Source organism: Schistocerca serialis, chromosome 12 (assembly GCF_023864345.2).
Source record: "Schistocerca serialis cubense isolate TAMUIC-IGC-003099 chromosome 12, iqSchSeri2.2, whole genome shotgun sequence".
Classification (NCBI taxonomy): Eukaryota; Metazoa; Arthropoda; class Insecta; order Orthoptera; family Acrididae; genus Schistocerca; species Schistocerca serialis.
In genome coordinates, this window is record NC_064649.1 from 6415889 (window position 1) to 6487977 (window position 72089).

The 72089-nt window shown below is 46.1% G+C and overlaps 1 protein-coding gene across 1 annotated transcript; it reads right to left on the reverse strand.

Annotated features, from left to right (window-relative positions):
• Positions 1 to 5479: 5479 nt before the first annotated feature.
• Positions 5480 to 16621, reverse strand: LOC126428192 (uncharacterized). Its single transcript, XM_050090109.1, has 4 exons — positions 16529 to 16621; positions 7971 to 8375; positions 7499 to 7888; positions 5480 to 5892 (listed from the first exon to the last, which is right to left on the reverse strand). The coding sequence occupies exons 1-4, from the start codon at positions 16538 to 16540 to the stop codon at positions 5842 to 5844; spliced, it is 858 nt and encodes a 285-aa protein (XP_049946066.1). The 5' UTR covers positions 16541 to 16621; the 3' UTR covers positions 5480 to 5841.
• Between the last annotated feature and the right edge of the window lie 55468 nt (positions 16622 to 72089).

Consider the following 72089-nt stretch of genomic DNA (forward strand, 5'->3'; position numbering starts at 1 on the left):
AGCGCTGTCGGCAAGCGGGGTGTACTCAGCCTTTCTGAGGCAAATTGAGGAGCTTCTTCATTGGGAAGTAGCGGCTCCGGTCACTTAAATTGCCAACGGCCGGAAGAGCAGTGTGCTGCCACATGCCACTCCATGGCCGCAACCAGTGATGCCTACGGTTGAGGACGACATGGCGGTCGGTCGGTACTGTTGGGCCTTCAAGGCCTGCCCGGACGGAGAGGCCAATGATTTCCTCTATACAGAGCGTGCACAGATGAAATCGTGTCAAAGTTACATCTCTGCTAATGTCTGAGGCTATGCTTGGATCGTGTTCCTTATGGTGAAGGGATGCGCTTGTGGTGCATGCTTTGTTTCATGTACCTCTTCGGGAATACGTAGGAAGAATCTATCGCAACAAGTATATCGGTCGTGGCCCGCCCAAAACCATGGCCTCCCAGGTCCCCCGAATGGAACCGGTTGGATTTTGTGTGTCTGTATGTCTGTGTGGCGTGGGGGGATTGTATTTGACGCCTATTGTGTATTGCAGTCTTGTTGGTAAGGTCGGTGAACTCCAGGATCGCCTTGAGGATGGTCGTTACTGTGTTCGGAACACACCTGGGAGCTTTGGACGTGCACACAAATTGAAGCAGCTGGCTACAACTACTATGGAACAGGAGCTTATGGTCTTCTAAGTAGGGCTAATCGCGATCCAGTGAAAGCTGGGGAATGTCAGGAGCAACAGGGACAGTCAATACACCCGCGCCTTAAGTTCAGCGAAGATGATGTACTATTCACTCAAAAATGTTGTGCATTACAGAATGTGTTCAACGTGGCGACCACCACACTCACTACAGGTATAAAATCTTTGTAGAAAATTCTGGCACAGTCTATCAAGTACACGAACCTGACCAGGCACTGTAAGAATCCTGGGGCAAGAAGTATTTCTTCTTCGGGAACTGGTGTCACGTAGACGCGAGAATTCTGAGATAACACAAAAAAATCAGCAGGCGTCAGATAGCGGAGCGAGGGGGCCATACAGTGCGATATATACGGCGTTGGATAAGAAGGAAACGTCCAATTCTTGGCCTCTTCGCTCATTTTGTCTGAAGCCTTCTGATGTTTTCCTCATTGGGGCGTATCAAAAGCGTCGTACGCTAGACACCAGTCACTTACGAAGAAACACTCCTTGCTCCAGGATACTTGCAGCGTGTACTGAGGTTCGTGTGCTGCTTGCACTAGCTACTTGGCAGAGCGCACCAGAATCTTCTACGATGATGTTACGCCTTTGACTCTGTTTCAAATTGTAATAGTCTCGATCGCAATAAAATGTAATAACAACTCAATGACAACCGGTTTCCGTTTACTAACAACCAATTTTTATACATTTTTTGTTGAAGACCATTTGTAGTATGTTTCCGATGCAATGTTCCTTTCGGTTGAATGACAACACGCATTATTTCAAAAATCTGACATTCTCAGATCTGTTCCGCAGATCTAAAGATGGGTCTTACTTAAACGAAACCGGCTAATCATCTAGTTATTGTTGGATTGGATTGCGATCAATGCTATTAAAATTTGTACTAAATAACACAGATCGCTGTGTTTCCTGTACCTGAGGATGTCAGATTTTCCGGACTTTTCACTCGTTTAAGGTACTTGCAGTCACTTTCCGCTACACGAATAGTGACCAGAGACTCATGAACCAATAACGTACCAGTTTTGACATCTTCATTAAACATAGAGACACTGCCATCGACTTTTTAAAAAAATGAAACTATAGTATTTTTTGCGCCGGAATGGCAGATCTGTGAAACAGTGGAACAACTTTTTCGCAGGAGTGACTAGAAATTAGTTAGTGAAAATACACTGAATATGGGAAGACTGGCGTAAAAATCACGTATCGCTTGCCTCGGAACCGGTGGTTTCCCTGGAGAGTGGAGTAAAGTTTCGAGCGTCGCGCTATTCAAACGGACACAGCAATAGCGTACATTGTACGTATTGTTACTCCGTAATTCATTGTCCGACCCACAAAAACAGTTAAGTCACTGAATTTTTCTCGTACGAATCTTTTACTCCGGCGCAAGAACATAAAAATAGTTTCATTAAAAAAAAGATGCTCCTATGTGGCATATTATTGATTAAAGAAGTTACGAAAAGATGTTTGTCTTTGTTTCATGAGCCCTAAGTCTCCATTCATCTTTGTCAGGCGGAAAGAGCGTTACAAATATTTTTAACGAGACTAAAGTTACTTTTGGTGTTATATGTATATAATTTGCGTATGGGCGCTGTTGGCTCCCGCAGTAATTTTAGACTCGATTTTATAACCTTCCATACGGGCCTTATTCTCTTTTTCATTGGCTTTTATTCTTTCTTCAGTCCACTTGGCAGCTGTTTTTTAACTTCATTCTCTGTTTTCACCTAACCAACAGCTTACGATTTGACTGAAGAAATTCTTCTTTGATAAATGGTATATTCTTTCATTTTCGAATGTATGTCATAAACTTATGAGTGTAAGCATCGCTTTTGGGAGCCTTTGAACATCTCCGCAAAATTTTAATCTACGTTTTACAGGGTCTGGTAGCACGCTTGATAATCTCAGTCTATAGCTGTCCTCTATAATTTTTTTTATTTGTTTTACCGATATAGCTGTCACCATCGCCAAAATTAACAACTGGTTGATTACAAACTGTTTTCATGCGCATGACGGTGACAAAGTAGGCAATTTCTTAGATCGTATAACTTCGGTTTCCGAAAATCATTTCTGCTATCGAATGTGCTCGTTAAATACGGTATCTGTACTCGTGGCGTTATCCTCTTGCCTTAAATATTGCAATTTGGCCGTTTATCAGCGTGTTGTATTCTATTGCTGGGATTGAAAATTTTACCTTTAAATGCGAACATTTTTAGTTAGGCTTTACCGTGACTGTTATTGACATTAAATGAAACAAGTTTACTGCTATCAGTCACCGTTTGATTTATTTCCACTACGCGTTTCAAAGGTTTAAACCTCCATCATCGGGTGGATTTACATTGGTTAGTATGACATTTGTGTGTGTGTGTTGTTACGATTTTTTGGATTGTGGCACTGTCTAGTGGAGAAACAAGACACTATTTCAGAACATGGTTTTGGGTTTTTTCTGACAAAAATTTTATATAAATCTTCTGTCCCTTGAGTTTTTATTATCACTGATGTCTATCAATTATGGTCATCTTCAGCGCCGTGTGTGGTAATGAAATTGTCCGAAAATCTAAACTTTTGTGCCAGATATGCGAATTTTTACAAAATCTTAATAACGCAGTCCTCTCTGGAGACGATCTTAATCGATCGATACTAGTAATGCTGAAAGTCCATGAGACCAAAGACTGACACAGATTTTACTGTTTCCTATACTGAATCGCTGTAACCTTCACTGTGACCACTTCGCAATGTCACGCGGTATATGAGATCGGTAAATCTATTTCCTTTCCAGTAATACTGAACCGAATTTGTTGCTATGCAGTACTAATGGTAGTGCAAAATTCCGGTTGCGAACATATTATCCTGCAAAAAAATAGACAAGCAAATAGGACTGAGAGTTACGTTCTTTTAGTTCTTTCGGTAGTTAGTGATCCTATACTGTGTGTGTATCCATATAAACTAGGCTTGTTAAGCTCTGTTTGGGAGCTTTCACGTCTAAAATTGTAATGAGGTCAACTGTTGTGTAGTGAAAAGTGTTAAGTGACAAATTTCGACTTTAAAGTTTCAGTATGCTAACGGAGATGATAATACATTGTGCCAGAGCGAGCCGTCGAAGGCAAAAAGTATATGGGAACCCTGGGATTGTAGTATATCGAACAAATAATTGAGGACCGTGGGGCGCAAGTGCTACACTCTGATGAGAGGGGTGGGTCCGCAGCTCGTGGTCTAGCGGCTAGCGTTCCTGCCTCTGCATCACGGGGTCTCGTGTTCGGTTCCCGGCCGGGTTGGGGATGCTCTCTGCCCCAGGACTGCGTGTTTGTGTTGTCCTCATCATTTCGTAGTCATCATCATTTGTGACAGTAGCTAGATTGGATTGAGCTAAACATTGGCCTGTGTAAACATTGGGACTTTGTACAGGCGCTGATGACCGCGCAGCTGAGCGCCCCACAAACCAGACATCATCATCATCATCATCATCATCATCATCATCATCATCATCATTGAAGGTTGGCGCAGAAGAGCAAGTCGTGGTTGGTCACATAAGGCCAGTCAGGAGACTGAATGGCGGAAAAAAGAAAAGAAAAAAAGCATCGTAAATTGGATCCTTTTGTTGCCTATGCACCGAGTGAAAATAGAAAAATCAAGCGCACTGTGGTGCTAGTGAAGTTGCATGGTCGTGGTTTCCACGTCATCGATAGCTTTTAAACTCCAAGTCAGGAACAATTAATGGCACTATTGGAACTTGTTGACAGATTAGAACTGTGTGGCGGGACTGAAATTTAGAACCTTGCCAATGCTTTCCAGCTGGTCCAGTCGCGACACACGATTCGCCCTAACATATTCAATTCGCCAATACCTCCCTCTTACTTTGCAGGAAGCTATCTTTTTCCACTGTCATTTTGTGAAGGAAGGAATTTCGTTTGATGAACTAGGAAAAGTTTGGATTGGTCACGGATGAGGCAATATATCAGGCATGACCTAATCTAAAGAACAATCGTGTATTTCGAAATAATGGGCGTACTTAGTATTTGGCAGAACTGGAGGAACGATAACTGTGATGCAGTCATATAGATACATCCTTTATAACTGCCGAATAGGTTTAGCTTGTGGCTATGCGGCACGTTGGGTAGCTAACACGCTGCAACTGGAATGGTATGATGATTGATCCCCTGTCGGTCGTACGATTCTTTCAGCTGTTACAGTGATTCGACAACGTGAAAAATGTCAGGTTGCAACCTGATTCGGAGCACTCGTTAATTTGTATGTAGCCCTGTAAGTAGTTAGGTTAACGAATTCCCTGTGCGAAGGCATACCACCTCCACACGGGCCGTTCCTGGTAAGGCACCGCTGTGTTCGAGCCAACCTTCAAGTTGAGGATCGTTTTATCTTAAATAGTATTATTCTGTTTCACAATTTTGGAAACAATGAAAGCAGCAGAACAGGATAACAAGTACTCAGCAATATTTTGCTCCATTTGAAGTTAGACTGTGGGAATCAATCGTGTTTATAGGTAGGACATATCCTGGAGCATCTAGGAGTAATTAATTTGGTAATGAAGGGAAGTGTGTGAGGGGGTAAAACGTGACACCAAGGCTTCAATGCAGTTTGCAGGTTCAAGTGGATGTTGATTTGTTGATTCCAGTCGTTACGCAGCGATTTAGTTTGCACAGTATAGAGTAATCTGGAGAACTGCATCGAACCAGTCTTTGGACTGAAGACCACAACAACAACACAATATACGGAATATGGGGAAGGAGGATTGTGGTTAAAGTAAGTAGGCGTTTACTTTTTTGCAAAACAATCTATTTTATTCTAAAAAAATATTGTTGCAAAATACATTACAAAACTCTTGATACGTCATCAACATTATAAATATTTATGTACGATAATAACAATAATGTAGTATTATTGCGTATAGATATAAAGTAATGACGCAGAAGAGTGCACGTCAGTGAAGTAAAAGGAGAGAGAGAGAGAGGCGAAGAGTGAAGGAGTGAGAGGAGAGAGAGAATGCGGCGGCGGAGAGCAGGGCGGATGTGTGTGGTGTGTGTGTGTGTGATCGGGTGGTGGTCGTGCCGCAGCCAGGGCGACTGCCGGGGCGTGTCGTGTCAGCCGGCTGCCGCGGCTGGGCGGTCACCCAGCGCGGTCAGCTGACTGCCGGGTCGGTCAGGCTGCGCCGCGGCTCAGCCGTGGTACGGCAGGTGGGCGGGCGCTGGGTGCACCGGCACGGGGACCTGCAACAGGTGCGAGTCCGTCACATGCCGACTCCTGACGACGGGAGCCAGTGTCGAAACAACAGGCCTTCAACACTGTAGCTGGCTGACTGCTGACCGAAGAAACTGGGAAAGGACAAATGTTGGTGCATATGTGTGTGGTACACCTGACATATACAAACAAATACACAGAGACTCATTGAAACAGATATTCAAAGTGGATAAATGTTACCCAGTCGTATTCCCATGTCAGGCTTGTTTGTATACTCGAGCTTACAGTGACATCCTTTGTCGTCATCGTGAGGAGTTACCTGTCGCACTAACAACCTGCGTGGTTCGTACGTATTTGATCGAAATGTCATGGAACTACGTAAGCTACCACCGAGTGTGTCAATGTCAGTGATAGTGGAACGTTAGTATCAGTGCTAATTGTGTTATATAACAGATATCTCGGCTTCTTTCTCTGTGGACTTTGCAGCATCGAGTGCTTATTCCCGTGCACTGTCCCAGTTAAAGCTGATACTCAAAATCCTGATCTCAGTGCCTACTTTCATGACAAAATCACTGTAGATAGAGACTTTTCATGGAAGATAATCGTATGTTTTCTTGTGAGGCCGTGTTCAGCATCGGTAGTTTTTCTGAGAATCGCGATAGTTAATGTGGCGTCAGTGCTCTGGTCGTTCAGAATGCTTCAGAATTTAGCGTTAGTGATTGGGAACTGTTATAAATCCAATGCTGAAATAAGGCAAGTGGCAGGTGATCTTGGCTGCTTGGTGACTCAGGTATACGAATATCAGTTACAGTCTAATAATTTAGGGAATAGTCGTGCTATCTCACACTACAATCGTCCTACAAGTGACTGGAAAAAGTGGACTGCTGTTACTCTTGGAACTGTACAAAAGCATTTGCTTCTAGAGGAAATAAACACAAAGTTTCTGACTTTTTTGTGAATGACACGATGTCAAGTGACAAAGCGAGTAGCAACGAGTGTCTCTCTGAAGCGCTGAGCTGTAAAAATGGAGCCGCGCGTGATTAGTACAGCGGTCTAAGGCGCTGCAGTCATGGACTGTGCGGCTGGTTCCGGTGGAGGTTCGAGTCCTCCCTCGGCCATGGGTGTCTGTGTGTGTGTTTGTCCGTAGGATAATTTAGGTTAAGTGGTGTGTAAGGTTAGGGACTGATGACCTTAGCAGTTAAGTCCCATAAGATTTCACACACATTTGAACATTTTTTTGGCAGGCTGGAGTGGCCGAGCGGTTGTAGGCGCTGCAGTCTGGAACCGCGCGACCGCTGTGGTCGCAGGTTCGAATCCTGCCTCGGGCATGGATGTGTGTGATATCTTTAGGTTAGTTAGGTTTAAGTAGTTCTAAGTTGTAGGGGACTGATGACCTTAGAAGGTAAGTCCCATAGTGCTCAGAAGCATTTGAACCATTTAAAAAAAAATCTAGAGGAAAGAAACACGGTGTTTCTCACTACTTTGTGAATGACGCGATGTCAAGTGACAAAGCAACTAGCAACGAGTGTCTGTCTGAAGGGCTGGGCTGTAAGTGGAGCATCTCCAGGTGAGCAGAGGAACACAGTACTGCAGAACTTACGGTAGAAAAGATAGTAGAGCAGACAGAGGGCTTACCTTGACAGGGACGGGGACAGGTCGGTCGACGGGCACGGGAACGGGCCTGTCGACGTGGACGGGGTAGGGCCTGGGCACGGCGACGGGCACGGGGCGGTCGACGGGCACGGGCACCGGGTGGGGGACGGGCCGGTCGACGGGGTAGGGCACGGGCTTCTGGACGGGGTAGGGCACGGGCCGGTCCACGGCCACGGGGTAGGGCTTGGGCACGGGGTAGGGCACGGGCCGGTCGACGGGCACCTTCACGTGCACCGGGTAGGGGCGGTCGACGGGCACGGGCACGGGCACGGGCCGGTCCACGGGGTAGGGCTGCGGCACGTGCACGGGCACCGGCCGGTCCACGGGCACCTTCACCTCAACCGGGTAGGGGCGGTCCACGGGCACCTCCACCTGCGGAAGAAGAAGAAGGCGCGGTGTGAGTCGGGGCTGGCGCTAGCTAGGGCTGCCGGTGCTGCTGCTGTGCGGTACTCACCCTGACGGGCACCGGGTAGGGCACGGGCCTGTCGACGGGCACCTTCACCTCGACGGGGTAGGGCTGCGGCACGTGCACGGGCACCTTGTAGGGCACGGGCACGGGGCGGTCGACGGGCACCTGCACGGGGTAGGGGCGGTCGACGGGCACCTGCACGGGGTAGGGCCGGTCCACGGGGACGGGCACCGGGTGGGGCACGGGCCGGTCCACCGGGTAGGGCACGGGGTGCGGCTGCGGCACGTGCACCACGTGCGGGGCGTGCGCCGGCGCGTAGTGGCCGTAGCCCAGGTCGAAGAGGCCGCGCTTCGCCTGCTTCTTGTCCGCCTCCGGCGCGGGGGCAGCCGCCTTGCTCTCCTCCTCCGCGAGGGCCGACACCAGGAAGAGGGCCAACAGCCCGAAGACCACCTGCGGGCACAAGAGAGCGCGCGCGTCAGCCACGCCGACTCCTTCTCGCAGGCTCCAGCTGACAGCCATAGTTATACTGTTTGTGTACACAGGGTGCTCTAACAGTGATAGTGGCACCACAACCGATTGTATTGAGACAGTGACGCAGTGGTCGAAAATGCACATCTATTGCGTTATGGACACACACGGCGTACACCGCATAACAACAACGAAGCCCATATTGATTGATCAATGTGACAACCGCCAGTCTCAGATGCATGTATTGAAAAGGCAGTTCTTGGAGATTGTACTACTTGTTGTCCGTTCAAGGGCGTGGTTTCAACACGATGGTGCACCAGTCCACTTCGATGAATATGTCCGTCAACACCTGAGCAACACGTATCCTCACTGAAACTTCCTGGCAGATTAAAACTGTGTGCCGGACCGAGACTCGAACTCGGGACCTTTGCCTTTCGCGGGCAAGTGCTCTACCAACTGAGCTACCCAAGCACGACTCACGGCCCGTCCTCAGAGCTTCACTTCTGCCAGCACCTTGCCTCCTACCTTCCAAACTCGCCTTCTGCCAGGAAGTTTCATATCAGCGCACACTCCGCTGCAGAGTGAAAAATCTCATTCTGCGTATCCTCACTGTTGGACAGGAAGGGGAGGCCCTGTCCCGTGGGCAGGGCGATCGCTGTATCTCACATTTCTTGATTTTTTTTTTTTTCCTCTCGGATTACGTCAAGATGTTGGTTTAGGAAACCCGCGTAGAAACATATAAACACCTAGTTGCTAGGGTCTGATCTGCCCGTCTCCTACTACAAGACACACCAGGTATGTTTGAGAGAGTGCGGCCAAACCTGATACGCCGTTGCAGTACGTGCACTGGGACTGGCGATCGTCGCCTTTGAACAGTTACTATGAGCTACGTTGTTGTTATGCGCTGTACGCTGTATATCTGCACAACATAATAAATATGTGTTTCCGACCGTTGGTTTCCTATCTCAGTATAATCGGTTGTGGACAGACTATCACATGTTTCAATTTAATCAAAAGGTTTTGAAACACCCTGAATATAATATAGTTTCAGCAATAGAGTTTGTAAGAATAACATTCAATCTACACAACTTGGCTCGGAGACATTAAATTTTCATGTAACCATTTGTAGGTCACATAGACTCTCACCAAGAAAGGATTTTGCGAAATTAAAGTGGTAATGGGATAAAATTGGTATTTTTCGCCGTAGAACGCCGTACATCACTGGTTTCGCAGCTCTAAAGTCCAGCGGAGACCGTGGGTCTTAGAAATATGAAGTAACATGTTTAGAATGACTCGTTACTTGGTACATAACGGCTCGGAACTGAGTTACTCTGTGCAGAGCGCAACTGTCCACCGTTCCAAATGCGCCACAACAAAGCATTCTTAGTAAAGTCAAGCATTCCTATTACAGGACCGTGTTCGCGTCACTTTTGACAGTAGTATCCCGCAGCTGGCAAAATAGCGTTCTGCCCACAGTGGCTGCATTAAAACCTGTTGTCTGTTGTGTGTGGAACGCAGCTGAATTCAGCTAGCAAGTAATTTCAATGTACCTCTTATAAAAGGAGAGACTGATTGATACAACAAGGCACAACTTGCCCCACTTTGGAACTGAACACGGCTGCAGCTTGTCACGTGAGCAAGCCCAGTTGCTCCGAATGCCGGAACCACGCTGTTAAACGGCAACAGTGAGCCGATGCACGGCGCGTGCCTGGAGTATCTTGGCTACTGCAAGGTCGGAGCGGGCAGATGGTAAAGAAAAACAAACGGCTGAAGAACAATGGACTGTACTGCGGGCTCGTGGCTCTGCCGCTAACCGCTACCCGCTGAATCACACAGTAGGGAGCTGAGCTGTCCAGATGTCAAGGGCGCGCGGCTGGCTGCCGGTCGCTTGTCTTGTTCCCGCCTCCCATTCTTCTGCGCCGCCTGCCGGCCAGATCAGCTACGGCTTGTCAATGAAACGCGCCACTCTGCACTTTCCCGCAGCCTTAAGCGAGCCGCCCGCTGCGCCACGATAAAGACGGACCCGCTGCGACAAGTAGTTGACAGAGCAGCGGGGGAGTGTGGCGAACCGTGTGGCCTTCGTAGGGAATGTGGGGCTGGTGACAAGTGGCGGGCTACCACAAAGGCTGTACAGTTGTTTCTGTCCTGTCTAGCAACTGAAAGGCAGAGCGGTGTATTCTAGCGGCAGCAGACAGAAAAAAAAAAATTCTATCTGACTGAACTGCCGTAAAGGGCGGAAGCTCTGTTCTGTACTTGCTGTTGTTGTTCCTGGTACACAATAAAGAACGGATGCTAAACGTAGCAGGTAGCTTAAAAAAATTATTCTCTTTGCGGATGGCACGTGCGTCACTCGGACAGACATGATCGCAATGCAGCTGTCAAGTTTGTGGCTAAGAATCACGTCCTGGACTGCAGAATGTCTTGGCTGCAACAAAATGTACGCCGTAATGTTTCTGGTGCAGAACTTATCTGAAAGTAACACTTCATTGCCAGAAGATGATGAAATAACCCGTCGAGTCGAACACTTTACAGCTCTCTTGAACTACGACGTCAAGGACCTTGTAGGTAGCAAGTAAATCTGTCATCAGCAAGAAGACTGATTTCAACGGCACGCTGTTTCACCAGGCGCGTTGCCTTCGACTGACATCTCCACCGATTTACCCACACAATTATAGGAGGAGGACCTACAGTTTAGCGTGAATCCTGAACCGTGGAGCAATTCGACATTTTTCACGTAACGACGTAATTGCCGGACGTGAAAGAAGTGGTAAGGGAAACAGAAAAATCCGTCGAGACTATAAGGGTTGCTGCCTCTCTAATAAAGCAATAGTCTCGTCTCTCTGTGACACTGAAACTTTATACCGTGTCTACTTCGTTGTGTTTTACTTTTTCGTTCGAGTGCGTCGTACACTGCCGCATTTTGAGGCCACCCTCTTGTTGAGAAGAGAACATTTGTGCTCGGAAGAGAGCGGCCACCTGCCCATTCGCAGACCTCTTGCTAGCTCTAAATCTGCCATCAGCGTCACTGCACTGGCGCGTGCAGTCTGTGGTTGGTACTATAGAAGACACAGCGGACAACTGCAGAGTGCCCTCCCTTCTTTGTTCGCACTCAGTATCCCTTCTCAGGCCGATCTGGAACTGATCCCACACACTTGAGCAGTATTCTAGTGTTGCTCGCCCAAGTGTTTCCAAAGAAACCTCTGTCGCAGACAAACTCCATTTTTACAGCACCTTAAGAAAGTTGTAGAATCCTCCATTTACTTTACCCACAACTGTGATTACGTGATCTTTCTTCTGAACTTCTCTACGCATTGTTATTTCCAGACATTACTGACTGCAGTTGTAACACGTTATTCGTGTCCTCAAAGATTAGTACAGGTTTTGCGTACCTTAATCTGCAAGATTGATTATCCGTAATACCAAGAACTAATTATGCTTTCCATCGGGCCAATATTATGTCAACCTGTAACTTCATATTACTTCCACTTTTCTACATATGACATGCGTGAGAAGATCGAGATTACTACGAATACTATCTGTTCAGTCATCAATGTACAACGTGAACTGTGCAATGGTCCTATCACACTTCCCCAGGACACGCCAGATATTAATTTTCCGTGTGTAAATAACTCTCCATTCAGCATCACTTGCCAAGACCTGTCCATAAAAAAAAATAATAAAAAAATTAAAAAGTGTTCGAGGCTGTTGCAGTTTCGAGCAGTAGCCAGACTTGACGGTTAGTACCTTAGGTGGCGACTATGTGTTACTGAATCCAACATCCTACGGGTGTAGCCGGCCGCTGTGCCCGAGCGGTTCTAGGCGCTTCAGTCCGGAACCGCACTGCTGCTACGGTCGCAGGTTCGAATCCTGCCTCGGGAGCCGGCCGCGGTGGTCTCGCGGTTAAGGCGCTCAGTCCGGAACCGCGCGACTGCTGCGGTCACAGGTTCGAATCCTGCCTCGGGCATGGATGTGTGTGATGTCCTTAGGTTAGTTAGGTTTAAGTAGTTCTAAGTTCTAGGGGACTGATGACCACAGAAGTTAAGTCCCATAGTGCTCAGAACCATTTGAACCATCGGGTGTTTACAAGCGCCAAGTTAACGCTAACCCGGGTACTTGACAATACTGTGCGTGTTTGTATAGCGCGGTTTGGGTTTCGCACGGGCTACTTTTTCCGGTATGTTCTCTGCTTTCTACGACGCAAGGGGGACATTTCGCTCAGTTCGACCCCGGTAAGTTAATCCCACCTAGGGCTGTTAATTGGCGAGGGAAGGGCGCAGCAATTATCCACGTTCTGTCAACTGCAGACGGGGGGGGGGGGGGGGGGGGGGAGGGGGCGCTGGAACCTTCGGCGGGCCGCTCACCGCCCCGGGAACTGGAGTCGTTTCCCGCGGCCCATTCGCGGACATTCCACGACCGAAGGTCCCCCAGTCTCCCCGCAGCGCGGCAGATCGGCGGCTCAGATAGACGGCTGCTTAACTGGATCGCGCCTTTCCGATCACCGCCGACACGAGCCGCTGCCCACGTCTGTCACGGCTGCGACTCTGTACTCACGTTCCCGGGCTCCGTTATGCGCACACCACACCACGCCACGCCGCACCACACACGTCGCCTTTCACGTTGTTAATTTGGCGACCCATTTCTCAGTACGGGAAAGCAGGATTGAGGTTTTTCCCATTGTAGCTAGAAGCGAGGTTGTCGTCGTTACGTAATCAGTGGGCTATTAGACTTCTGGCTCGACCACGTACAATTAACTCTTCAACAGATATTCAGCAGCCAACCACATTCGTGGCACTGGTAGGCCTGTGACCATTTTGGGTAAAAACTCTGAAGTGGTACAGACACATACAGAAAAGAGGAAGCCGACTGAAGAGCTAGACGTCCTTTCGCGCAGTTAAAAAAGTCGATAACATTCTAAATGACAAAGGTACAAGGAGCTCCAGTACTTTTTGTTTTGAAATCTTTCCAAAAGTGGCACGATAAATTTTAACACTACCTGTAAGGTATCGATACTCTGTATTTTAACGGTCTTAATGTAGGTGAGTATCGTGACGCGATTTGCAACAACGGCCAGCAAAGTAATTGCAGTGATTGCTTCTTGCTCGTTTTTTGTGTTTTCGTTTGCATTTACAAGTAGGTACATACTCCCCAAGACATCATACGGTGCACGGCAGAGGGTACTTGTACTACTGCTAGTCGTTTCCTTCCCTGTCCCACTCACAAATGATGCGGCAGAAGAAAGACTGCCTGTATGCTTCCCTCGTTTATCTTGTCTTCTCGGTCCTCACACGACGCGTGTGATGGCGGTAGTCGGATCGTTCTGCATGCTGTGGCAGACGTCTGTACTACAAACTGCCTCAGCAGTATTTCGCGAAAGGGACGCCGTCTTCCCGACAGGGATTCCCATTTTTGTTCACGGAGGACTTCCGTAATAACCGCGTGTTGATCAAACCTACCGCTAACAAATCTAGCAGAGCACCTCTGAATTCCTTCGGTTTCTTCCTTTAATCCGATCTGATGGCGATCCCAAACACTCGAGCAGTGTTCAAGAATAATTGTCCTTGATAAATCAGCACTTCCATCCTGTACTGGTCGTTCAACTACTGTTTTCAATTAATTTCAACCAACATTTGTTGTTTTGGCTGGCCGAAAGGCCTTTGGTAATCTAGCCTTTTTGTCCATTTTACATTACACTTGTCAAATAGTGTGTTCCACAAAAAGATATTTCGTCAATGCCTGTGCGTTTTGGCTGGCTAAATTGCGGACGATTGCCGGAGGCCAAATGAAACATGAATTGCAACAAAGTTGCCCCAGTTCGCTGCTGACTTTCGTCGAAGCCTTGAAGTCATCCGAAGACAACCGCGTGCTAAAACGACATAAGGTGTGTTTTTCAACTTCTTGCATTTATGTTGGAGCTGCTGCTACATTTGATAACTCAGCACGCAGACATACGATCGTACTGTTTGCCTTTCACGTCGTTTCGGAAGCTGACAGTAATTCAGAGGCGGGTTTCGTTGTGAACTCACATTAATCTGAGACGAAATTTTGCAGAGAAAGTGTCTGGATGAGGTGCGCGGTATTTTAAACCGGAGATGGGGGCAGGGGGAGGGGAGGGGGCGACGGCGAGATATGGAATCCGATCGCCCGTGCGTATATGACTGTATTACCTGCGCCTGGAGAAGGAACCGGTGCACCCCGGCGTAATGCATACCGACTGCGGTGGGCAGGCGATTCCTCAGATCGCTGGAGGGGGTCTGTCTCAGGCACACCCAGAGAGGTGGCAGCAGTGGGCCTGTTTCCGTAGTCGCAGCCTGTTCGCAAACATCGCCCTACTAATACACACACTACCTTTCGGTCGACGGAGTTCAGTATACTTCTGTGGAAATTTATCACGTTAAACATATGCCGTAATTCTGGCGAACGTGTTCCGTACATCTTGAACGGTTCGCAAGAAGCACCACGCAATGAGTGAAACTCTCTCAACTTGTCTCTTTGTACTGCCAACTTCTGCTATATACATCTCAAAGAAACGTAATCTACGTCGATGCTTTTGCTTCTAGAATACAGCGAAGCTGTCCAGAAGCCGTAGATATCGACGAGAAATATCGTAAAAATAACTTTTTTTTTGTATTATTTCCCTTGGAAAAAAGTGGCACACTGCGTGTGTGCTAGATGACTGTTCTGGTCGATGGATAAAGACGCACTGAAGGTCATTCTACTGCTTTCGATCTGTGTCAGGAACTGAAATCAGTTACCAAACTCCGATTGCCGTATTCCTCTGGAAATATCCTAAGTTATAACTGAACCGCGTGCAGACATTTGAGGTGGAGTGTCCACCACGTACGGCCTAGCAGAACTCGCCTTCAGGTGCAGCGAGATATCTTCCAAAACTAAAAGCACTGAGCCAGCAGGCCACCTGAAATTTGGTGTATCGCCAAGCTCAAGTGTCTCAGTTTTACGCATGCGTTAAATTGCTAAAGGAAGTAGTTCTCCAAGAAAAATAAAACACAGGAGAAAAAGTTCAGAATGAGTGAGAGAAAAAAATTCAGGCAATCATTAACTAGAAAACGCGATGATGAAAGAAATAGAAGCTGTGCTCGCACAAGAATGATGAGACAACTTTGTAGATGCCGAGTACGGTACTACAGTCTCGTTGAATTAAATCGTGTGATTAGATTAGGAAATGAAATATTAAATGCAGAAGGCAAGTTTTGCTACTTCAGTAGTAAAGGACGGCAGAAGTAATAAGGATATAAAATGTAGACTGGCAATAGTGGAACAAGCGTTTCTGAAAACAGAGAAATGTATTAATGTGAAATATAAAGTTTACGGTGTCTCTTCAGTAAATATTTGTCCAGATTGTCCGGAAGTGATACCTGAGCAATAAACAGTAAGAACAAGGTCAGAACACGAGTTTTTGAAATGAAACTAATGAAAAGGTGCTGAATAGAACTGGGAAGAGAAAAGCACTGTGGCACAAGAGTGAAACATAGAATGGGTCAATGGGTCAAGTACTGAGGTGCCGGGTAGTAGCTGAATAGACAGTGGGGCTAAGTGCAGAGGGGTAAAAATGATAAAGGGAGACCAAAGCTCGAATACAGTAATAAAATGTGTAGTAGTTATCCAGAGATGAAGAGAGTTGCACAGAATAGATTGTGGAGAGCAGTGCAAAATTCGTCAGACTACAACAGCAAGAAAAACAAGGGGGTTCCTGAAGTGGGATGTCAATATGTCATTTAAAGTACATCGACGCATGCACCACTGGAGGTGGAGCAAATGATGAAGCATTCTGAAGTGCTGGAAATAATTCAGTGCAATCACAGAAAGCATAGCTACAGTAAGGTTTGGTAAGTGGAGGCTGTAGTATAATGGTGTAGTCATAGTTGATGAAGAGAAGATAGAGATTCAAAAGTGTGGTAAAATTAGAGTAGATGAGAAGATTAATGGAAGTCAGAAGACGGTTAAGTAGGAAACTGGTGTTAGGGTTGATGAGGAAGAAAATAAGAGGAAGTTAGAAGTTAAAGGCTATAGTGGTACGGTGTAGTTGAAGTAGTTGATGAAGTGAGTGAAGAAGGTGTAGGTAAGGCGATGGAAGCCAGAAGCTAGGAGTGTAGTGTGTGGTAGTGCGGTATACTCACAGATGTCCTCATGTCTGGAGAGTGAGTGTAGACGGCTGTTTCCCAGACTGTGGGGACTGCTGTGACCAGACAGGGAGCGGCCGCCCGCTTTATACCCCGGGCCGCCACTGGGCGGCCGCGCTTTCGCCGGGGTGTGGCCTGGTGGGGTGGGGCGGGACGGGGCGGGGTGGCAAGGTCAGCCTTGGTGGCGGCGCCGCGCTCCAGCTGGAACTGGAGCTATAGCGGGCTGGAGCGGGTGACGGGTGACGGGACGCGGATCCTGGACACACACGCGCGCGCCCGCCGCCTTATCTCGCCATCCGCCAGCCTCGCCTCGCCGTACCAGCGGAGTCCGCGCTCCGCCCGATTGCCTCGCTGCCGAGTCGGCGACGGAGGGGCTGCGCGGGGCAGTCTAAGCACAAGGGGATCACCTGCTCGTTCACAGCCACATCTATACTCTGCAAATCATTGTTCAGTGCGTGGCAGAGGACACCTCCCATTAGACCAGTGTATGTCCTACTTACCGTGTTCCGCTCATGTGTGGATTGTTGGATGAACGATTGTTTAAAAGCCTCAGTGCGTGCTGCAATGAATATTGTCTTCGCTTTCCGTATCGGAGCATCACGTAGGGGTCTGTAATACACTGAAAAGCCAAAGAAAGTGGTACGCCTGCCTAATATCGTGTAGGTCACCCGGGAGCACGCAGAAGTGCCGTAACACGACGTGGCATGGACTCGACTAATGTCTGTCGTAGTGCTGGAGGGATTTGACACCATAAATCCTGCAGGGCTGTCCATAAATCCGTTAGAGTACGAGGGGGTGGAGATCTCTTCTGAACAGCACGTTGCAAGGGATCTCAGATATGTTCAATAATGTTCATGTCTGGAGAGTCTGGTGGCCAGCGGAAGTGGTTAAACTCAAAAGAATGTTCCTGGAGCCACTCTGTAACAGTTGTGGACGTGTGTGATGTCGCATTGTCCCGCTGGAATTTCCCAAATCCGTCGGAATGTACAATGGACACGAATGGATGGAGGTGATCAGATCGGATGCTTACGTACGTGTCAGAGTCGTGTTTAGACGTATCAGGGGTATCACATCACTCCAACTGCACACGCCCCACACCATTACAAATCCTCCAGCAGCTTGAACAGTCCCCTGCTGACATGTAGTGTACTTAGATTCATGAGGTTGTCTCCATACCCTCAAACGTCCATCCACTCGATACAAGTCGAAAGGAGATTCGTCCGACCAGGCAACATGTTTCCAGTCATCAACAGTCCAATGTCGGTATTGACGGGCGCAAGCGAGGCGTAAAGCTTTGTGTCTTGCAGTCATCGAGAGTATAGGAGTGGGCCTTCGGCTCCGAAAGCCAATATCGATGATGTTTCGTTGAACGCTTCGCACGCTTACACCTGTTGATGGCCCAACATTCAAATCTGCAGCAATTTGCGGGAGGGTTGCACTTATGTCACGTTGACCGATTCTCTTCAGTCGTCGTTGGTCCCGTTCTCGCAGGATCTTTTCCCGGCCGCAACGATGTCGGAGATTTGATGTTTTGGATGATTCCTGATATTCACGGTACATTCGTCAAATGGTCGTACGGGAAAATCCCCACTTCATCGCTACCTCGGAGATTCTGTGTCCCATCGCTCGTGCGCATACTATAACACCACGTTCAAACTCACTTAAATCTTGTTAACCTACCATTGTAGTAGCAGTAAGCGATTTAACAACTGCGCCAGGCCCTTGTTGTTTTACGTAGGCGTTGCCGACCTTAGCGCTGTATTCTGCTTGTATTTGAATACACATGCCTGTACCAATTTCTTTCGTCCTACAGTGTATATTTAATTACATTTTTATCAGTTAAAATTGGGCCTAGACACTAAATGTGTTTTGGCTGTATACGAGTAGTTTGCGTCTACGTTCAAAAGTCTCCCAGATCAGTTGTTCTAGCACATTGCTGACAGTCTCTCATGGATTGAGCGAACCTGTGGCCACCGCAGGCTGCTACCTGCTTTCCCTACGACTGTGACTCTGTGAGCGTTCCGTCATTTGTTGTCAGTGTGTCTCTCTCTCTGTCCGCCTGTTAAGACCCCTTTTTCTCAGAAGCTCGTAGACGTATCAAGCTGAAATTTGTGCCACATATTGAGGTCTATGGGTCCTTGGCGGTGTAATAATAGTAGCTTCTAAGTCAGTGCTACCAAAACATACGGCCGTGTACGTCACATATTTTGATACTCCCAAACATCAAAACTTACAGGGTACTGTCCCTTGACGTAGAATCATGAAATTTGGCCAGAGGAAATGTTTCACAATAAGAATAAGGGGAAAAAAATCAGCAAATTGTTAATTTGTAATTACATCGCGCCAAAAAGTATTTCTTTCGTCATTTGTCATTCTGTTTGAAACTTGACATCAAAACGTTATCGAAAATAGTGGACTCCATGGGTCGATATCTTGCCAGTAACAGTCTCGATAATGGGCAAAAATTGTAGATATTCGCGATTCTCGGAAAGCGTGGGCTGTCTATAGACAGTTTCTACGGAACCTTCAGTGCAGGAGTCCTACGCGCACCTGGCCAATTTTTCGTTTTTTTAAGTCAGCAATTTTACATTTATGAACATTTAACAAAGTAGCCAATCTTTGCATCTCTTTAAAATTTCATCAAGAATTTACTCAATATTTGCACAGGTTTTTTCCCGACAGTTCTTGATTGTAGATAAACTGTTTGACACTTGCTGAGGAACAACTCAGACTTGCTAAGGAACAACTCAGACTTGCTAAGGAACAACTCAGACTTGCTAAGGAACAACTCAGACTTGCTAAGGAACAACTCAGACTTGCTAAGGAACAACTGCCAATTGTTGCAGAGCAACCGACAGCTGCTGCGGAACATCCGACAGTGGTCGTCAAAGGAAATGTAAAGGGCGGGACATGTGAACTGCAACGAAGCCTGTGCGTGAACGCTCCGAGTGCATTCTACAGTTTTCATGCAGTACGGTGTCTGACGAAGGTTGTTGTACGACCGATTAGAGCGGCATTCCGTGTGGTGCGGCGACGTGTCTGCAAGACACGACCCGGAGTACTTACATTCGTGGACGAGTTGATGGACGGTTCGAACTGACATTACTACGGCCACAGTAATGGGTGAGTCCAAAACTGTCATCTCGCGATTCAAAATGGCCGCTGAAGATTAAAATGCCGGTGGTCGTAGACGGAGCACCACAGCGCAAGATGATCGACACATCGCCCTAGTGTCGGAAAAGGAACAGGCTTCTTTACTCCTAGGCAGATCGCTGCAGACGTTGCAACTCCTACCAGCACGCGTGCCTCTGCCACAACTGTTTCGCGGCGACTATATAAGGCTGTTTTGTATCCTCGGAAGCCCGTTATGTGCATCCCACTTCAACCACGCCATCGTCGGGAAAGAGTCTGTTGGTGTAGGGAGTATGTTGCTTGGGGCCAGCAACAGTGGTCCAGAGCGATGTTGTCCGGCGAATCGTGCTTCACTATGACTAGTGATTCTGTCCACCAGTTAGTGTGGGGAGAGACGGAAACACATTACACACGCAGAATGTTTATGAACCTCGTCGGTGTGGCCTACATGTTTTGGTGTGGGCAGGCGATAAGCGCAATGGACGAACACCGCTCCGTATCTTTAGCGATGCACCGCTACAGCATACAGAAGTACTGCACGGACATTATTCTGGATCACGCCAGTCTGTTTAGAGGTGCGGTGGAGAGCGAATTTCTTTTTTTGGATGACAATGGTCGCCCACACAGGACCGCTGAGTTGTCGGACACACTGGAAACTGAAGGTATTGGACGTACGGCGTGACCTGCGTACTCCCCGGGTCTAAATTCCATAGCACATACCTCGGATGCTTTTGGCAGACGTGTTTTTCGACGAACACCCCGTCCCAACCGTCTTGAGAGAGAAATGGGGCAATATGCCCCACTTACTCTTCAGTAGTTCGGTAGCAAGCATGAATAACAGGTGCGCCGGCCGGAGTGGCCTAGCGGTTCTAGGCGCTACGGTCTGGAACCGCGCGACCGCTACTGTCGCAGGTTCGAGTCCTGCCTCGGGCATGGATGTGTGTGATGTCCTTAGGTTAGTTAGGTTTAAGTAGTTCTAAGTTCTGGGGGACTAATGACCTCTGCTGTTAAGTCCCATAGTGCTCAGAGCCATTTGAACCAATAACAGGTGCAAAACGTGCATTGGTAACTAATTTGCCCTGTTCGGTCACTGAGATTCCGATATCGACCTTTATGTTGGGAGTCTGATCTGTGTTAAACATTGAAGGTTTTTTATATGTTAGCCTGCTTTCCCATGTGCTGAAATCAGAAGCATTTTTCGTTTTAATTATACACCTTCTAACAATATCACCACTTGCAAAGTAGGTTAGAAATCAGATTAATAATGTTGCTCACGCAGCATATGTTCGCTTTATCGGGCTACAACAAAGTTATTGACTGTGGATGGCATCGTCAGAATGGAAATAATGAAGTAACTGTAAAAAAGACATTAATTTTGGCACTTACGTTGAATGGATTCCCTCGTAGATTTCGTCGAAGTTGTTATGGCTCATCTTGTTGATTCTAGGGTGATTCCACTTTGACTGCTAGAAGGTCCAGATCTGTATTTTAGCAATATTTGAAGACCTAACAAATGCGTTTTTCAGGAAATTCTTAATGATCAAACAACCCCAGGTCAGAACAATGGTATGGTAGAAATAATTTTTGACTTGGTGTTCACGATCCACATTTCTATTAAACTTCTTGTAAATTCACATTTACTTCTTAATTGTCACATCATCAAGAAATCAGTTTTGTATCAATCTTTATATATTTAATTTCCACTTTAACCAAACACAAGACCTGACTTCTTTTACAAAGCGAAAAAACAAAAATGCCAAGTGAAACAAAGACTGCTCTCTGTGCGCATTCGCGCCAAAACGGTTACAAGTAAGTCAAAGATTATGATTCTCATGGAAATGAATACACACAAAAACCATATCACTGTAATATAGCGATACTTTGGAGTACCTACACATTAATAAAACCAAATGTGAATATTGTCACAAAAATATGTCTGTTACTTGGCAGAAAAGTAGTACGATATTACTGGTACCGAGAACTGGGGTTGGAGTGCCGTAATGGTCACGTAAATAAAGAACCATTACAACCTCTAGTACTGTCTTTAATGTCGTCCATCATTGACTGTGATTATTTCTGTCCAACAATGTCTCTGTTTCTTGGCAATTCTCAAGCAGTATAATTAAAACCCCGTTACTGAAATTGTAAACATTTATTTGTCTCTACGTGTACATGACATTTACCGATTTCCGTCCTGTTCGGATAATCCCTTCGCGGTGCGTCTTTTTTCGTCTTAGAATGTATCTTACATAAAGACGGGGTATATGGGAAATGTAAAAGATTTTCTGAATTACTTTTTCACACTTGACGTTAGAGAAAGCTGTAAATGTCATGTAACTTGACACACCAGAAGGGTCGTGGTGGAGATGGAAATACGAGACCGGTTTTTAAGTTTTACAGGAACAATGAAAGTTGTGTTTTAGGTGCAGATCGTCTAATTGTTCCTCAGATTATTCGCCTTTAAATGTTAGACACTTTTTACATACATTGGAACCAGTAAATACGCTTTTGAAAGTGTTCGAGAGCCTCCACAAGGACATGGACATAGCTCTTGGAGCAATTTTTTTCGTTTGACGCACAGGAACAAGGAGAAGTCGTTAGGCGGTAAATCACGTGAATACTGAGGCGTTAACTCCAAGTTTTCCTCCGTACATAATCATGTGCTGTGTTGCAAGTGGGATTGTCCTGGTGAGAAATGATAGAATGACTTCGGCTGTTTTTCTCGATTTCGTAGCTGACTGCCGGTCTACGGTACAGCCTGTTTCGTATCCTTCAGCGCTAACTGTTGACTCCGCCACAGCAATAGTAGCATGTCCGATGCAACCAAAGAAAGGAGCCACAATTTTCTTGGAAGTGCTTCGCGAAAGAATCAGTTTTGTTGGTTTGAATTCTTCTTGGAAAATTTAAACAGCAGACTGCTGCTTACTTTCCGCCTGGTACGAAGTTTAGTGTCCTGGAGCGATTTTGTACGTGGATTTTCCATTTTATCTTCCCAATTTTGTGTGAATTTTCTTACAACAATTGACGCGTCCTCTTTTTTTTCTCAGCTTCGGTCGAACTGTACGCAATCAGTCGCAAACAGAACTTTTTCACAGCTGTATGACCACGCAAGATCAAAGAGCTGATGGTTCTGTTTATTGGTACTATACATTAGAGCGGAAACCTAATCTTGAACGCTGCCGTTACAGATAATTTCATTTGAAAATGCAAATGTGTTTGCCGTTGTGGTGTAAGTACCAGTGAATTGGGTTGGGAGACTGATAGTCACAAAAAGAAAAAGATTCAAGGTTCTCACAATTCCTTCCCAGAGCAAAAAAGCTAGCCAAAGTGCCGGAGAAGCAATTCTTCTTGGCGTTGTATCCTGCCCACCAGCAAGGCGTCTCTCCCCGAAAAGAATTTAATTATTGTTTCTGTTGAGAAGATTCATTTGAGGACTGTTACCACGGTTTATTACGACGCTTTGTTTCCATGTTAGAACTCATGTTCTACTGCTCTTCATAATCGCATTAATCGTGAGAGCAACACAGAATGTATCTGCACTGCATGAAACGTTTTCTGACGTGAAACATTTTAAATACTCTCTTCGTCACGTTTGTTTAGAATGTACAGTAAGTTGTAATTCTTAGCTTCGCCGCCAGGTGAACGAAGGTAATGTTGATGTGTGTCTAGGATTGCCATATCTAGCTGGATTCTCGTCGTGTCACTCTGAAATGGTGGTGCAGAAATGAAGTAAAAATTTTATTTAATATTGTTACTTTTTATTTAGAACACAGTTACATGGAACTTTTTGCAGCAGAAGTAGATTTCACCTTTCTTAGCAAATTTTTTTTTACGTATTTTTAAAAACTCCATGCAAGTCATATTTTCGGCTACCTTAATTAAGTAAATCCACCTTTCTTCCACGGAATGTTTACACTTCCATTCTTCCGAGTTAAACTTAGCTTCTAAAAAGCACTTCAGATACATATATTGCTGAAAACAATTGTCGTCTGAAATCTTCACACCATTTTTAGTTGGGTGTACAGTAGTGTGTTCAATCGTCCCTCAATCTTGGGTACCTGCGTCATCCAATCAAATGCTTGATATTTATTAAAAGAAATAGCCCATTTCTCTAAATAATCAAATACTGTGGCATAGAAAGCCATTGTCTTTTGTTCAAATTTCGAAATAAAATTACTTCTTGGTTAGGATCTTCATTCTTTAATTTGTTAAAATTCATCCTGGTTTACATACCAATAAAACTGGCAGTCTTCCTTTCATTGAGACATCTTTGAGTGTCGATTAATGTATTTCTTATTGCAGTTACCGACCCTTTGTTCTCCTCCACGCTTTTCATATTTTTTCTTTCAAACAGACCCAAGTTTGACTGCAGACATATGAAGTAAATACTTAAGAAATCTGAATTCATTTTAGGTGGCCTCTCTTCGGCGTCAAGAAATTGTTTAATCGAATCCAGAGCTTAAGAATACTCTCAGCTTAGGGCGTTAACGACAGATATTTTGTTTTTGAGTGAGATAGAAGAGGCTGATGATTGATATCAACGTATAAGCAGAACACTTTCAGCTTCTCTGTCCTTAGCAAGTATATGGACGCTGGCCGCGTCGACGAAGCCCTCCGAAGTCTGTGTTGGTGCTGTCTCTACAAAAAGCGATTAATTTATCTAATAGAATTTTGCCGTAGTCTTCGATGTTTCGTTACTAAGCGAATCAAATTTCAACAGTTTCTGTTTGATTCAGTCAGTTTCAGTTAAGTATTGAATAACTAAAGGAAACATCTTTACAGCCTTGTGGTTCGATGCGTCGGTGCCTGTACCGTAAAATGAAACTTCTTCGAATTGTTTTAAGCATTCGGACACCGAGTATGATGCGAGGGGGGGTTTTTGGACTCAGGAAACATTGCGGCATTCAGTTTTGACTGTACAGTCAAGAGAAGTGAAGGATAGATGATGTTTGACAACTTTATAAGTCGTCGTTAATTTTGCAGTAGCATTGAGCAATTCTTCTTGGGTATCTTCTTTAATCATGAATGTAGAAATGCGCTTTGATGATGCTATAGCGAATCTGTTTGTATGATCCTTCGTGGAGGTTTGGCCTCACATCTGCTTTACCTCCGTGAGCTACTGCAATGAAACAGCTACAAATCTCACACAATTCTTCCTGATCCGTACGTCCTTTCTCGACAAAGAACACTCTTTAGTGTAATCGTTTGAAAAGTGACACTTCCTCTTTCCATCCTTAGCCATTTTCAAAAGCTATTAAAAGTTTATTAGACGATAAATAGTCGACAGTAACACTTTATTCATCGAAGTACGCGTCACTATGCACTTCACACCTTATGTAGCCGCAGCAAACACTTCCAACATTACTACCTTGGACTCGTTGTTCGTATTACGTTTAGAAAGAATCGTCTTATCAGACCGCTGCTCAAATGGGAACCGCACGATTCTTCCCCGTGACGCTGCTGAAACATTTCCAGTCCCGTATTGCTGGAGAAGTCTGGTGTTTTCTCGAATGATGGCGCTGGACCTGGAAGGTGCTTGCATCATCGGCACAGAACACGCAACATGCAACGCCATTTGCGAGACGACGATCTTATCAACATAGACTTTTTGCCGTAAACAAAACAACCAAGGTTGCATTTACGTGTTGCGCTAACAAGTGGTGTTACTTCAGTATTTGAACCAAGCTCGTAACAATATTTTGCAAAATCAGGAAAAAATGGGGTCTTGTCGGGATGTCGGGGACAAGAAGTTCCACAACGGTGACGGTACCGATATATCAGGATGGATGGCAAGTCTATATGTGACGCTCTTCATTGCTTGTGTTGACGTTGTTACATTTCTACTTATTTCGGATGACGCGTAAATATTCCAATTACTTTGAGACGTGACGTATTCTTCTTTAAATGGAAATGTAACTATGTGAACTTATTGCAGTCAGTAGTTCGATGAAACAGTATGTGTGGGCAGTGTAATAGTATACTTGAGATTTGCTCGTTGTCCTGGAGAACTTGCCTAGAAATGGATTCACATTTTAGGTATAATCAGCGTGTAATGTGAAGTAAGACACACGTACGTTTTAATAATTCTCAGTGCAGATTTTTTTTGCATATAGTGGCATAGATGTTGTGTCGCAGAACCTCCAGTCAACAGTCAGCAACAAGTGAGCTGGGACGTATTGTTTTATGTAATTCCTAACAATGTTGTCATAATTGAGACTATAGATTTTCGATATTACAGTTGAAAATCATTACATCCAACAGATTTAGAGTACATACAAAATACTTTCAAATGCACTTACCGGTTTTAGACATGAAATTCCGCCAGATAAGAATGTTATTACAGGAAATGATACCAAATAAGTAATGTGAACCTTCAACTCATTACTTTTCTTCACTGCTTGAAGAAAAGTGCATCAAAAATTCCCAACGTGTATAATTTACTTGTGGTAATATCAGTTCATTAGCTTGCTCAGAAGTTCTGTTCTTTCATATAAAGGTTCTGTTCGGCAAATTTTTAATGCCTTATTTTGTGAATTATTGTAATTAAAATCATAAGTAAAGACTCACATTATATCCATTTGTCTCACACATTTTCGGTAGCAAATTACATGTTATTTCAGGTGTTTAGATCAACGAACGAAACTACATCATACGATTTCGTTATTCAAAAATTGGAACAGACTATGATAAGCTGAAACGTTCCCACCAATTAGAGAGAGAGAGAGAGAGAGAGAGAGAGAGAGAGAGAGAGAGAGAGAGGGGGGGGGATCCAACGAAGAGCGGCGCGTTTCGTCACGGGATCGTTTAGTCGGCACGAGAGCGTTACAGATACACTCAACAAATTACAGTGGCAGATGCTGAAAGAGAGGCGTTGCGCATCGTGATTAACTTTTGAAATTTCTGGAGTGTGTTTTCGGGGAAGAGTCGCACAACGTATGACTTCCTCTCACATACATCTCGCGAAATGATCACGATAAAAAATTTCTAGAAATTAGAGCAAATACGGAGACCTACGGACAATCACTCTTCCGACGCGCCATTCACAGGTGGGCTGGGAAGGGGTTAAGTTAGTGGTACCATAACTACCCTCCGCCACACACCACACAGTCAGGTGGACTGCGAAGTATTGTTGTGGAGGCAGATGTAGACTGGCTCATCAGCCCGGGCTTGAGAAACTTGAAGATTGCGTGCTGAAAGATAATTTTTTTTGTGAAAATTCTTAAAGCTTTTTAAATTAAACAAAGTTTATTAACGTTCTGTATCTTACTCTTCGTGTTTAAGTATTTATTTCTCAACGTAGTCACCCTGGCGACGAACACGTTTCTGTTAATGAGAGACCAATTTGTTGATACCTCACCTGTAATAAATCTGACTTCGTTGACAGAGCCCAAGCTCACCTCTGCTTGCACCACTTCATCAGTATCAGAATGAAGTCTTCGAAGGTCTTTTGTACCTTTTGGTAGCAGGAGAAAATCGGTCGGGGCCAAGTCGGGACTGTATGGAGGATGGTCGATGACAGTCAACCCGAGGCGTCGGGTTGCAGCGCTCGTGTGCGATCTGGTGTTGTCGTGCTGAAGCAGGGGCTGGTCCATGTGTGGAAGAACTCTTCAAGTCTGTGTTATCAGTTCTCTGAGGGCCTTGCACCACACCGACACAGCTACGGTACACACTGCCTTGTTAGACGCTAGCCCGCTAGTGGCAGAGGGTCGATACTTGATTCAGCGACGCGGGGAAAGTCGACAGAGTTAACATGCATGATACGTAATACCTCAACCGATTCTGAGCACAAAATAAAAATGTTGGAGGAATGGCCCCCACACTTACTCCGTCCTGGGCAATAGCCACTGAAAGAGTACGCAGACACGCCGAAGAAATGACAAGTGAAAACTTTCGCCATGCGCAGAAGTGTGTCACCTTCTTTACCAGCCATTTCTGCGAACTGATTGATTCCATTTGTGACTCATTGATATCGCAGTATAGTATGGCCGAACATTTTTATAGCTTTTTGAGATATTATTTTGTTATCCAGATGTAACATTGTAAATGTTGCGTCAGTATGATTGTATGATCCAGCTGCAGACTCGACAACAATACTGTCACTTAATACGGCGTGAAAGTTTGGGAAGTCGTGCTGTTAATAATTTCTGCAATTCATTATACACTTCGAATCTTACGTAACATCTAATGTCCCCTTTTCTTCCCCGCGTTATCCAGAATCGTTGTTTACGATGTAGTCTGAATGCACGTTAGTGTCTATGGATTTACATCTTCAACTTTTGTAGTCCTGTCTTCCTCAGTTGCGTGTAATATTACGGTATATTGATAATTTTTACTTATGGACCGTCTGACAACAACTGAATAAAACAATTTTAGTGCCATTGCATTGAAACAAGCCTTCAGTTCATAGTGCTGTGGAATGTGGAAAAAATAGCAACTTGGCATTCATAAGAAGAAGAACAACACCAAAAAAGCAACAGGAGCGTCATATGTAAGAAACTGTCTACGCAACCTGCCACTGATGATGCCTTGCAGAAAATAAAGGCAAAACGCGTATGGCACCAATATTGTGTTTTATTCAGTTGCTGTCAGACGGTCCCTAAGTAAAAATTATCAATATATCGTAATCTATGGATTTGTTTAACAACATCTATCCAGCCAAGCATTCCCCCCCCCCCCCCCCTCCTCCAACCTCTCCTCTTTTCCCTCGTACACTCCCATTCGTGTAAGTTTTCGTTACTAATTGTGATGCACGCTGCACAGGGTGATTAAAAAAAAGTTTACAAACTGACACGGCGCATGGACCATATAACAAGGATCAGTAATCACGTAGGAACCGGTGTCGCAAAAGGCACGACAGCGCACTACGGTCCCGACACCGGAGCTCCATAGCGAATGTCCTCTTCACCGATGAGGATACGTTCTCACTCTAGAGTGTGATCAACATTGACAACCTCCCTACGTGGGCGGATGTGAATCCACATGCTATAGGTACGCATGCCTCACAACGCAAATTTGCCCTTAACGTGTGGGCTGGCTTCGTCGGAGATTAACTGGACTCTGCATTCTCCCCGACCTATAGTCGCAAGCATCTCGTATACATGCGAGACATTCTGCCGGACATGCTGTACGAGTTGTCATGCCTCTTCGTCGCCGCATTCGATTTCAGCACGACGGAGCCCCCTCGCATTTCAGCGGGCAACTGAGGCAACCCTTCCCGGCCGTCGGATTGGTCGCAGTGGGAAAGTCGTACGGCCTCCACGATTACGCGATCTGTCACCAATCGATTTTTTTTCTTTTCTTGTGGGGTTGCCTGAAGCGCTTTGTGTATGAAACACCTGTTACATCGCCGGAGAACATAATGGGCAGCATTGTCCCGGCAGCAGGATGTCTTCCAGATAACACCAGGTACGTCTGAGAGGGTGCGCCGTTGAGTGCAGCGTCCATGTCACGTGTATCTCGATACGTCTGGACAGAACTTTGAGAATCTGCTGCAGCGGGCGTCCATTTGTAGCGCGTGACTAAATAACTGCAACGCCATTTAGCAGTCGCGGAAGGCCTCTGCGACCCCCAGTTCCTATGCGAGTAGTATCGTTGTTGTTGCCCAAATGCGCCATGCCAGTTTGAAAATGTTTTTTGAGTCACCCCGTACACAAATTTTGCTCTTGAACACCCTTGGTGAAATCTCCGCGTGGTGCCTGAAGCGGCCGTTAACTAACTGTTATTCTTGCAATACAGAAACAGTACAGTCGCTGTGCCTGCGGACATGGGTTCCTATTCAAAATATTATATACTCACTCCCGTCTATAACGCCTAGAAGCTTATGACAGGAACTAACGAACACCCTGTATAGTCAGAAAGAAGACGACGTGAAGTTACATAACACTGACAGTTAGATATGTTAATTAGCATATGTTGTTGTTGTTGTTGTTGTTGTGGTCTCCAGTCCTGAGACTGGTTTGATGCAGCTCTCCATGCTACTCTATCCTGTGCAAGCTTCTTCATCTCCCAGTACCTACTGCAACCTACATCCTTCTGAATCCTCTTAGTGTATTCATCTCTTGGTCTCCCTCTACGATTTTTACCCTCCACGCTGCCCTCCAATGCTAAATTTGTGATCCCTTGATGCCTCAAAACATGTCCTACCAACCGATCCCTTCTTCTAGTCAAGTTGTGCCACAAACTTCTCGTCTCCCCAATCCGATTCAATACCTCCTCATTAGTTACGTGATCTACCCACCTTATCTTCAGCATTCTTCTGTAGCACCACATTTCGAAAGCTTCTATTCTCTTCTTGTCCAAACTGGTTATCGTCCATGTTTCACTTCCATACATGGCTACACTCCATACAAATACTTTCAGAAACAATTTCCTGACACTTAAATCTATACTCGATGTTAACAAATTTCTCTTCTTCAGAAACGATTTCCTAGCCATTGCCAGTCTACATTTTATATCCTCTCTACTTCGACCATCATCAGTTATTTTACTCCCTAAATAGCAAAACTCCTTCACTACTTTAAGTGCCTCATTTCCTAATCTAATCCCCTCAGCATCAGCCGATTTAAATTGACTACATTCCATTATCCTCGTTTTGCTTTTGTTGATGTTCATCTTATATCCTCCTTTCAAGACACTGCCCATTTCGTTCAACTGCTCTTCCAAGTCCTTTGCTGTCTCTGACAGAATTACAATGTCATCGGCGAACCTCAAAGTTTTTACTTCTTCTCCATGAATTTTAATACCTACTCCGAATTTTTCTTTTGTTTCCTTTACTGCTTGCTCAATATACAGATTGAATAACATCGGGGAGAGGCTACAACCCTGTCTCACTCCTTTCCCAACCACTGCTTCCCTTTCATGCCCCTCGACTCTTATAACTGCCATCTGGTTTCTGTACAAATTGTAAATAGCCTTTCGCTCCCTGTATTTTACCCCTGCTACCTTCAGAATTTGAAAGACAGATTTCCAGTTAACGTTGTCAAAAGCTTTCTTTAAGTCTACAAATGCTAGAAACGTAGGTTTGCCTTTTCTTAATCTTTCTTCTAAGATAAGTCGTAAGGTTAATATTGCCTCACGTGTTCCAACATTTCTACGGAATCCAAACTGATCTTCCCCGAGGTCCGCTTCTACCACTTTTTCCATTCGTCTGTAAAGAATTCGCGTTAGTATTTTGCAGCTGTGACTTATTAAACTGATAGTTCGGTAATTTTCACATCTGTCAACACCTGCTTTCTTTGGGATTGGAATTATTATATTCTTCTTGAAGTCTGTCGGTATTTCGCCTGTCTCATACATCTTGCTCACCAGATGGTATAGTTTTGTCATGACTGGTTCTCCCAAGGCCATGAGTAGTTCTAATGGAATGTTGTCTACTCCCGGGGCCTTGTTTCGACTCAGGTCTTAGCATATATTTCATGAATTTTGTATCAAAATGACATAGGTATTCGAAATGAACAAAAAAGAACAAGTGAAGACCGAAACGAGACACTGTAAATTTCTTCTTTTATACAACAGCCGTCAGTTTCTTATTTTTTTACTTTTTCTTATCTTTCAAGAACTGATGCGTTCGCCACGACCAATTCGAGAAGTACACTCATGCTCATAAATTAAGGATAATTCTGATACATGGTGACACAACGCTCTGGTGGGCGCTTTGCCGGTTTAAATCACCTCGGGGTATGACCATGCGGTGCATTTGACCTGCGGTCGTCGCACGGTGGCGCGGGCAGCTGTCCACATACGCAGACGTGTGTTGGTGCATGTCAGAGTACGGTGCAGCGAGTAAGTGTGCAGACGTTTTCGGACGTGCTAATGGTGACAGCATGTTGAAAATGGCTCAAAGAACACATGTTGATGACGTTATGAGGGGTAAAATACCAGGGCGTCTGGAGGCTGGTCAAACACAGCAGGTCGTACCACGGGCCCTCCGTGTGCCACAAAGTGTGATCTCAAGATTACGGCAACGATTCCAGCAGACACGAAACACCGAGCGAGGTGGCGCAGTGGTTAGCACACTGGACTCGCATTCGGGAGGACGACGGTTCAATCCCGTCTCCGGCCATCCTGATTTAGGTTTTCCGTGATTTCCCTAAATCTTTTCAGGCAAATGCCGGGATGGTTCCTTTGAAAGGGCACGGCCGATTTCCTTCCCAATCCTTCCCTAACCCGAGCTTGCGCTCCGTCTCTAATGACCTCGTTGTCGACGGGACGTTAAACACTAACCACCACCACCAGACACGAAACGTGTCCAGGCGCTGCATTACGATACGAGAGTGTACAACACCACAAGAAGATCGATATTTCACCACCAGTGTCCACAGACGGCCACGGAGTACTGCAGGTAGCCTTGCTTGGGACCTTACCGCTGCCACTGGAACAGTTGTCTCCAGACATAGTCTACAGTCGTCTGAACAGGCATGGTTTATTCGCGCGGAAACCTGCAAGGTGCATTCCACTGAGCCCTGGTCACAGGAGAGCCCGTAAAGCCTGGTGTCAAGAACACAGTACATGGTCATTGGAACAGTGGTCCCAGGTTATGTTCACGGGCAAGTCCAGGTATAGTCTGAACAGTGGTTCTCCCTGGGTTTTCATCTGACGTGAACCAGATACCAACTCCTTAATGTCCTTGAAAGGGACCTGTACGGAGGTCGTGTTTTTAAGGTGTGGGGTGGGATTATGATTGGTGCACGTACACCCCAACATGTCTTTGACAGAGGAACTGTAACAGGTCATGTGTATCGGGAAGTTATTTTGCACCAGTATGTCCCGCCTTTTCAGCGGTGCTGTGGGTCCCGCCTTCCTCCTGATGAATGATAACGCACGGCCCCACCGAGCTGCCATCGTGGGGGAGTACCTTGAAACAGATGATGTCACGCGAATGGATTGGCTTGCCTGTTCTCCAGACCTAAACCCCATCGAGCACGTCTGTGATGCTCTCGGTCGACGTATCGCTGCACGTCTTCAATCCCCTACGACGCTTCAGGAGCTCCGACAGGCACTGGTGCAAGAATAGGAGGATATACCCCAGCAGCTGCTCGACTACCTGATCCATAGTGTGCCACCCCGTTGTGCAGCCTGTGTACGTGTGTATGGTGATCATATCCCATATTAATGTCGGGATAAATGAGCAGGAAACAGTGGAATTTTGTAGCACATATATTTCGGGAGGGTTTTCTCAACTTGTCACCAATACCATGGACTTCATATCTGTGTCGTGTGTGTTCCCTAAGCGCCTATGCTATTAGCGCCATTTTTGTGTAGTGCCACGTTGTGTGGCACCACATTCTGCAATTATCCTTAATTTATCAGCATGATAGTCTCGAACTTCGAAAAGTACGGCGGTGCCCTTTTTTTTCCATTTCACCGAACCTTAACGAACAGCCTAGCAGCGAGGTGTAAGCACACGTCTGCTTGTTGACAAAGTGAGAGCATGTGACGGTGACGTCACTCAGCAGCGATCGCCCAGAAAACGTGCGTGCAAAAGGGTTCAATTGGCTCTGAGCACTATGGGACTTAACTTTTAAGGTCATCAGTCCCCTAGAACTTAGAACTAATTAAACCTAACTAACCTAAGGACATCACACACATCCATGCCCGAGGCAGTATTCGAACCTGCGACCGTAGGGGTCGCGCGGTTCCAGACTGTAGCGCCTGGAACCACTCGGCCAACTAACGTGCAAATTCGTATCTCCTTTAACTCTTTCTATCTCCAGGGCGCCTTCCACAGCAAATGCACGGAGTTAACCGCAGGCAAGTGCACGGTTGGATGACGACGGTTTACCGACCGGAAAATAACGTCGGTGCACCGCAGAGACATTTTAAACGCGGCTTACTTTTTTTTTTTAACCGTGATCACGTGACCTTGGTTATCTTGCTTTTTGAGCTAGGTCGCTGCACTATGGCATTAAGTATACCTTCTCGGCCAGCATCGATCAGCCGTACGCCCTGTTCTCTTTGTTTTGTTCTGAGGGTCCCTGACTCGCAAATTACGTAACATCGCGCGGCCAGGAAGTGCAGGCGTCGGCTCCGCCTCCGCCTCCACCTCACGTCTCTGGTTACCTCCGGCCCGCTGCGTGTGAACTGTGCGCTAAAACCGCAGCCGGTTCGCTCCGCAGTCCTTACGTCGATGTGACGTCACAGTCGCGCCGCACTTCGCTGGTTCACTAAACTCCCCCTTTGGCCTTACAATGACTTAAAGAATGTGGGAGCTTCCTGCATCTTGACTTCCAGGCTGAACCAACACTGTGTGGAGAAGTTTCTTTTTCCTAAATTTCACGGTCCAGGCACATTTTACAACCCAACGCCTTTCGAAGTGTAAAATTGAGTGCGGTTTCTAATATTGACTGGAAATACAGAAGACATCCCCTAGTCAGCAAATAATCCTTTAGCAAGAGTAGTTGTGAGCTGCTGTCATACCTTTCTCCAGCAGAAAAAACTGAACAGAACTTCCTAAAGTCTATCCACCACAAGCGAGTTATGTATTAACATAATTGGAAATATGACAGCTGATTTGCATTGCACTAATTTCAGCGAGCAGGAATTAGATTTGTTGCAGCTTGCCAGTGATGAACTAGTAACCAGTGACGACTGTAAATCCGAAGTTGCGAGTTAGATAGCATTTAAATGCAAGCACATTGACAGTTCTATGGGAAGAGTCTCAGAGAAACTCCTTCCGGATTCAAGTTACATCATCGGTAATGACTGGATCTCCGTAGTCTGCAGAGGTTGGCCTTTTATCCCTCAGCTGACTGCTTCAGTAAAATAAAGGAGTTCGAAGTGACATAATGCAGTTTCCATGGGCGCTACGTAGCTAAGTGTGATGGACTAATGCAAAAGTTAATTTCTGCAATAACCTCAACTTTCTCGAAATGCAAAACAAAGTGGTTTGTCTTTACGTAACTACAAGAGCCCTCATTAGAATAAGACATCTGTACACAAAAGTTAAAACATTAAAAATAAAAAAAGCTTCCCGAGAAGAAAAATCTTCAGAGGGCTGCGTCGTCATCTTCCTGAGCTGCAGCAAGATGTGCTAGCTCTTAATATTAAATCTCTGAAGGTGATAATTGTTGTACGACAGTCGCCCAGAAAGTAATGCACCTCATTTTTTTCTTCAACAATTATTTATTGAACACAATGAGAAGTGTACACAAGAAAGACATATTTCTTCTACACTCGCTGTTTTTCCACGCAATCTCCTTCCTCTTTTATGGCCGTCCTCCAGTGAGAGACAGAGGTGATTATGCCCTGTCGGTACCATTGCTTGTCCTGGTGACGAAACCATTTCTTCGCTGTGCGAATCACCTCTTCTTCACCCTCAAAATGCCTTCCGCAAATGGCATCCTTTAATTACCCAAAGTCAAGGATGAAGAATAATGCAGTAACACTGCCAACCATGTTTAGTTGTGTGTTCCGAAATCCTCAAACTTGTGTGTGGCCTAATGTTATCATGTTCAATCTGATGTGTTGGCAGAAGAGCCAACACCGTGTAGCTAGAGGAGGCCGAAATGCACGCTTTTAATCTCACGCAGACTGGCGTGAGGTCTGGAACAGTTAAAGGAGTTATACTATGAAGAAAAGAACGTAGCGGCTGGAATACTTAACTTTAATCCATAATTGGAGAACATCGCTCTTGTTGATACATGAATTATAATCTCAATATAAACTGGTAATGGCGCCTTGCTAGGTCGTAGCAAATGACGTAGCTGAAGGCTATGCTAACTATCGTCTCGGCAAATGAGAGCGTATTTGTCAGTGTAGCATCGCTAGCAAAGTCTGCTGTACAACTGGGGCGAGTGCTGGGACGTCTCTCTAGACCTGCCGTGTGGTGGCGCTCGGTCTGCAATCACTGACAGTGGCGACACGCGGGTCCGACGTATACTAATGGACCGCGGCCGATTTAAAGGCTACTACCTAGCAAGTGTGGTGTCTGGCGGTGACACCACACAATCAATCACCTGGAGTATTGCTTGCATCCACACTTCCTTTCCTGTTTGAGAGCATAAGCTCCAATTGCCGAGTTATGCGTCGGTCTTCGCGAATGAGCGCATTGGCAAGATGCATGTTGTCAGATGTGACAGCCATGGACTGCCTTCCCGAACACTGCAGGTCCTGGAGCTCTGCCGAACCGCCACCTCGTGATGCCCTCACCCTCTTTACCCAGTGACCAACGGCACGTCTGTCGACTGCAGAAGCTTAATAAACAGCACACAAACGTTCGTGAATGTTCCTAGCAGTTTGTTTCTTTGCACTAAGAAATTCAGTGACGACACGCTGCTTGTTACATACATTACTTACAGGCGTCATTTTGAAACTTTGGAGGAAAGGAAAAATTTGCATGCGCACTCCGGAAAGTTGAAATAATGCGTACCTGAAGTTTCGCATTAGTACCATTGTTGTTGGCTGAGAAAAAAAATGTGGTGAATTACTTCCTGGCCGACCTTCGTGGCATACAAGTCTTTATTCCCTACATTCTCAGACTCAAGCGATGCTCAATAACGTGTTATTAGCACTTAACCACAAGAAATTCGTGACACAGGGGTTGAACTCTAGCGGCAGAACAGTATTCCTCTCAGAGAGGGCACAGTTCGTAGTGCAGAAGGTAAATCAACGAGTAGAACAGAAGTGATATCTGGCGTTCCGCAAGGTAGTGTCATAGGCCCCCTGCTGTTCCTGATTTACATAAATGATCTAGATGATAATCTGAGCAGCCCCTTAGACTGTTTGCAGATGACGTTGTAATTTACTGTCTGGTAAAATCATGAAACGATTAATTCCAGTTACAAAATGATCTAGAGAGAATTTCTGTAAGGTGCAAGAAGTGGCAATTGCCACAAAGAAAAGTGCGAGGTCATCCACATGGGTACTAAAAGAAATCCGATGAATTTTGGGTGTACGATAAATCGCACAAATCTAAGGACTGTCAATTCCACTAAATACCTAGGAGTTACAATTACGAGAAACTTAAATTGGAAAGACCGTATAGATAATATTGTGGGGAAGGCGAAACAAAGACTGCGCTTTGTTGGCAGAACACTTAGAAGATGCGACAAACTCACTAAAGTGACAGCCTACATTACATTTGTCCGTCCTCTCTTGGAATATTCCTGCGCGGTGTGGGATCCTTACCAGGTAGGATTGACGGAGGACATCGAAAAAGTGTAAAGAAGGGCAGCTCGTTTCGTGTTATCGCAGCAATAGGGGTGAGAGTGTCACTGATACAATACGCGAGTTAAATGAAGGCGGTTTTCTTTGCAGCGACATCTATTTACGAAATTCGAATCACCAACTTTCTCTTCCGAATGCGAAAATACTTTGTTGACACCCACTCACCTACGTAGGGAGAAATGATGATCACAATGAAATAAGAGAAATCAGAGCTCGAACGGAGAGATTTAGGTGTTCCTTTTTCCCACGCGCCATTCGAGAGTGGAATGGTAGAGAAGTAGTATGAAAATGGTTCGATGAACCCTCTGCCAGGCACTTGAGTGTGAATTGCAGAGTAACCATGTAGATGCAGATGACGTCACAGCGTTAGCCAATAGCAGCACGACTCCCCGGAATGGCGTACCTGGTTGTTTCTACACGTGGAATGTACTCGCAGTTGCGAATACGGACTGCCGTCAGCCATATGAGGGAATGACGACAGCGACAGTTTGTGCCGGAACGCAACTCGAACGCGGATTTGCCGCTTCACGCGAGCTCTCGCCTTGGCCGCCTTGGCTATCCGTGCAGGACTCTAGGCCGGACTCAATCGTCCATACGCCGTCGTTCCTGCGTCACAACCTGTGCTCGTGCACATGACGTGACTGCCGTACAGGAGGGGACATTTTAATTTAATGTCGCTGCCCGGTATCGGCGGAAAAATACTACGAGGGTCACTCCAAAAGAAATGCACGCTATTTTTTTTATTATTTTTTTAAATCCATCTTTCATTCTACATGTTTGAAAGTTTTACAGTGTGTAGATACATCCTTTAGGAACAATTTTTCCATTTATCCGCATAATTTCCATCCTTCTCAACTGCCTTACGCCATCTTGGAACCAGCGCCGGTATACCCGCACGGTAAAATTGTGGACCAACCTATTTGGCAGCGTGCACAAGGGAGTCATCATCTTCAAACTTTGTTCCACGAAGAGAGTTTTTCAGTTCACCAAAGAGATGATAGTCACATGGAGCCAGGTCAGGGCTGGAAGGCGGGTGTTCTAGTGTTGTCCATTCGAGTTTTGTGATCGCTTCCATGGTTTTTTGTCTGACATGTGGCCGTGCATTGTCGTGCAACAGCAAAACATCCTGCTTTTGCCGATGTGGTCGAACACGAATCAGTCGAGCATGAAGTTTCTTCAGTCTCGTCACATATGCATCAGAAGTTATGGTGGTTCCACTTGGCATGATGTCCACAAGCACGAGTCCTTCGGAATCGAGAAACACCGTAGCCATAACTTTTCCAGCAGAAGGTGTGGTTTTGAACTTTATTTGTTGAGTGAATTTGCATGATGCTACTCCATTGATTGCCTCTTCGTCTCTGGTGAAAAATGCTGGAGCCATGTTTCATCACTTGTCACAATTCTGCGAAGAAATTCATCTCCATCGTTCTCGTACTGTTCCAAAAGTTTCGGCTGCATACCGTTTCTCTTGATACTTTGTGAGCCACTGTCAACATCCTGGGAACCCACCTGGCACAAACGTTTTTAACGCCAACACTTTCAGTATTCTGCAAACACTTCCTTCCCCTATCCCAACGTAGCGTGACAATTCGTTCACTGTGGTGCGTCTGTCAGCAGTCACCAATTCATTAACTCTCTGCGCATTGTCTGAAGTATGTGCAGTGCGAGGCCTGCCGCTGTGAGGATAATCCTCAATATTGCCGTGCCCGCTTTCATCACGTAACCTGCTTGCCCACCGACTAACTGTACTGCGATCGACAGCAGCATCTCCAAACACCTTTTTCAACCTCTTGTGGATGATTCCCACTGCCTCGTTTTCAGGAATTCTATGACAGCACGTTGCTTCTGACGAACGTCAAGTGTAGCAGCCATCTTGAAGACATGCTGTGACGGCGCCACTCACGGGAACAGGTTGAACTAAGTTTTAAAACAAGTGGGAAGGATGTATCTACACACTGTAAAACTTTCACACATGCAGAATGAAAACTGTATTTTTACAAAAATAGTGTGCATTTCTTTTGGAGTGAGCCTCGCACATTGCAGTGCCTGCGTTGTTGCGCAGGACGCCGCAGCCTCCCTTCCGACATGCATGCATGAGTGTTCCTAGTTGCTTTGGCTTCACCCTGTGACTTCCTCTTTGTGTACTTGCATCGCCCACATTCTAACGCAGCGTAAACAAACGCACTTTCACCAATTTGTGCTGCCGTGCACTAACGCCGGATATCGGAACGACATAGAAAAAAGCACTTAAAATAAACGAGTACGTATTGAGTATTTCGTAGTTATTACAGCGAGAATGATGCAACAATCATCATCAGTGTTCTGCCAAAAGGCAGGTTTTCACATGGTTGTTCTCCAGGCTGTCAAATCTTCTGCCATCCTCTTCAGGTCTGCATAATTTCCTCTTCCCTTTCTGTCGTCTGTCATCTTGTATCTTCTTCCTCTCACTCTTCTCCCACAAACCAATCCTTCCAAAGCATCTGCTAGCAAGCACTCCTTTCTCAATGAATGTCCTAACCAGTTCTTTTTCCTTTCTCTTACAACCTTCAGCAGTCATCTTTTCTCACCAACCCTTTCCAATACTCTTTCATTACTCACTCTTTCCATCCAGCTTATTCTCTCTATTCTCCTCCACACCCACATCTCAAATGCTTCTAACCTTTTTTCATCCTCTGGTGTCAGCGTCCATGTTTCCGCCCCCATACAATGCCACACTCCAGACAAAACATTTGCCAAGCCTTTTCCTTAGACCTTCATCTAATTTGCTACATAAGAATCTCCTCTTTCTGCTGAATGCCTCCATCGCTATGGCAATTCGAGTTTCCACCTCCTGGTGACATATCAATTCTTCAGTTATTGTCCTTCCAAGATATTTAAATTAAATTACTTGGCTAGTGGTAGGTTGTCCTATTTTAGTATTGGACAGTCTGCGTCTTGTACTGATGACCATACTCTATGTTTTTGCTGTGTTTATTTGCATCCCATTTTCCACACAAGTTTCACTGAGATCTTTCAGCATGTTATTCACTGTCCGCTCAATTTCTGCCACTAACACCATGTCATCAGCAAATCTTATACATTCTATTCTCTTTCCACTAACACATATTCGTCTTTTCTCATCTAAGCCTTTCGCAATAATCTCTTCAAGGTTGAAACATCCTCTTTGAAAAATTAATGAATTACTCTGTTGATAAACCCCTTACGTTATTTGATTTTCAAACAGCTGAGCAGATCTGAACGTACTCAAACATTTCTCTCTTTACTTACTCTGATCAACACTAAACTGACACACAATGTTTTTAGCGCAACGCAATCTGACTTTCAACAATCCCTACAAAAGAGTGGCCCTGATTAACAATAACCTATAACTTTCATGAATCACTTACCTCTACCGAGCGGGGTGGCGCAGTGGTTAGACACTGGACTCGCGTTCGGGAGGACGACGGTTCAATCCCGCGTCCGGCCATCCTGATTTAGGTTTTCCATGATTTCCCTAAATCACTCTAGGCAAATGCCGGGATGTTTCCTCTTAAAGGGCACGGCCGACTTCCTTCCCCATCCTTCCCTAATCCGATGAGACCGATGACCACGTTGTCTGGTCTCCTTCCCCAAACCAACCAACCAATCACTTACCTCACAAAAATCTTCGTTACTCGAACTACTGCAACACAGCGAGCGCCACTACTGCCAGCTAAATAAAAGATTCTAACTACTGAAGGCATTAACTACTGATAGGCGTAAGTTAGCAAATGAAAGATTTTGATGGAGAACAAACAATGTATTTACCTTAATAATGTTAAAAAGTCATAATATATATATATCAGTTCATGATATCCACTATTACAAATTTACTCTTTCTGATGAACACACGTCCTGATCGTCCGCTCTCAAAATTCTGGCATCTCTCTCCCCACATCCACCACTGCTGGCGGCTCACCTCCAACTGCGCAACGCTACGCGCTGTTAACATCCAACTGCCCAACACTACAATAGCAAATATTCCAACAATGCAAACCACCCACAGACTTCACACAGCACAGTCAGTGATTTTCATATAGAGCGCTACGTGGCGTTACCAATATAAAAACCTAAACAGCCTACTTACAAGCTATGCGTTAAACAACAATGGGGAAAGGCAACAATCTTGTCTAACACCTCATCCAATGCTGCTTCCTTCCCACATTTCATTTACAATCCTAATCCTTATTTTCTGGTGTGAATATAGATTCTGTATCAGTCGTATCTCTTTCCAATCTACTCCTTTCCTCTTCAAAATATCCGTCAGCTTGTTCCACTGAACTCTGTCAAAAGCCTTTTCTAAATCTATAAAAACGGCAAAGATTTCTCTGCCTTTTTTCATATATCTTTCCCCTATAGTTCTTAACAGGCCAATCGCATCTCTTGTTCCTTTTCCTCTTCTAAACCCAAACTGCTCCTCTGCAGTCCCTCTATCCAGCTTGCCATATAGCCTTCTATCAACATTCTCAGCAAGACTTTAGCTGCATGAGAAATTAGACAGATGGTCCTATGCTCCTCACATTTTTTAATGTTTCTCTCTTTCTCTATTGGTATCATAACTGTTGCAAGGAAGTCCTCAGGCGATTCCCCTTTGTTATATACCTCGTTACAGAGGTAGACTACTTCTTTTCTTGCCTTGTTTCCTAGACTCTTCAACAGTTCTGCTGGGAAATCATCAATTCTTCATGCCTTCCAATTCTTCATCTCCGTCAGCGTCATTTCTACTTCTGCTTCCAAGATGGTGAATCCCTTTCCATCTTCCGGCACATATTGCTCCTCTTAAACCGTAATTTCGCTTTGTATTTCATCCCCCGTATTACAGACAGTCAATATATTCTTGCCATCTGTTCAAAGCCTCCTGTGGTTCTCCTGATAGAGTACCATCCGCTCTTTCTATGTTATTCCTCTTTCTTTTTCGTTCAAAAACTATCTCACTAGCCAGTCTATACATCATTTCATACTTTCATACTTTCTCTCTTTCTCCATTTTCTCTATTTCGTCTCATTTCTTATCCAACGAGGGATGGTAAAGTCTTGACAGTCTTCACTGAAATTGACAATGACCGTGTTGTCGACATCCACATCTACAGTCTGCAAGGCACGTTACGGTATGTGGCGGAGCTTGCCTCACTGTCACTCCAGTCGTGAATGGTTTACGGGGGAAACGATTGTTGGTAAGTCTCCGGAACACTCTAACTTTACCTCTTCGCGAGATATACGGAGGAGGAGGAGGCGGCAGTATGTTGGTTGACAGTTCTAGGAGCGTGCACCCTCGAAACCTTAACAGGAAAGCTCGCCATGATGCAGAACGCCTATCTTGCAGCGTCTGCCGCTGGAGTTGACTGGGTATCACTGTGACGATTTCGTGCATACTAAATGACCCTGTAACGAGACGCGCTACTCTTCTTTGGATCTTCTCTATTTTCTCTATGAGTCCTATCTGGTACTGACGTACATTATTCAAGTATTGGTTAGACGAGAGTTTTTTGTAATCAACTTCCTTTCCCGATGGACTGCATTTCCTGAGGATTCTTGCAATGAATCTGTCTGCCATCTCCCTTACTCGCAATTAATTTTATGTGAACGTTCCATTTCAAATTGCTCCATGCGGATACTCCTACGTATTTTATGTAAATAACTGCTTCCAGTGACTATTCTGCAATACTATAATCATAGAATAAAGTGTCTTTCTGTGTGTGTATTCGCAGTGACTCACATCTGTTGAAAATGGAAATGCCGTGTGGCTAGGGCCTCCCGTCGGGTAGACCGTTCGCGTGGTACAAGTCTTTCTAGTTGACGCCATTGCGGCGACTTGCGTGTCGATGGGGATGAAATGATGATGATAAGGACAACACAACACCCAGTCCCTGAGCAGAGAAAATCTGCGACTCAGCCGGGAACCAAACCCGGGCCGTTAGGTATGACATTCCGTCGCGCTGACCACTCAGCTTCCAGGGGCGGACACAGCTGTTTATATTGGGGGTCAACTGCCACACACCGCAGCAGTCGCCGATCCCCTGCATTTCGCTACAGTTCTCTAGTGTCTCGACTTCTCTGTATAGAACTGCGTCATCCGATGAAAGCCTCATGCACCTTCCGACGTTAGCCACGTGGTGATTTACTGGTACTGTGAAAAGTAATAGTGCAACACCACTCCCTTGCCTTACGCCCGAAGTCTATGTCTCCTCACCGTTGAAAATATCTGTTCTATTTGCTAGAAACTCTTCGATCCAGTCACACAACTGATCTGATATTCCGTACGCTAGCATTTTTCCTTTAATCGGCAGTGCGGGACACGGGCGATCGCCTTCTGTCAAAAGCAGACACATCTCGTCTGAGATCTCGCTGGACAGTCATGCGCCGTGTGTCGGCAGTCGGGCGAAGCACGGTGGGTCGAAATTGGGGAAAATATGGACAGCATTCAAAACGACACCCACCGTGGGCTAAAATCGGTAAGTCCGCGTTTTTGACCTTGCTGATAGCGAATCTGATAACATTAGGCGATTCCGAAAGAAATGAGTTTTTTTTCTCCCTAACGAACCCATAGTGGTTTCTGTTTTTATTTCCATTACGTCTTTACGAGCGAAAATTTCTTCGTCAAGGTTTCCAGGATTCACTCAAGGCCTTCGCTCGTGACCTGGGAAAGCAGTCGCACCTGCATATTGCGGGAACCTGCTTCACTGGCAGACGGTGGTGAAATCCCTCTGAGTTGTATGGTTTTCATCGTACATGCAGGATGTTTCAGTTACGGTGTAACAGTAATTTCTCGCCAGTGAGCACAAGGGAACTGCACACCGGTCATGTAGTCATCAGCCGTCTTCAGTTGAGGGGTTTGCATCAGCACAGTGTGCACCAGCGAAGAGACCATAGAAACGCTGCTCATCTATGTACACTCCTGGAAATTGAAATAAGAACACCGTGAATTCATTGTCCCAGGAAGGGGAAACTTTATTGACACATTCCTGGGGTCAGATACATCACATGATCACACTGACAGAACCACAGGCACATAGACACAGGCAACAGAGCATGCACAATGTCGGCACTAGTACAGTGTATATCCACCTTTCGTAGCAATGCAGGCTGCTATTCTCCCATGGAGACGATCGTAGAGATGCTGGATGTAGTCCTGTGGAACGGCTTGCCATGCCATTTCCACCTGGCGCCTCAGTTGGACCAGCGTTCGTGCTGGACGTGCAGACCGCGTGAGACGACGCTTCATCCAGTCCCAAACATGCTCAATGGGGGACAGATCCGGAGATCTTGCTGGCCAGGGTAGTTGACTTACACCTTCTAGAGCACGTTGGGTGGCACGGGATACATGCGGACGTGCATTGTCCTGTTGGAACAGCAAGTTCCCTTGCCGGTCTACGAATGGTAGAACGATGGGTTCGATGACGGTTTGGATGTACCGTGCACTATTCAGTGTCCCCTCGACGATCACCAGTGGTGTACGGCCAGTGTAGGAGATCGCTCCCCACACCATGATGCCGGGTGTTGGCCCTGTGTGCCTCGGTCGTATGCAGTCCTGATTGTGGCGCTCACCTGCACGGCGCCAAACACGCATACGACCATCACTGGCACCAAGGCAGAAGCGCCTCTCATCGCTGAAGACGACACGTCTCCATTCGTCCCTCCATCCACGCCTGTCACGACACCACTGGAGGCGGGCTGCACGATGTTGGGGCGTGAGCGGAAGACGGCCTAACGGTGTGCGGGACCGTAGCCCAGCTTCATGGAGACGGTTGCGAATGGTCCTCGCCGATACCCCAGGAGCAACAGTGTCCCTAATTTGCTGGGAAGTGGCGGTGCGGTCCCCTACGGCACTGTGTAGGATCCTACGGTCTTGGCGTGCATCCGTGCGTCGCTGCGGTCCGGTCCCAGGTCGACGGGCACGTGCACCTTCCGCCGACCACTGGCGACAACATCGATGTACTGTGGAGACCTCACGCCCCACGTGTTGAGCAATTCGGCGGTACGTCCACCCGGCCTCCCGCATGCCCACTATACGCCCTCGCTCAAAGTCCGTCAACTGCACATACGGTTCACGTCCACGCTGTCGCGGCATGCTACCAGTGTTAAAGACTGCGATGGAGCTCCGTATGCCACGGCAAACTGGCTGACACTGACGGCGGCGGTGCACAAATGGTGCTCAGCTAGCGCCATTCGACGGCCAACACCGCGGTTCCTGGTGTGCCCGCTGTGCCGTGCGTGTGATCATTGCTTGTACAGCCCTCTCGCAGTGTCCGGAGCAAGTATGGTGGGTCTGACACACCGGTGTCAATGTGTTCTTTTTTCCATTTCCAGGAGTGTAGAATTTAAAGTTTGCATTTTCCATCTGTTTACTGTCAGTGCCAGCAAGGGGACGAATAACGTTACCCTGATACCTACAAGTGTGCCAAAAAGGTCAAAGTCAGTTTAGTGATACCTTTTTAATAAAGTTATGTTTACGTGAATGCCACACTGCGATATTTTTACGAACAGGTCGTCAGGTGAGGCAGTCAATTACCTATAAAAAAATATAGGGCGCTTTTTTTTTAAAAAGACGCACTGCTATTTGTAGCTCCGTAACGAAAGAAGTTACGAGAAAGGCAAGGATGCTGGGTGATGTCCCTCTGGTAACTAAACAAAATCTGCTTGATGAGAGTGAAATTTTCACTGTGCGGTGGAGTGTGCACTGACATATACCATATCTCAGAGCCCACTCTGTTGCAGAGCGAAAATTTCACCCTGGAAATATCCCCCAGGCTGTGGCTAAGCCATGTCTGCGCAATATCCTCTCTTCCAGGAGTGCTAGTCTTGCAAGATTCGCAGGAGAGCTTCTGTGTAGTTTGGAACGTAGGAGACGACGTACTGGCGGAAGCAAAGCGGCGACGACGGGTCGTGAGTCGTGCTTGGGTAGCCAAGTCGGTACTACACTTGCCCGCGAAAGGAAGAGGGCCGGAGTTGGAGCCTCGGTGCGCCACTCAGTTTTATTCTGCCAGGAAGTTTGAACATTTGCTAGATGCATTTTTTTAATTTTGCTTCTGCACAGAAACTTGTGAGGGTGGGTGAAAATAAATGCGACGCCCTGTAATTATATTGTACAGATTTTAAATGGGAAGAACATTAAAACTAAAACATTTACAAATTTAAGAAAAGCAGCAGGTACATAAACTTCACACAAACGGCCTGTGTGCGCTGTACATCGCCCATCCCTTAGTGCAACGGCCCCAGGAAGCTGTCACGCCGGCCGGTGTGGCCGAGCTGTTCTAGGCGCTTCAGTCTGGAACCGCGCGACCGCTACGGTCGCAGGTTCGAATCCTGCCTCCGGCATGGGTGTTGTGTGATGTCCTTAGGTTAGTTAGGTTTAAGTAGTTCTAAGTTCTAGGGGACTGATGACCTCAGATGTTAAGTCCCATAGTGCTCAGGGCCATTTGAAGCATTTTTGAAGCTGTCACTCGCTCACTCTTGGTGGAGCCGCTGTGGTGTTCATGTGGGTACCTGGTCAAGTCGGTCCGTCAGGAAACCAGTCCGCTGACGCTGCTGCCGAGGCTGCAGTCCTCCTACCTCAGCCAGCTAGTCCTTACATTCCCTCCGATGATCTCTGTGTTGCCACCTGTCAGCAGGCGGCGTCACTTTGGCGTCGCCAGTGGCCCTCTCTTCGTGGGAACAAGCTCCGGCTTATTAAACCTCTCCCAGTGGCTTGGACGACATCCTCTCGGTCCTCCCGCCGGGAGGGGGTCATTTCAACTAGGTTGCGTATTGGGCACTGTCTCTCAAGCCATCGCCATTTGTTAAGTCCTCCCCCCACCACTTCGTACTCATTGCGCTCAACCTTTGACGGTCTGTCGTTTCTTGACGTAATGCCCTTATTTTAAGCACTTAACGTTCTAGTTTGTGTTTGCCGTCTGAGTTATCGGCCGTTTTAGCGAACGACGCGCGGCCTGTCGACCGCGTTTTACTTTTTATGCGTCGTAGCAATTTGGCGAAGGACATTTAATTTTTAGTTCGTGACGTTGTAATATACCTAATATACAAAGACTTAATGAAAACTTCGATTCCCTGACATCGTGTAGTACAGTACCTCACTTTAAAATGATTGGTACTGTGGTGATTCGTGAATTTCATAAAAATGACACTAAATTGGAGACTAATTAGCAGACACTATCACAAAATAAAACAAACGACGATGTATTTTAACAAACTGTGTCATTCATTGTAGTAATGGGAAAGACTTGAATTAGTGAAAATGGTAGGAATAAAATATATGGTATTAATCACCAACTGTAATTATTGAAATAATTGTACTTTTACGAATGTAGTTTACTCATTAAAAAAGTTATTCTGTCGCTTGCAAATGAAGGCACATATTGTAAAACGTAAATTTAGGACGAAAGCTGTAAAGTACATTCCGTCTTAATGACTTTATTAATTAAACTTGTATTGTTCTAACCAGATATACGCCCAATTATAAAATTCTTGGCATCTGTTACAAAATTCTGTCAATCAAAACCTGTTTCGTTTTACCCTCTTAGCTTCAATTATTATTAGGAATGTGAGTCATTGTGTTATTAGCGTGTATTAATTAATTTTGTGAAGTTCATTATTGTACTCATATTTAGATGGAATTTTCACATTTAAAAATATTTTTACATTATAAATTTCACATATTATTCAATTCTGTAGTTTTAGACGTATTATTCTGTGTAATCAGAACATCTTAGCTTTGGAACTTTTAATTGGAAATACGATTAAAAATATGTTGTCATTATTAAGTTCAAAAAATGGCTCTGAGCACTATGGGACTCAACTGCTGAGGACATTAGTCCCCTTGAACTTAGAACTAGTTAAACCTAACTAACCTAAGGACATCACAAACATCCATGCCCGAGGCAGGATTCGAACCTGCGACCGTAGCGGTCTTGCGGTTCCAGACTGCAGCGCCTTTAACCGCACAGCCACTTTTTTTTTTTCCTTTTTCTGAATTTTATTTTAATTTGTTTTTTTTTGTTTTATAGTTATTTATTTATTTTATTTTATTTTATTTTATTTTTTTTTGTGTAATTGATCAGAGGCCTTCTGCGCCCCGCTGGTAATATATTGAGTCACGTCTTCTCGAAATTGATGTGTTCCGTTCAATTGTTCAGAAATGTTCATTGGTTCAAACAGGAAACCTTCTTCTCTCTTGGCTTAACACATTCCAGCTGCGAGGCGGCTCGTGGAAAGCACTCCCAAGGAAGTTCGAGAAAAATTGTCTGTATTTTGGGTGACGGACAACGACATAATGACGGTCATTGAGGTATGTCCAAAAATCGAGTACAGAGTCTACAATTTGTCCAAATAAGTAGTGAATGGCATGTCCGCGAATCCAATTCACAGCATTGGTCTTTGTCCGAGGAAAATAGTCACGTTCCGGAAATAATAATGAAAGGGGAGTAATCCGATCCGGAATGTCCCGCGTTAGAAAAGCCACAATACGTCGAACCAAGTGCCAAACCTCCGCTGCCGGTCCGCAAACAAACCGATGTTCATCATTGTCTGGCACTCCGCACGTGGAGCATAGAGGTGATTGGGCGAGGTGGATACGATGAAGGCGAAATTGGTTGATTTGCTTACCATTGACAGTTATGTACCAGACAGATTGAACATTCGTGTCAAGGTAGCAGGCGAACACCGCGCGCCATACATGACGCCAGTCAACCTGGGGGAACTTTAGTTCAATCGGGTTAGGTGGACGACCTAATTGGAGGACATTGTATACTGCCTTTGTCTTGAGTAAAAGCTGTCTTGGTAAGGTGAGGCGTAGATAACTGAGTTCCAGAAAGAAGTACCGTATATAATGGAACTGGGCCGGAACATCCGAGATCATCACTGGGGCTGACAGTGAGACCGGCGAGTATGCCGACAGGAGGAGACCAGTGAGGCTCGTTGGGCAACGGGTCCATACCGTCATCTGGGAGCTGACAAATAGGGCGCGAGCTCTATCCGGCACGTGAAACAGACCTATCCCACCTCGTTCACGGGGAAGAGTAAGAGTCGCATAGTTAACTTTGAACAACATCCCAGAGCTGACGAAAGATGCCATCGCTGCCAACATGCGACGTGCCACAGTAAGCGGGAAAGGTAGAACTTGCGCTACATGGGGAAATCGGGATGCGATATATGTATTGACATATCGAGTTCGTTGGAGAATATCTAGGGATCGAAGGCGATGGTCCATAACACCTGCTCTGATCATTAAAAGGAGGCGTCGGCAGTTGATGGTGGCTGAACGCCGGAGATCAGATGAAAAATCTATTCCCAAACAACGAATGGTATCAACGGTGGTGAGAGGTGTAACGCACTCCACGGGAAGTCCCGTGCCAATGAACATAACTTGTGACTTACGTACGTTTAAAGAGCTACCCGACGCCTCACCATAAGTCGCTACCCACGTCAAAACAGCTCGAACTTCGTCGGCATTACGTAAACAGATGACGACATCGTCAGCATAGGCCGTGCAACAGAATCGGTAGCGATCTATGGACAACCCTGCCAAACGTTGTCTTAGTCCACATAGCAAGGATTCCAAGGAAAAGGCGTACAAAATTGCTGATAGAGGGCAACCTTGACGTACGGATCGACCTATTATTATCGGTGGAGTGAGTCTGCCATTGTACATAATCCTGGATGAGGCACCCCGCAGAAGGCGCATCACTACCGTGATAACGGCGACCGGGAAACCCATATGGTGTAGAACGGCCGTAAGGAACGAATGGTCAACCCTATCAAAAGCTTGACTAAAGTCCAAAGACGCAAGTGCCCCAGAGAGGCGTTGTGCCTGGGTAACGGCGATCATATCCCTGTAGCGGCATAAAGCCGTGCGAATATTGTTGTCGCCTCCCAAAGATGCTTGGTCTGGCGACACAACATAGCGGGCAACGTTTTTAAGTCGTGCTGCCAAAAGGCGAGTGAAGATTTTCATATCACTGTTAAGGAGGGTGAGGGGCCGATAATCACTGATATTGTTGCCACCGTGCGGTTTATGTACAGGAATAATAATTCCTTCCATGAAAGCGTCCGGCACAGGTACTTCCGGAGACATCAGTTCCCGACAGATGGAGGTGAAGGTGGACTCTAACAAATCACGGAAGGTGCGATAAAATTCGAGAGGAAGACCGTCGGGGCCCGGGGAGCGATTGATGGTTCCTGCCCGGATCGCATCGCGGACTTCCTCATCAGTCACCTCCGACATCAAGTCAATCGCCGCATCTCCTGGGATACCACCGAAGTTGAGCTGTGAGACTTCCTCGATCAACTCTGGGGAATGTGGAACTGCGGCGTAGAGCTGCCGGTAGTGGGCGTGAAGCACATTCCCTATGGCAGATTGGGTTACGTAGCGATGCCCTTCTTGATCCGTTAGGACGTGAATCAATTTTTGGCGTCGATTTTGTCGTTCTTGTATGATATGGTACATCGACGGATGTTCATGAGGCATGCGATCAGCAGTACGAGATCGTACTATCGCCCCTTCCAAATGCCGTCGCATGAGATTGGAGATTTGGGCCTTAGCTTGGTTCATCCTTGTATGGCGCTCAGGGGAGGCTGGCATCGTGGAGCATTCTCGTAGGATCCTGTAGTAAAAGTCCATAGTGCTCTTCCTCCAGGCGACAACATCTTTGCCATACCGGATTAAAGTTTTTCGAAGAGCAGGTTTTGCACACTGGATCCACCAGGATATGGTAGACGGATACGTGGGTCGGCGTCTATTAGATGTGATCCAAGTGTCTTCTATTAGAAGTCGACAGTCAGGTGAATTAAGAAGTGCCGTGTTCAGTTTCCATAAACCACGTCCGTGCCATACTGCCTGTCTTGTGAGAACAACATCACAGAAGTAAGCCTCATGGTCTGAGAAAGCAACAGGCCAGATTTCAGCCTGTCGAGTGTGTTGAATTAGGGATCGCGAGATGTAGATGCGATCCAGTCGGCTAGAGGAGTGCGCAGTGTGGTATGTAAAGCCCAAAAGATCACCGTGAACATGTCTCCACGTGTCGACAAATTGTAGCCGCGTGACGACTGTTTCCAGAGCTGCGCATGGTGAGTGACGCGGCAATTGATCCTGAGGTTGCTGGGTGCAGTTGAAGTCTCCACCCATGATCCAGTCATCGTGTGGTCCCATAAAAAGGGGTGTGACTTCATTCGCGAAGAAGGCATTGCGTTCACGACGGTAGCTGGAGCCCGACGGCGCATAAATATTGACGATGCGTACACCAAAGAGAGTAAGGGCCATACCTCTGCCGCTGGGGAGGTATAGGACATCTTCGGCAGGAAGACCTTCGCGTAAGATGATGGCAACACCACTACCGGTGTCCGAAGCGGGAGAAAGATGCACCGTGAAGCCATGTGGTGGTGAAAAATCGGCGACATGCACTTCCTGAAAAAGCGCAATATCTATGTCCGCATCATAAATCATATCGCGGAGCAGCGCTAGTTTGTGGGGCGCACGAATGGTCGCGAGGTTAATCGTTGCGACACGATAATGCTGGTGTTGGAGTCCCACAGGCACAGGCGGGGCTTCTTCTTCAGGAGCGAGAGGTCGTCGATCTTGCCGGTCCGCTGAAGAGGCTGCTATTGTGGAGAGTTTGCGGGCGCGGGCGCAACCGATGGGTGTGCCCCATCATCAGCAGCATCCACCCCAGTCCCTTCGATCTCCACGTCGTCTGCCCAGGAGACTGATACTGATGTAGGGCATCGGCTGTGCACATCATCCACGTGGAGAGGAGACGTAGTTTTCGTCTCATCGGATAGGCTCTCTTCAACGTCGACCTGTGGGGGCGACGGCGTCAGTAAGGAGGGGTGATCGTTGCCAGTGGTCGCCTGTGGCGGGTCTTTCGCATCAGCCTCTCGGTCATCAAAGATCGGTTTGTCGTCCATCTTCGGGTCTGCATCCCCGGTATCCATCCGTAGAATGGATTCATCAGGGGGTGTACGGCTACGTTTCTTTCTCTTTCGTGTCGACCCTTGTTTTCGAACAAGTCGTTCAGAGTCCGATTGCGGGTGGCTTTCGTCTGACTCCGGACCAGTCTGAAGGAAAGCAGAAGTAGGTACCACTCCCGGATCAACGTCCATCTCAGTAGCATTTTCAGTCACAGTGCTGCGATGATTCGGCAGGTTAGCATCTGGCGTCTGGGGCACCTCAGAAGGAATCTCAGGAGTGGTTGCATCTACCTGATCAGACGACGTCAACGGAGCAGGAAGACTCTGTGTAGACGTGCTACCTTCCTGGGCAACCTTGGCGTATGTGACAGGGATCTGAGTCATCACCGCTGGGGACGCTTCCTCGCCGACCGGCGTCTGGATCAGGCGGCGTCGCATGCAGGCGGATCTGACGTGGCCTTCTTGTCCACAACCCGCACATGTTCGGGGTTGGCCGTCGTACATGACAATGGCTCGCACCCCGCCAATGGTCAGGTATGATGGAATATGTTTTTTCAGTTCAATTTTGACCTGACGCACACCATTAAGGACATGGTAGGTCGTGAAGGTTTGCCATTTTTCCTCTATGTAACCGATGACGTTACCGTATGGTTGTAACGCAGAGACAACTTCGTCCTTCGGCACTTCAAAAGGTAGTTCAAACACCCTAATCGTGCGTTGACCGTACTCTGCGAGTTCAAGTGTTACAGCTCCGACGTGGCCATCAGAGTATTTGAACTTAAGTCCATTGGCATGGCGGCGAATAACATCTTCACACACCTCGGTGTTTGTCATTTTAATATGAACGACACTACTCGTGATCGAAAAATGCGGCCACCCATTATTAAGTAATAATGGTCCAAGTGATCATCCATTATTTAGAATATATAAATAGGGAAACAGCGAGGCTTCTGGGACGGGCAGTTTTAGCTGATATCTCGAAGTGTAACCTGTGTTAGTTACCTGAATATTATTTCACTAAGATTTAAAGTTATGAAAAAGTATGTTTCTTGATTTGTGAGCCAGTCAGTTGCTTTACGAAGACATACTGTACAACTCGGCCTCTTTGCAATGTGTCATGATGGATTTGATCACCTGTTACGAACGGAAGAATAAATGTTTAAAAACTGGAACCGATTACTTTCACTGTAAACCACACACTTCATAAAGATCCAGGCAATCTACGAATAGTTCAGTTACCGACGAGTAGATAATAGTTAAGTAGAAGTGTTAAAACCTCCGTTCCGCTATGGTGTATTCTATAGACATTTCTCCACGTCCCTGATTTTATCTATCTTTTGTTCCGTCTATTTGGATCGACGTGTAGTCGTTTTTAACTCCTCTCTTTGTCTTCGTGTTCTACAGTTCTGATGTGGGCGCTTATGACCCTAGTTGCTTCAGCGCCCTTAAACATCGCCAAACAAACAGAAGTCCCACAGAAAATATTGCAATGTACTCCAGCGTGTAAAATACGCTACAAAATACACGAGCGTTTTGCAATACTGCCTTCAAGCAGGTGTAGGTTGATTTTTCCCCTGCTTCAAAGATTCAAATGGCTCCAAGCACTATGGGACTTAACATATGAGGTCATCAGTTCCGTAGACTTAGAACTACTTAAACCTAACTAACCTAAGGACAGCACACAGTTCCATGCCCGAGGCAGGGTTCGAACCTGCGGTTCCGGACTGAAGCGCCTAGAATCGCTCGGCCACTGCGGCCGGCTGCTTCAAAGAAGCCAGATAGCTTTTTTGGTGGGTCATTTCAAGCACTTTGCTCTGTGCACAATGTTTTATGTTTACCGGGCGCAACAGCTTAACATGGTTTGGTTCACTTTGTCTCTTCATCCACGACTGCCAGCGGCTCAAGCCGTTACGATAGGTTCTGCGCTGCAGAACGTCACGTGCAGACCGAAAGTCACTGATGTTGAAACTTGGCACAGCATTCTTCTTCGTCTGTTGCATTTCCTTCAGAGGAACATTTATGTCCCAGCAGTTCCTAATAGAGGTCAGACCGATGCTTCGCCACACCAAGCTTACTGAATACGGACCAGTCTTCAGATTTACAAATTTCAAGAACATTTCCATGAATGTACTATTGAAGTAAACATTTCACGTCGTTAATGAGTCTGAAATATCGGCATGATGCTCTGATTGAGCCGCTGAACTAATGCCGTTGTCTTTTTTAGGTAAAAAGAAAATTTTTATTTTTCTATCTTCTGAGTGCAAAACATCAACACGTAGACCATCTGGACGGTGGCCAAGTATTAGTGGAATGCCTTCTCTCAGCGTAAGTGTCGCAGGTGCTTTCTTTCTGACGCAACAGACTCTTCTCGAAACTATTTTATGAAGATGTCATATATCACCCAAGCATTCATTGAATATGTTTACACGCTTGAAACACTTCGGGCTTCTACTTTTGCTTATTTAGAGAGACTGTAACTTGTGGCTACCCGGTATACGAGGGCTGTTCGGAAAATAAGGTCCGATGGGTTGCCAAATGGAAACCGCTGTGAAAATCAAAAATGTTTTATTTGCTATACATACAATCCTGATGGACGAACATCCGCAACTGAGCATTGTACTAGAGGCTGAAAATACCGCTTCAGTTGTAAATTTCTTTTATCATCACGACCGGTTTCGGGCTCTCATAAGCCCATCCTCAGGTGTCGGAACTGTACTGTGGCCCCCGAGCGCCGCGGTGGACGTGTACTAGGCGCGGTTTGCTACCTATGAGTCATAGTTGCAACACCAGAGGATGGGCTTATGAGAGCCCAAAACCGGTCTTGATAATAAAAGAAATTTACGACTGAAGCGGTATTTTCAGCCTCTAGTTATTTGCTACAGTTAGCTACACGCTACAACTACTTCTCTACATGGTCGCCGCTGCGACTCTACATTTGTCGTAGCACTGCCCTCATAGTGGGCAGGCAGGCGCCTGTGCTTTCCGGCCATTCTCTACACTTGACGACTGCCCGTCGACTGTGCTGAAATGTCTTCATAGCCAACGGTTCATATGAGCAGAGACGAAGCTCAGGTGGAACCAGTTATGGGCTGCATTGTGGGTAATCAAACAATTCCCGTCGAAAACGCTGCCGGTGGTTCTTCATTGCCCCTGCAGAGTGCAGCTGAGGAGTGCCACGAAGAAGGAAACGCACGACAGTAAAGTTATGTGACATTAGGCTAAATTTCTCACCCAGCTCTCATACTTGGCGGGGGACACTATTGTCCCGGAATTTTCAGGAGCTCTCTGTGTGCTCAGAATTGAAAAGAGCGATGTGCCACTATCAACGGGCGTACTAGAGACACTCCCCAACGCATCTGTGCAAAGCTTCGTCGGCTTTTAGCGTGGTTTCCATTTCGCGCTCGATCGGACCGTATTTTCCAAGCAGCCCTCGTATTTGTGGCAAAGGGGAGTTTAGTTCTATCCCCGCTCATTTTAGAGTTTAGTTCTATCCCTGCTCATTTTAAAACCCACCCTATCTCCTGCATTATTATTTACATCTAAAGTTCGTATTTAGTTTTTCGCTCTTAAAAACCCATTTCCATACAATTATAGACTTGATGATTAAATTTTTATCTACCAATACTTTGTGTAGAAGTTCAGCAAATTGTTAAGCAGATTAACCAGTGGAAGGAAGACCTTGCCTCTCCTTCGGTGCTCGTTTGGCTAATACCATGGCAACATTTCAGTCTTGGAAACCGTCCGTAGAAACTATAAAGTCTTTGTCACCACGTGAATCAACGTTAAGTTTTGCAGCTTAGGGTCGGGGCCTGGTAACTCTCCCGAAAAGTGGTACACCTTCATTTTGAAACTTCCTGGCAGATTAAAACTGTGTGCCCGACCGAGACTCGAACTCGGGACCTTTGCCTTTCGCGGGCAAATGCTCTACCATCTGAGCTACCGAAGCACGACTTACGCCCCGTACTCACAGCTTTACTTCTGCCAGTATCTCGTCTCCTACCTTCCTTAATCTGCCAGGAAGTTTCACATCAGCGCACACTCCGCTGCAGAGTGAAAATCTCATTCTGGAAACATACCCCAGGCTGTGGCTAAGCCATGTCTCCGCAGTATCCTTTCTTTCAGGAGAGCTAGTTCTGCAAGGTTCGCAGGAGAGCTTCTGTAAAGTTTGGAAGGTAGGAGACGAGATACTGGCAGAAGTAAAGCTGTGAGTACAGGGCGTGAGTCGTGCTTCGGTAGCTCAGATGGTAGAGCACTTGCCCGCGAAAGGCAAAGGTCCCGAGTTCGATTCTCGGTCCGGCACACAGTTTCAATCTGCCATATTTTCGGACCACTGCAGCTACGAATGCAGCCTGCATCTCCAAAAAGGAAAGAACGTCAGCAAAAGAAGCACGTGGAAGCTAAATACGGAACACCTGCAGGACGCGGAACTGCGCAAGCAAATAGTGGAAATGTGGCAAGAATGCCTGGCACAGCGCGCACGCTACAGCAGCACGACCGAGTGGTGGCTGGCACGAGCGAAGCCGACAATGCGCAGCCTGTTGATAAGATACAGCGCGGAAAAGTCATTCTGGAGGCGAACCACGGCCGAATTCTACCAGCAGTGCCTGAAAGACGCACTCGACGCACCAGCAGACGACCAGCAATACCTGCCGCGAGTGAGGAGAATCAAGGCAAAACTCCTTCAAATAAAGAAACAGCAAATAAGAGGCGTCCTCACAAGAAGTAAAACATATGGCGATGTGGATGAAGAGCCACTCACCATGCACCACCTAAATAGGGAAAGGGAGAGAGGCGCAGGAAAGTGCGTAAATGAGCTTCAGGACAAGCAAGGGAAGACGCTCACGACGAAAACGGAGTTAACAAAACACATCGAGGACTATTTCCGAGACATGTTCCGTCGAGAAGCGACAGACGACGCGGCAACTGCTGAAATCCTCCAGCAGACGAGGAGCGTGCTCACAGACGCAGACAGGGCGTTGCTGACAGAAAATGTCGACGTGGATGACATCAAAGAAACGATGAGGACCAGCGCAAGAGGAAGAGCACCCGGCGCCGACGGCATCCCGCTCGAGTTCTACCTCGCATATTGGGACGTGCTAGGAGAGCAATTCACGGAAATGGTGAACGAGATACTCGATGGGGCGGAAATTCCACCTGGGCTGACCGAAGGGACCATAACACTCATCCCTAAGAAGAGAGCCGCCCGCCGCATTGAAGAGTTTCGTCCGATTACGCTCCTCAACGCCGACTATAAAATAATAGCGAAATGCATCGCAAACAACCTGAAATCGGTGATGAGGAAAGTCATCAGTCCGTGGCAAACATGTGCGGTACCAGGGAAAAATATATTTGACGCCACATGCACCTACAGGGACATAATAGCACAGGCAGCCACCACCAGAAGCGCAGGTGCCATAATTTCGGTGGACTTCAACAAAGCCTTCGACAGGATCGACCACAAATATCTCGTAGAGACACTAAATAGACTCGGGTTTGGGCAAAAATTCATCGCAATCATCCATAAGATACTAAGTACTGCAAGATCGACAGTAATAATCAATAGTTGGGAAACAAAACTGATAAAACTGGACAGATCCGTGAGGCAAGGCTGTCCATTGTCAATGGCTCTATTCGCTATAGCACTGGACCCACTCCTGCGGAAACTCACAAACGACATCAGAGGCTTCTCCGTAGGAGGCAAAGCAGTAGCATGTGTAGCCTACGCTGACGACCTAGGCATCTTTATTGAAGACCAGGAAGATATTGGGAGAGTAGAAACCATCATGAATACATTCCAAAAAGCGTCAGGCGCCCAAACCAACCCCAAAAAAACAGTGCTACTGCCGATAGGGAATCAACGACTCAAACCAGACAGCCAATGGTATAAAATAGCAGAAAGCCATAAAGTTCTTGGAATATATATACAGTCTTGTCCACTTAGAATGGCCGCATACAACTGGAGGGACGTGCTACACACCATAAGAGGTCTCTCCAGACAGCACGCGAACCGGAAGCTAACAATCCACCAGAAAACAGAACTGATAAACACGACGATCCTGTCGAAAGCTTGGTACCTGGCGCAAATCTTAAGCATCCCGACAGAAATTGCGCGAGCCTAACGAGCGCAGTGTACTACCTGTTGTGGCGTCGAAATATATTCAAAGTGGCGCAAGCAACGTGCTCGCTGCCAACAAAAGAAGGGGGACTAGGTCTAGTTGATATAAAGACTAAATGTGCAGCCCTTCTACTGAAACGAACGCTCGCCATCCAGGACAAAAACCCTGACAGCGTCACAGCCAAGATAATTGGAAGATACAAGCCCGCATCACAAGAAGCGCCGGTCGACACGAGACACATTCCCTGCAGAATGCGACACGTCAGGCTGCACTACGCCAACAAAAGTTACGTTCTGGACACCGTGGCGAATCCCAGCCACAGAACAGCCAAGAGAATATACTGGGCCCTCAGGGGCAAGCCGGAAAAAAACAAAATTGAACAAAAACTCCCGCAATACAATTGGAAACAAATATGGGGGAACGTCTCAGAAAACGTGTTACCTAAACATGCGAAGGAGACGTGGTACAAAATAATTAACAGAACGGTACCAACCAACCAAAGATTGGCGGAGATAAAACTCGTCGCAAGTGACAAGTGTGACGTATGTGGCATGACCGACACCTTCGAGCACCGATTCACGTGCGGGAATGCCATCAACATCTGGGAAGCGTGCCAGCAGATGGTGGCCCACATCAACAGAACGGCGCCGGGAAGCATCACAGTGGAAGCAATCACCGCCCCAGACTGCAACCCATTTCCACGACCCAAGCGACTGGCGACTCTCTGGATCCTCGCCATGACGGCACACGCCATCGTAGCGCGGAGGCAGACCGACCGGCTGGCCTTCCTGATGGACCTCTGGGAGGAGAACAAGACGGCCCAGCAGCACAGGCGATACCACGAGAACTTCAAAAACTTCCTGCAGATTCCACTGCAGACAGCAATCGCCAGAGTCCTCCCCAGCCTGTGACCCCCAGCACCGCCACCAGCCACCTCACCGCACTCACCACAAGAATAACGTGCGCAGTGATAGTGAACAAGTGCAACACAAAAGATAAAGAGCTTTCTCTTCTCGCATCAAATAGTGAAGTATAGTGGTATAAAGTGTTCCTTCCTAGTGGAATCAGTGACACAAAGTGCTCCCTAGTGGAAAGTGCCAACTACTCATTATTATTAGATATTTGATTGCCTTTACTTTGTGCCTACAAAATCCTATTGATTACTCACACTATCCTTTCTGCTTCTCTTATGTAATATGACAAAATTTTCTCCCTTCTTCAGTTAGGTATATTCTGTAGTATATGTAAAAAAAAAAAAAAAGTTTCTTCCACTTCTGCTCCATCTATCATGGTGACGCTCCTTCATACTGTCCCACTAAACAGTGTAACTAGAGGAAGAGATCAAACCAGAATACACAATGTGCCTATGTCATCACAAGTGCATCACATACAGAAACATAAACTCAAATCAATGCAACGATGCCAAATATAAACTGTTATGCCTGTCCTGCAATGTCTACCCCCCTCAAAAAAAAAAGACGACAAATGGCCATGTAAAAGGGTTTAAGGAACAAACAATAAGAGAAAAACGAAAAAGGAAAATATAAAAACGAAAACATATAAAATGACAATAATATTAACCATCACTAGGATAATAGATTAATAGAAAAATGTCTTTTTTTTTTTAAATGTATCGTTGTTAAAATATTTAAATAAATATATATGGTTACAAAAAAAAAAAAAAAATTCGAGTCTCGGTCGGGCACACAGTTTTAATCTGCCAGGAAGTTTCATATCAGCGCACACTCCGCTGCAGAGTGAAAATCTCATTCTGGAACCTTCATTTTACTTTACTGAAAACCACCGGCAAAGGCATTCAAGTTCATTGTTTTTCCTACTTTCATGTTCTTTTCTGCCCGTTCCCACATCACTCTAAACCGTGTTTCAAAACTCGTAACTTTATTCTCGTCTTTCATCCATCCTCTGATTGTTCATTTCAGGTACATCACACTCAGGTGCTAAAATTGCTTTCATATCATCATTCTTTTAAATTTCACTTATTCAATTTTTATTTTGTCAGTTACAGAAATTACTTTTCTCATCTGCGACAAGCACTCGGAAATTTAGGCTCTGAGCCAATAATGCACGGCGCGCGTTGTGGTTGTGCTTATTTCGATTATTGTCAAGCATTCGTACGTTAGTGACTTTGTTAAACTTCGAGACGTTTTCAGGTTTCTGTCCAGCGACCGTTCTGATATAATTATGATAATGCAAACCCAATGTTGACTTTATCCCTTTGGCTACCTGTTCAGGACTTGGCTGTTGCAGGAGTAGATCACATTACAGAAACGCTACATGCAGACTGAAATAAACTTTTTACACCGCGTTGCATTTGACTCCTCGAGTTGCATCCGACCGCGGTATATCGATCTTTCAATGTAATTTTATTTCGTTTGATGTCTAACCCCCATTAATCTCGGTTTTCGTATTGCATTTAAAATCCCTGCACAACAGTGCAAATGCCTCATTCGGAAACAAACTTACTCCATTCACTGACGGTACTTGCTACTGAGAACAATGATGTCTACTTCACCGTTCGGTCTCAAACTTGCACTCTGTACTGGCCTGTTCTGCATTCGATTTATTTAATATGAGAGTTGTTGCATTACTCTCTGTTCTGTATTGTACGTTTCAGTGATTGCCTATTACGGGTTATCTCCTTGTAGTGAAAGCATTTTCACGGTAACAGAGGTAACTGGGATAACAAACAGGGTAAATCGTAATTGTACCATTACTCTGCAATGAGCCACAGGAGACGACCGGTGCCTTGTACCAAAGTACCTGGAAAATATTCCTGAACAATGTCTGACATTTTATCAGTCAAGTTTTGGTTCAACCTGGGAAGCCTACTCCACCAAGAGATGGAGAGAACCGCTTCAACTGTTCTAAACAAGTTGAGAGTACCTCGCTGCAATGCACACACTAAAAAGGAAAACTTTGCAGTAGCGGGACCTGAACCCAGGTCTACCGTAAGGTACCCAGAGGCGCTGAGCGCACAGCTATGGAGGTGGTGAACCTGTATCTGCTACGCGGAATAGCGACAACAGGTTTTCACAGGAGAACGACATAATCGCGCCACAGTTCAGGCAGTACACTCTACGTGACACACCCAGCAAAACAGCGGCGTAAATCTCGAAGGAGCTTTGTAAGTATCCCCAGTGAAACCACAACCACAGCCACATCCAGAACAGCGGAGGAGCGAAAATGGTGTGCGCGCTGGGACTAACACAAAGGATAGATCGAGCTTAAAAAAAAGCCGCCAGGTTAGTTAGTTACTTGGTTAGTTGCACGTTCCATAGCTCAGTTGAACGATTCTTTTATTGAAATGATGCGAAAAGAGTCAGTTTACAGAATAAGTGTACATGACTAGTTCAAATGGTTCTGAGCACTATGCGACTTAACTTCTGAGGTCATCAGTCCCCTAGAACTTAGAACTACTTAAACCTGGACATGACACACATCCATACTCGAGACAGGATTCGAACCTGCGACCGTAGCGGTCGCGCGGTTCCAGACTGTAGCGCCTAGAACCGCTCCGACACTCCGGCCGGCTTATAAATTTGTTTCAATGTGTATCACTATCTGTGTGTCTAACTACATTAGCACATTAATGAGATACTCGCACGGAAATAGTTCAGGCAAACCACAAAATGCTAAAGTGTGGGTTGTTGCCTGGGGATTGACGTCTCCTTGAAAGCTGAAATGACCTCGATGTCAACGGGACGTTAAACCCCTCTCCTTGAAAGGTTTTAACCACAGTTCCGACTCACCCAGCATCTTCACGGATCACTGGCACACATTTATCGAGTTGCCAAAAAGATATAGTTGCGACTCCCTTGTAAGGACCGTGTGACCCCTTAAGTAACGGACTCTGTAACTGGCAAGCAGCTGAAATGGTCTTTTACCTTATCCCTGTGTTATTCGAACTGTCTGAAGAAATAGCCGCAACGGAAACTGAGGAGAATATTTGAGAATGAGTTTCATTTCATGTTGTAGAAATACACTCCTGGAAATGGAAAAAAGAACACATTGACACCGGTGTGTCAGACCCACCATACTTGCTCCGGACACTGCGAGAGGGCTGTACAAGCAATGATCACACGCACGGCACAGCGGACACACCAGGAACCGCGGTGTTGGCCGTCGAATGGCGCTAGCTGCGCAGCATTTGTGCACCGCCGCCGTCAGTGTCAGCCAGTTTGCCGTGGCATACGGAGCTCCATCGCAGTCTTTAACACTGGTAGCATGCCGCGACAGCGTGGACGTGAACAGTATGTGCAGTTAACAGACTTTGAGCGAGGGCGTATAGTGGGCATGCGGGAGGCCGGGTGGACGTACCGCCGAATTGCTCAACACGTGGGGCGTGAGGTCTCCACAGTACATCGATGTTGTCGCCAGTGGTCGGCGGAAGGTGCACGTGCCCGTCGACCTGGGACCGGACCGCAGCGACTCACGGATGCACGCCAAGGCCGTAGGATCCTACGCAGTGCCGTAGGGGACCGCACCGCCACTTCCCAGCAAATTAGGGACACTGTTGCTCCTGGGGTATCGGCGAGGACCATTCGCAACCGTCTCCATGAAGCTGGGCTACGGTCCCGCACACCGTTAGGCCGTCTTCCGCTCACGCCCCAACATCGTGCAGCCCGCCTCCAGTGGTGTCGCGACAGGCGTGAATGGAGGGACGAATGGAGACGTGTCGTCTTCAGCGATGAGAGTCGCTTCTGCCTTGGTGCCAATGATGGTCGTATGCGTGTTTGGCGCCGTGCAGGTGAGCGCCACAATCAGGACTGCATACGACCGAGGCACACAGGGCCAACACCCGGCATCATGGTGTGGGGAGCGATCTCCTACACTGGCCGTACACCACTGGTGATCGTCGAGGGGACACTGAATAGTGCACGGTACATCCAAACCGTCAACGAACCCATCGTCCTACCATTCCTAGACCGGCAAGGGAACTTGCTGTTCCAACAGGACAATGCACGTCCGTGTGTATCCCGTGCCACCCAACGTGCTCTAGAAGGTGTAAGTCAACTACCCTGGCCAGCAAGATCTCCCGATCTGTCCCCCATTGAGCATGTTTGGGACTGGATGAAGCGTCGTCTCACGCGGTCTGCACGTCCAGCACGAGCGCTGGTCCAACTGAGGCGCCAGGTGGAAATGGCATGGCAAGCCGTTCCACAGGACTACATCCAGCATCTCTACGATCGTCTCCATGGGAGAATAGCAGCCTGCATTGCTGCGAAAGGTGGATATACACTGTACTAGTGCCGACATTGTGCATGCTCTGTTGCCTGTGTCTATGTGCCTGTGGTTCTGTCAGTGTGATCATGTGATGTATCTGACCCCAGGAATGTGTCAATAAAGTTTCCCCTTCCTGGGACAATGAATTCACGGTGTTCTTATTTCAATTTCCAGGAGTGTATAAGCTTTATGGTCTATCTGTGACATATATTAATTCTGACAGACTGCCGATGAGTAGGAGGAGCTGTTTATCGGAATGTTGCCTGTCTTTAGGGAACTAGTTGCAAGACGAACATCAGCGAAAGTAAAACATGGTTAATTGAATGTCTCTGAATGAAATCACGTGATGCTGAGAGAATTATAGTAGGGAATGAGAGTACTGAAAGCTGTATACGAGTTTGGTTATTTGTGCAGCAAAACAGCTGACGGTGATCGAAGTAGAGACGATATGAAATACACACTGACAACTGCAAGAAAAGGGTTTCTGAAAAAAGAGAGACTGATTAACATCTAATGTCAAATTAAACGAGAGGAAGCCTTTTTCAGAGGTATTTATTTGCAGTTTAACCTTATACGGTAATGAAACATACACTACAGTTACGAACATTTGAGATAGCACATGAAGAGAGAAATTTGGATTGTGGTGGTACAGCTTCAGTCCGGAACCGCGATGCTGCTACGGTCGCAGGTTCGAATCCTGCCTCGGGCACGGATGAGTGTGTTGTTCTTAGGTTAGGTAGGGTTAAGCCATTTGAACCACTTGAATTTTGTGGTGCTACAGAAGAATGCTGAAGATTATGTGGGTAAGTAGAGTAGCTGGTCAACAGGTGCTGAATTTTATTACAGACAATAAGTTTTATGGCACGATTTGATTGAAAGATGGCATGGTTGATAAGACACATCATGTAGCATCGAGAAATCGTCAGTTCCATAACAAAAGGAAGTATGGGGAGTGAAAATTGTAGAGGGTGACCAAAGCTTGAGTGCAGTAACCTAAGCTGATGTAATTTGCAGCAGTTGTGCAGAGATGAAAGGGATGCACACAGGACGGATTATCGTGGACAGCTGCATCAGAGCAGCCTAGTGGATGACGTCCACAACATGGGTGCACGGCGGGTTTGTACAGGAACACCTCTCTCTGGTTCAGCTTCCCTTCCGGCCTCCCATCGCAGCCAGACAGCGGGATACGAGTTGTCCTCGGTTCTCCAGACATTACCTGAACGATCCCTCCACACAGAGCTGTACAGCCTGCCGCCCTGGTCTGCCCAAGTCCTGGGAAGTCCACCCAAGTCCCTGGCAGTAGCCCAGCCTGGTCCTATTGTCAGCCGCTTGCTTTCTTCTGCTGGCAGCCCGCGTGTCGACTGCGCAGGTAAATGTCACTCTCGTTTCTACTGAAGCTGAAGTCTTGCAAAAATACAGCTTTTTTTTCCCTACAGGCGTTGACATGGCCTTTTCTGCAGCCCAAACAGATCCTGTGTGAGAGTGAAATTGGCTTCCGCAATCAACGCTAGAGCGAAACGCAGCTTGTCGTGTTCGTTCACGAGATCGGAAAGCCAGTACGTAGCGGAGCTCAAGTGGATGCACTGTTTCAATACAGTTCGACAACATCGTTTAGAAAACAGCATACGAGTACACTGATTAGCAAAAACGTAACAACGAACTGTGCGTCTTCATGTTTTCGCGCTGCAATGATTGTTCCATTAAATGTCTTCTGACATTTCGGCTGTGTATCGTTCAGCCATCTTCAGAGTGAGCCGAATGACTTGAGCACTCGCTCCTTCCTTTTGAATTCGCGGACCGCGTCATTGCAGATGCGGCCACAAGTACTTGATGTGCATCTTCGTGTTTTCACGGTGGACCTTTGCATCTGCGTCCGCATGCGCAGTGGCGCGTTTCTGCCGATTTAAAAGGACGTAGCGAGTGCTGGAGCGTCAGTCATTCGGCTCACTGGAACTTGGTGCGGCTGCATGCCGGAAGTTTAATGGAGCAGTTATAACAATCTGCTTAACTGCGTATTGGTCCACGCAGTACAGCGGCAATTGTGCGTGAGATGGATCCAACAAGTTGCCGGTGGGTTTTCTGAGGTAAGTGGCACCATATGTCTACAGGGTGATTTTTTTTTCCGCCGTGTACAAACTGTACGGATTGATCTATAGGGAACAAATAAGGTCTAATGAACTCATGTCCGGAAATGAGTGGTTTCCGTGCTAGAGACCATTTATTGAATCATACAGTGTTACAGAGACTGCGGTATAACACGCAGTGTACCATGCAGTCACAGTTACAGTAGGTGTTGAACACGGTTTCCATACGCCTCAACGCATGCGTGTACGCGCCGTAGCATGTTCTGTCTCACACGTTCACACCGGCCAGCCCGCATCCGAACAGTGTCAAAGGCAGCATGAATACGCTGCTCCAATGTCTCCACATCTGGAATGGGCTCTCCGTGCACGATACTTTTGAGGTGGTCCCTTAACCAGAAATCGCACGGGTTGGGATACGGTGAACGAGCAGGACACGCAACGGGACCGTCTCGTTCGATCCATCGACCAGGCAAGACACGATTGAGATGCGTCCGGACGTTAACGGCGAGTTGGGCTGGAGCACCGTCATGCAGCAGCCACGTAACTCTTCGGATCATCAGTGGCAGTTCTTCCAGCAGGGGAGTCGAAGGCACCCGCAAGAAACACCGATAATTCAGACCTGTTAGGCGACGTGGAAGGAAGACTGGTCCCAAAACACGGTCGCCAACTACCCATGCCCACACATTCCGGCTGCACCGACGCTGATGGTTCGTCGTCACCATATTATCCCATAGATGACTGTTACGAAAGTTGACGATGCCTCTACGCGTAAAGGTGGCCTCATCTGTGAACAGGATGGATGACATAAATCCCAGAATCGTGGTTGCCTAGTGAAGGAAACAGTGACAAAACTGCTCCCGATGCGGAAGTCTGTCGCTAGTAAGCCGTGCACAGGCTGTAAGTGTCAAGGGTAGCAACAGCTGTCATGCAGATTGTTCCACACGGTCTTCTGGCTAACCCTGTACTGGCGGGCCAATTGCCTGGTACTGACACGTCAGTCGCCTTCCACAGTGTTAATCACATTTTCCTCCAAGTCTTGTGTCCGAATATTTCTGGTATATTCTTCATGATTTCTTGCTTCGTGAAATGACCTTGCTTCAGACATTGAATGCTGTGGTTGTTGTCATCGGCGATAGGTCTCCTGAAACAACCTTGCTGCCCGCCGCCCGTTGCCATTTGCCTTTCCGTAAGTGAACACTACGTCGGTAAGCTCTCGATTCGAATACGGAACCATTGCGTACAGTGTTGTATGACGTACACTACAAAGTGAGTCAGCGAGAGAATAGAATCGGACCCTACATTACCAATTACTGTGGTAGGAGAGGGGCCTGGGTGTGACCTATGAGGTGCAGTATCACCTTCTAGGAGGAAACCATGCATACTGTAACGTATTAGACCTCAGTCCCTGTAACGAAGTGTGACTGAATAAATGGTCTCTAGCTTCCGTATCGTCTCATCGATTACTCTCTAGAGTTCGTACACGGTGGAAAAAATCGCCCAAATGTTCAAATGTGTATTTGAATACGCACGGCTATACTAGTTTCCTCAAATGTTCAAATGTGTGTGAAATCTAATGGGACTTAACTGCTAAGGTCATCAGTCCCTAAGCTTACACACTACTTAACCTAAATTATCCTAAGGACAAACACACACACACACACACACACACACACACACACACACACACACACACACACACACACACAGCGATGTCCGAGGGAGGACTCGAACCTCCGCCAGGACCAGCCGCACAGTCCATGACTGCAGAGCCTCAGACCACTCGGCTAATCCCGCGCGACTCGCCCAAATACACAGGTCACGCAATTCCCGTCAGTTGCGTGTGTGTGGTTTGTGGCGCTGAGCTGGCGACCGAGAGCGTGCCGTCAGGTTGGGATCAAGAGATTTCGAGCCAAGACATCAACATCAGTTTACTATCATCTTCCTCAAGCTACCGTAACATTAGTTTGGTCTTGTGAATCGGGCTGCGACATTATTGTTGAAGAGATGCAGTTGGTCCACAAAATATTCACGTAGTCCACAGCTGTTCGACTACTACCACATTTCACATGGAAGCCCAGATGAATGACCGCCATATTTTATAATACTGCCACCCTCCCCCCCCCCCCCCCCCCTGTGGTATCTGGACATGAGCATCAACCTGGTACAACGAGAAACATGATCTATCCGACGAGACGACACATTTAAATTGATCCACGGTCCAGTTTCGATGATTCCCTGGCCACTGCAGTTGTATTTGACGTGTTGTTGGGTCACTAAGGGAACATGTAGAGTCTCTACTGCGGAGGCTGAAGTTCCACATGTGCGCTGATCGGTGTGCAGCGAAACACTTGTGCGTGCACCAGCAAAGGACTGTGTCGTCAGATCTGCCACAGACGACAAACTGTTGTGTACATAGTTCCGCGCAGTCAGCCCGTACACAACTTTCCCACTAGAGCGCGCCCCGCTAAGCACAACAGAGCAGGCGCAGCGCTCGTCCGTCTCCGCACTACGAGATGGCGCTGTCTTGGAGACGGACCAAATTCTGCTTCCGCCGATCCGCGTATTAATATGTAACGCTGCCAATGAGATTGCTGCTAACGTAGAACCTTTTCTCCTCACGGATCACAGTCGTGCAGTGATACCTGAACGCGCGAGGTATTATAACGAGTGTACAGACCTCCGATTAGTCAGTCTGCATTTGTCTGCATCAGTCTGTAGTCAAGTTTCAGTCTGCCCCTAATAAGATTATGATATTCCTATACATAGCCATGAAGATAAATGTATAGACACTTTGTCAAGTATCAGAGATATGTGAGAATAAGATTAACATACCAAGACCAAAGGACCTTCAGATTGTCAATTGTAAATAGCATCCAGAATCAAGTTAAGTAATGTTTATGCTTGTTATTATTTTAATAAATGTGTGTGAAAATTAATCAAGTTCTGTTTGAAGTTGGTCACCGTCAATCTGCTACTCTAAGAGTGCAAGTGGCATTTCTATCGTTTGACCTAACGGCAGAAGATGAACACGCCACAATAAGAGCACGAGACATATTGCTGACACTCGCCTACTTCATTAGAGCGACAAGTCAAATAATCTGATGGTGTGTGTACCGAAGGTCTTACAGTACGCACACCACACAAACCTTCGATATCCACATTCTGTGACGTCGAACACGTCGCCTGCTCGTAGTTCCGCCGTGCTACAACTACCACGCACGTGCGACGGCGACAGCAGCGCGCCAACAGCCGACCAGCTACGCCATTGGCGAGATGCACGTTCCCAGACGCTGCCCGACGTCAAAGTCACTGATGTCGGTGGAGTTCCACATCTGCGACCCGCATCGCCTAGGATGATTTTCTTATTCGCTTGCGCTTCACTTCTGTTTGATGCTTCGCCAGGCGGCGTTGTACACCACGGTGGGCAGTGGTCGTCATGTTTTGTCTCATCAGTCTACGAGCTTACGGAATATCTCAGCATGTTTGTGACTGGATCGAAGACTTCCCTAGCAGAAAGATGATGTAAGTAGTGCGGCAAATTTCGTGTCACACTACACTACATTGTTGCAGTATTTATTAAAGATGGCGGATCCAAGATGGCGGCCATAGATGTGGCAACGTCGCACTGGCGTCATGGCAGAAATTTCAAATTTTAGCGAGAAAATAGATCAGTTGGGCTACCTCCGTTAACGTAATCGGAAGCTGAAAGAAAATGAAGCTTTAATTTCAAAAAGTGATAAAAGCGATACTGTTGTCTTTGGTCTTAAAAAAGAGTATATTAAAAATACCGTAAAGTTTTTTGAGGATAAAGACATCGTTGTGGCTGCCTTAGATCCAACCGCACACCTACAAATAGAGATTCGGCAACTCTAGCACAGAGAATTTGCTCACTAAGTTTAAAAAAAAAAGAAAGTTTCTTATAAACACGAATTCGAAGCCACTCTGGTATGATTTTTTTTTCTAATTTAATTGAAGGCTTTGTTGCTTTGGTAAAAATAAAATTGGTTCTTTTTGTCGTGACAGAATAAATTACTATTAATCACACCAGATTTGTCGGAGAACAGCAGCAACATGTGTAATTGATCCAGCTTTAAGAAATTCCATTACCTTTTTGCGGAAAATTCGTGCGGTACTCTCTGACGTTAGAAAAGTCGTGGTGTTCCGTTCGAAGCAGGAGGCGGCTGTCTTTTCTCATTCGCGATATCGAAAATTACTAAAAAATGAACAGAGATTTTTTTTTCGGAGGAAGATCGCGCGGAGAAAACAGACAGAAGTTACATGAAAGAAACCTAAGGGACCAACTAATTGGATTTGTACGAACATATAAACGGAACTGAAAGAACTTGGAATAAATACTATAACGATGTCGTCACGACAGCCTCCTGTTCAGACAGAACACACGCTGGATCATAAGCTGCATAAATCTTTTAAACAGAAAAGATTATCACAAGTATAATTAATGAAAATAAGGTTGAGAGATTTTCTTTGAAATTAAATAAACTTCAAGGCTTCAAGTATTATATTATGAAACGGAAACTTACATTAACATGGCCACCCAATGTGGCGGTGGAGCGAATTTTCATGATACACATTCTCGCTTGTTTGTGGCTAAATATATTTTTTAATCACTTAAACTCTTAAAGTTACAATAAAATGATTATATCAGTATGGAGCACAATACTTTTGCCTCCGACTCGCAACACATTCACAGAACAGCTAGAGAGCGGCGCGGCTCCCTGCAGAAGTAAAAATTGGCAATTGTTATTTTGAAACATAGGTGCATCGTTTTTTTTTTTACTGATCGATAGCAGCGTATAACAGTTTATAGCTATCGTGATATTCTGCGCTTTTCAGGAGCGCGGCAAAGATATCTGGTTACAACATTCATTGGTATATGTTAAAAGTTCGCACCTGCTGACGCGAATACAGAAAAAAAAACTTTTGCATGTTAAAAATCGCAGTGATAAAGGCTGTAATGTCACACCACCTATGCTCAGAAGTTTGTTCATGCTTTATAGACAAGCTCACCTGATTCGTCCTGTGCTGAATCGAGTAGGTAACGCCCATCACACGTTAGCTAGGCGTCTTCATTATAATATTAAGGATTCGTTTGTTTTGTAACACAACTTCTCTGTTTAAAAATGTAACGATTTACTCGACGAAATTCAAATGATACAGTGCACAGCTGATACTAGGTTGGTCGCTTTCGGTGTTGTCAATGTGTGTACTAATGTTCTTGTAAATACAGCTGCAGCTCTCGTTGAGAGGAACCTACAACAACATAACAAATGAGTACAGTACAGACTGGTGAACTCATCATTTTATTGAAAGTTGCCCTCAAATATAATTACGTCACATTCGACGGTACAATTTATATTCAACCTTCAGTTGGTTTTGGTACGGGGAGTCCAGTTGCCGATATTTTGGGTGATGTCTTCATCAGTGCACTTGAAAGTACATTCTTCAGCTCCAAAATCGTTTTTGTGCGTGATATATTGACGATATTGTCATTGTTTTTGACGGTAACGATGACGAGCTGGAGATCTTTTGTCGTACATTTAATAACTTCCATCAGAAAATTTGCTTCACCAAAGCACTTCAAAATGAAAAATGAGAATTGAATTTTTTTGATTTAACAATCTGTGTAAAAACGAATGCTTCAATTTCAACATCTTCGGTAAGCAAATTTATTCAGACAACATTATCCCCGCTGACTCGACGCATCCGAAAGCTCATAAACTAGTATCTTTTCTTTCCGCCATACACTTTGTTGCCATTCATAGCCTGCCAATCAGCAAAATGAGTTAAATACCCTCAAATCGATCGCAGTCAATAACGGGTATGACGAGGGCATGGTAGGTCACATCTTCAGAAAGAAAGAAACCTCTCAAAAATGTTCGACGTTGTCCAACGACGTTTCCCCCCACAATAAAAAAATTCTTATGCAATCCCCTTTTAGGTATGTGCTTCTTACAGGATTAAACTTGTCCTATGAATAAATATAACTGTAATGTTTCTATCTCTACAGACAATAGTTTGCACAGAAGACTTCTGCATACTGGTGACTCGTTTTCCAGTTCAGATGTCTTTAAATCAACCAGAAATAACTGTCCGTGCCGTTATCTTGGTCAGACAGGCAGATCTGTAAGGACGAGACACAAAGAGCATCTGTTAGGGAAGAAAGCAGCTGACATCGTCGATAACTCTGTTTGCTCAACATCTTCAGATTGCCAACCACAGTCCGGAAAATTTCGAAAACACAGTCACCATTATTCTTCATAGAGACCTTTGGGAAGAATTAGAGATTTATAAACATCTTGAGCGCAAAGACAGGAGTTTATTAAATGACCAGCTGCAGCTTGCCTGTCGACAATTTTTCGATGTTTTCAAACGTATACTGTTCGCAAAAAAAGTCTTCATACGATTGCCGGTAGCCTTTGCGGGTGACTCATTTCCTCAAAATTCTATTATATAATATCTGTGCACACAACTTCGCTTGTCATTTTATGTTATCCTAAGGTATTGATGCCATCCGCTTTTGTTATGTTCGCCCCCATTCAGAGACCTATCAATTTTTGATTCTTACTGTCACTATGTTTAATAGTCTGCTTGTGCAGTTTTGCTTCCCGTACGTTGATGTACTGCTGGTGATGTTTGTAATGACGCACTTATTCACAGATCACTATTTCCGTATGATGATGCACTGGCAGTCCTATAAGGATCTTAACTTGTGCCAGTGTATGTGATGTATTTGTCTTTTTCAATGTCTTATTTTATACTTGTTGATTTGCACGGCAAACTTCTGTTTGTAATATCAGTGTGTTTACGCTTATTGGCGCATGCGCCTCAGTTGTTGTTTTCCTGGTATCTCTACTCTCGCTCAGTCGGCATGTAGCTACTAACA

Excerpts from the sequence above, each read along its gene's own strand:
- LOC126428192 (XM_050090109.1), bottom strand. Across the intron at positions 7,889-7,970 it reads CCTACCCGGTGCCCGTCAGG|GTGGAGGTGCCCGTGGACCG; the intron begins GTGAGTACCGCA and ends CTTCTTCCGCAG. Across the intron at positions 5,893-7,498 it reads CTGTCCCCGTCCCTGTCAAG|GTCCCCGTGCCGGTGCACCC; the intron begins GTAAGCCCTCTG and ends CACCTGTTGCAG.